Raw genomic sequence first — 72,089 nt, 5'->3', positions numbered from 1 at the left:
GAGGGATATCAGGCTATACAAGGTAGTATCGTCGGCGTACGCCTCCAGGTGGGCTCCGGGTGACAGGGTCTCTGAGGCGTCGTTGACGTAAATCAGGAAGAGTGTAGGGCCGAGTATGCTCCCTTGGGGAACTCCTGCTGATATGGTATACAGCGATGAGGTTTGGCCGCCCACCTGTGTGTGTGAAAAGTACTCAAAAATGTTAGTCACTGTCGCCACCGGAGTTGTCAGACCTACGCAAGCGGCAACATCGGGAAACAACTGAAAGTGACGACATCAAATCACCGTCTCAGCTGTGCGAGTCCCTCCGTCCAGCGCTTTCACATCTGGCTGCGGCCAACTACCCTTCACTTTGTGTGTTGTCGCTATTGCTCTCTATGTCTCTGTGTATGCCAGTATATGTGGAGCGAGAAAGGTCAAAGTCTGATGCGCGTATATATGCATCGATGGATCCTGATTTTTTTATTACGGTTTTGCACGTTTCGGACGGACCACACTTTTCGAAAAGTGGTACGGCCATGGTCGTACCAGTCGTAGCGGGTGCTACGCCCCTGTACTGAAGTATCCTGAGTGGACGACTCTGCTGACTTTCCTTTGTGAAATCTTTCCTTCCCAAATTGGCATTCCAATACGCAGAAACCACAACAGATGAAAGGAACTCCATCGAAGGGTATAGGAGCATTGTTCATGTTGTGCTCTTGGCTCCAGTTAAAAGCTTTCGGGCGAGACACAGCATACTTCAATATATCTTCAACACTGTGTGAAAAAGGGTTTACGGCAGTCCTTACAATAAAGTTGCCTCGAGGTAGGAGGACTTTCAATAACTCTTCCAACGCCTCCTGTCCATCGACTACAGTCGTTTCATTAGCCATCGTGGCAAAACGTGGCAAAACGAGACTCGCAACAACCCAAAGTAACTGGCTTCAGGTACAGGGAGTATAGGGGAAAAACAGAAACTAAATGGAAAGTAGTTGGGTTGACACGCCCATTCCCAAAGCACTGCAAACCCAATCAATTATTTTACGTACAACATTTCGGTAATACTGCCTTACTGCCATCGTCAGGTACGAATAAAACAATACACACACACACACACACTTTGGACCTTGAACGCGCTGCCATATTCTGGCTATGCGGATCCCATGGGGGATTGAGCAGGTTCGGAACAGTAGGGACGCTGAAACGCCGACCGCAATTGCAAACGATGCAGAAGGAGCTACGGCTGCACTTGTGACACTTCATGCCTTGGCGCAATAACACACAGCGGTTGCAGCGGGCGTAATGCCTCTGCTGATGTTGCTGGCCGGCACTTGTGTCGGGCAAATCCCCCCTTGCTCCGGAACCACCTGTCGCATTGGTCGCAGTGACAGCTTCCTGGCTGCTGGCTTACTGGTAGGGCACTCGTAGATGTACACTTGTGTCTCTTGTAAAGAACTCTTCCTCTCCTCTCCTCCATGCGCTCTCTTCCTGTTACTTACACGACTGAAGGAGCAGTGAAGGAGCAGTGACAAGTTTGGCTGGCACGCAACAGGTGATGGTCGAGGTCTGTTCTGCTTGAAGAGTCGCCACTTCATACCGGTCGTCAAGTGGTTTGTCACTCCGAACAGTCTCGCCACTATGGGCAGGTCTTTTGTTTAGAAACGAACTGAACAGTCGAGCCTTCGGGATGCGCTCATCCTCCATCCTCCATCCTCGACACAGGCCACGTCTGCTGAGACGACACTCCATGCCCAAGGTATCACCCTAGTGCTCCAGAAGTAACCTGTCGCATAGTGACGTTGATGCTTACTTGCAGTTGCTGATGTGGCGCTGATGCTGCTGCTGGCCGAGCCGCTACTGCTGCTGGCTGAGCCGCTACTACTGCTGGCTGAGCTGCTACTGCTGCTGGCCGGGCCGCTGCTGCGTACACTGACATGGACGCTGATGTGGCCGAACACACCTGCCAGCAGAAGCACACCCTGCAAGAGTCAGAGATGAATACGGTGTCAAACAAAAAAAGGTGGAGAGGGGCTAGTGCGTGACAGCAGAATAAATTGACCATCGGGTAACAGTAGAGGTGGCAGTATGTCTTCAGAAACAATCACCACTTCAGGTTTCTTACATACCTGCGTTGCTGCTGGCCGAGCCGCTACTGCTGCACACACACACACACACCTACACACACACCTACCCCCCCCCCCCCCCTACACACACACACCTGTTGAATACTGGTAGTTGTGTTCTTCTCCTTTCTGTGCTTTTGAAGGCAATATTTCCTTCCATGAGAAGAGAGGTCAATGCAATCAACAACAGCCAGCTAACAGCAAACAGACAAGAAACGTCTTCAGAGATATGACTACGGATGTGAACAGCAAGTCAGCATGAGGAATTCCCAGGTCCAGAGTATTTTGTGATAATGTGGAGAAAGCCATCCCAAACCCCGACCACCATCCCCTACCAGAATAATTACTAATACAGTAAGTATCGTTTATAAAGTGACCGGATATAATGATATACCGGTTATAGTGATAGAACACGTCAAAATCAAAATCAAATCAGAAAAAATACAGCTAAAATATCACTATATACACTATTATCGGCTATACCGATATATCGCTTATTGTGATGGACTTCAGGAAGCAAACCATATCAAATGTACAGCAAAATATCGCATATAATGATCAAGAGTGATCTTTCTGCATGCTCTTGTCCGTTTCTGGCTGTGTTGCCTCTCACAATGATTGTTGCCAACTCACGTACACAGCCACTCATGTCTATTTCTGGCTCTACGCAACTCGTTGGACACCGAGTAGATCTACGTGAGTACGGATCCAGCTCAGGCTTTTTTTGGAGAACACGCTGAAGAAGCAGCCATGCCACATGATGTATCGAAGTTCTAGTACATGTACAGTCTGTACTCGTACTGCACTGCCGCATGCCATGCACTGCTCTGTGTCATGCACCGGTACACAGTCCGCGGAGCATGCATGCACTTAAACTTTCAGCATGCTTTTTCCAGCGTGTACGCATCATTTCATGTGCAGTCATGTGCCATGTGTCGGTCAAACATGCAAATCGGCTATAGTGATGCACCGGATATAGTGATACATTTTCGAAAATCAAAGGGGCACGTTATATCCGATATTTACTGTATATAGTTTCAGAGTAGCAGCGATGGTGAAAGATGTCGCAAGAAAGGAGGGGAGGGCGAGGTGAGATGTGTGTGAGATGTGTGTGTGTGTGTGTGTGTGTGTGTGTGTGTGTGTGTGTGTGTGTGTGTGTGTGTGTGTGTGTGTGTGTGTGTGTGTGTGTGTGTGTGTGTGTGTGTAGGATTCACTGGCCAGAAAAAGTCACTTCAATCAGCTGTGTGGTGGATACCAGGCTAAAAATAGTGGCGGTCAATTCATCAGCCTTGCAAGCTGTTGAATGGTGTAATCCCAGCACAAGTTGCTATGTCTAACATAGCTGTTCGCTATCATCGCTTCAGCGATGGGCATGTCTGAGGTTTGAGGTGTGTGTTCGCGAGCGTTTGTCCATCCTCCTCCATCGGGGTCTGTAGAGAGCAACCCCGACAAGCCATGTGCTCCGCCGGAATCAGTATTGACTGCAGCATTGGAAGTCAGTAGAGGCATTAACAATCAGGGCAACAACACCACACACTTCACATGCACAACAACTACAACGAATCCACAATTCGGGACGGAAAATGACCACGCAGATCAACAGCAGATTACAACAGGACTCCTGCATTCGCTGTGAACATAAACCCGGACAATGGGAGAGGACGACAGCAGCAGCGGCAAATACATCTTGCGGTGATGGTGGTGATGAGACGCGGGTCGAAGTGAGCGAGGAGGTCGGGGAGGGTCAAACCAGAGCGGACGATGGAGGGAGTGGTGATTCCAATAGTGCAGGAGAACGTGAGGTGAGTGAGTTGTGTGGGAGTCGAGAGCACGTCGTGCACAAGTTTCATGGTAGCAAATCTTCAGTGTACAGTCATTTGGTGTCTAGTCTTGATTGTTGCAGTACATATTCTGACTCATGATTTTCTGTTTAGTGCAATGCTCGTCATGGTTATCTGTTGCAGTTGAATGGGTTAGAAGCTATTTGTCAGTGCATTCATCAGCCCAATTTGTGTGTCCAAAGTTGTGTCCAAACTCTAAAATTGCTTTTAAAGTGATGCTTTTGGTTTAATGTGGCGAGGTTGTTGCCATTTCTGGCTGCCATGTGTTTTTATCACCTTTTTTTCTTTATTCTCACATTGTTGCTCTTACACACATGCAGCGCTTAGTTGTCTGCTTTCGTGAGAAATCACACCTTGAAATTTTAGCGCTGTCTTTGTGCCCTCCTTACCTTGCCTAGCTTGCTATATTTTTCATTTGTCTTGATTGTTTCTTTAGTATAAGGTTGATTCTTGATAAGTTTTGTACGAAACTAGTTCGAATCATCTTTTTTCCATCATTTTTTCTTCTTACACGTCCTTTCCATATTACTTTGTTTTCGCATCGTTTCTATCGCTTGGCATTTTTTGTTAAAGTAATCCTACATATAATTAGGAGTAACACGGTACCACCGAACATGAATGCAACATACAAGAACGTGGTAGGGAAAACAAGTAGTGGCGTATTCTAATGACCCCCAATGATTGGTGATCAGCCAACATCTGTTAGCCAAGTGTCGATATTTGCTACCTCCCAATCTATGGAAGTTCAGAGCGGACCCGCTACCATTCACTCTGCAATAATATCAAAAATGCAATACATTAGTGCCATACAAATGCAATTTGGCTTGTTACAATTGAGTACAATTGAATGGTGTAGTAGTCTGAATTACGGTGGGTCTGTCATCCATGTACTGTCGTGGACATGGAAATCCGGTCGCACGTCTAGCGGCCCCTGGGCGCTGGCCATGCAGCCGTGGGTATACACGCTGGTCGCATGACTAGACTGTGCACTGTTCTGTACACGCTGCGGGCGCCGGCCCCGGTCAATCGACTGGATGTCCATGTCCGCGACTGTACATATGAATGATCTACAACCGAGTTACACGTGTACCTGTATTCTCTCATACACGGAATGAGTGGTCCTATCTTAAATTGCGGGGGGAGGGGAGAGTGAAGTAACTCTTTGGCTCAAGACCAAGCAGGGCACACAACTGTTACCATGCACTGAAGGCAGTATGAGGGGAAATTTACAGTCTATTCCTGATATAACAAACACCATTCTGCAGGAGAATTTGTTTTTTATAGCCAAAGCTCGTTGTAACAGAAATGCCCTCACATCATACAAGCAGCAAGTCATGGCTGGAAAATGGCCCATGACTGTGTGTATGAGTGCATTTGGTTTACATCTGCTGTACAAGATTTCGTTCGTTACAAACGAAAACTGTTCGCCAAAAAGGGTCAATTTTGCATCGATTCAAGCAGGGACATGGACAAGGGTTCGCTATATCACGAAATTGGCTATATGCGAGTTCGTTATAACTGGAGTCGACTGTAGTTAGTTATTCATACTCTTGTTGTAAATTGGAAGACTCAACAGTGCCAGAGACGTGATAATGGGGTTTGATTGTGACAGAAGAGGGAGCAAACGAAAACGGGACAGTTTATAAACACATTGAAAGGTATCAGTAAGAAAATTAGAATTTTTTTAAAACAAATCGAGAATTCATAAGTTTGGGGGAAAGACGCAAACGGGAATACCGTACTGGCAAGATATGTTGCCGCAGTGAGGCCATGAAGCGTTACATTGGCACATGTTTGCCGCACGCAGGGCGTTACATGCAAAGTCGCACAGGAGCCGTTACACAGGTTTCTATATTGCCACAGTCCTTTTTTTGCTATTGCCGCATCACTTTTTTGCTATTGCCGCATCATTTTTTTGCTTTTGCCGCATCATTTTTTCTTTTCATCCACATTGAAGGCACAGAAATTCAGTTGCTATCCAACTGTTACAAACCCGACGGCAAAGGGCGACAACGATATCAATAGAAGACTGTATATTTTAACTATCAGAGTGATCTGTTCACAAAAAGATCATCAAAAGGAAAGTGACATAGGGGAAGAGCGCTTCCTCCAAAAACTACTTTTCACCACGCGGTACACGTGCTTTCACAGTTTTCAGCCTTTTTTTGCAGTGCAAACTGCAATGAAAAGATCGCCGCACCCCGCCGGACGCGCGTTACGACTTCAACGAAAATTTGTCGCACTAGCCTGGTCGCGCGTTACGCCGCACCCCCTGCGTTACGCGTTACGCGGCAACATATATTGCCAGTACGGTAGTCTGAAGAAGAAAAAATTGACTGTCACCACCAGGACTCGAACCAGGCCAGGGGCCCTCGTATCGCTTATGGCCAGCGATGCTCTACCATTAAGCTATGGTGTAGTCGTCATCCCAGCAACGACCGTTCAATATTTTTAATTTTTTATTCAGAGTTCAAAACTCACGCTTCCTGTGAATCCACATAGACTGATGGGACTCAACCCTCAGAGTCACTGTAACCCACACTCTCCATGTACAAACTAGCATGTGGGGAGGCCTGATACCTGAAACATTAATACTTTTGAGGGAAAGTTGCAGACGGGAAAATGAGAGTTTTTTTTACTTGTACACCAGCAGGCAGCTTTTGTTTTCCTTGACAGCCTTTATGATTGTATGAACGTACTCACTCGTACAATCGCACTCTTCCCTTGGGGCATAGACTACCACAGCTACTAGGGAATTTGCCACAGAAGTCTTCTGCAAGCTTACTCTACTAACAAGCCACACACAAAAATTTAATGAAAGTCAGCTGGAGTAGCAATTTTTGCCAGCTAGCTGGCCTCTGCGTACCCCACAGACACCCCCGGCCCCACACACAACAGAAAGATACTGAACACAGTAGTAGTGTGGTCTTGGTTCACTCACGATACACGATACACAAAATGAAAGTCAGCTGGAGTAGCAATTTCCAAAACATTCTCGTCATTTTTTCAATAATGCTTCGACTGTTTCGAGAAGAGGTAACAAGACCTTTCACAGCATTATTCATTCTCGGGAACTATTGAACTATTCCGTATCCCTTAGGCCATGGTGGGATGAAACAGTTGGTTACTTCCAGGTTCATTTCTGAGCGACGCCAAACCCCCATGCTACGCAGGCGGTACACAGCACACCGTCAGTCAAGCGGAACAGTTATACAGTTGCACGCACTCGTACTCACCTTGAAGTCCAGGCCACATCCAGGATACAACTGACAGGTCGCTTCCTCCTGAATACCGTCACGAGTACATCGGGCATGCAGGGCTTAAGACACCAAGAGCTTTGAAGCTGTAACCTGTACTAGTGGAACTCTTCAACCAACCGAGCAACGAAAATGATTCTACTAACAGACAAATGAACCCGCGATATTCATGTTAAAACAAAATGGCGTCACGATTTATTGAAAGTGGTATAGTTGGTGGAACGAGTGTTCAAACCCATTTGAACTTCATACTGTTCGTCTTCTTTTTGACATGCTCCCTTTCCATCGTCCTTAGCTTTTATTTGTTGAGAGCTGTTTTGGCTTTCTCCTATACCTCTGGGGGATGCCAAGTGATGGTTTTGAGAGGCTGGTGATGGCTGTGAGCGAGAGTTTGCCGATCGGCGTCGTCCTCGCTATAGCGATGAAAATACTAGTTACTGCGCACCTGGCAGATATCACAACACGTCGGAGCGTCCAGGAGCAAAGGAATCTTGGGTTTTCACTGGAATCTAGTTCCTCCAGCATCGTGTAGCCCACCGTCGGTGAATGGCGGTCCAGAAAGGTCGAAACTGGTCTTCTGCAGCATCTCGCAGTCCTGCGAGGCACACTGAATACGCCTGTCATGTATTCTACAAATAAAAATCACGAAGTTGTGGACTTTACAGTGATGAGTCTATCCTGTATGCTGCAAAAGACGCAGGAAATGTGACTGGTGTCCGTACACTCAGTGACTGGACGCCAACACCCCAGTCTTCTCCTGCAGGATCTGTTTGACATTGACATTATCGCGGCAGTAGGTCGGCATTGACCTGGTTTGGCAGCTATCGTTATAGTATCTGCCTGGTTGGATGTAGCAGGTTGGTGTTTGCTCGTCGTCCAGTCCGGAATTTTCTTGTAACTCACGGTGGAGTACGCGCAGGGTTTGTGATCATCCCTGTTCACTTCAATATTATCAAACACAACGTTCCCTTTGTCACTCATCTTATCCTGAGTACTGAATTTGCTGACAATATTGCACCATACTTGTCACAACCTACCGCCACTGCTGGCGGTGGCGACTGGTTCGTCAATGGCGGTGACCAGGCTGACTGACTAGCTTCGAGACAGCGGCCTCGTTGTCAATCCCGCGGCAGCCTAAAGGTTAATTTTATTCATCCAGCCTCAGCGCCATGTTGACGATGCCCTAGTGACTGTGTGTCATGGATTGCCGCCTTGCCATCAGCGGTCATTGCCGTCCACCTTGATGCAGCCCTCAACAACTGGCTCAGCCCATGGGAGTCTCAAGTGGACAAAATTGTTGCCAAAGTAGCTCAGAAGATTGGTGCATCGTGGTGTAGGTGAGCACATAACTAGGACTTCCCAGCGCCTATTTGTCCAGGCTGCGATACTATGTGACATGCTGTACTGCACATTCTTTTCAGCACTGCAAGGCCGGCAGCTGGACCGACTGCAGGGGCCGCGCACATGCAGGCCGCCTGTTGCCAGTGCAGCATTCTGGAACGTTCCTTCCTTCTGAGATCCGTGGAATAATAACTTTCTTTGCTTCAAAGCAAGTTGCTTACCTTTCTGTTGTGCTCCCAGTGTCCTTACAACAATAACCTACAGCAATGTTTTATTTTCCTTTCCATTCCCCAACCAATGAATACTACGATGTCGATTCTATTTCTTCATACTTTGGTGTGTGCCCGCGCACGCACGTGTGTGTGTATACCTCACTCGCCACTCGAAGTTCTGTTCCCCATCACTGGAACACTGCCTGTTCTTTCAGGACCTGCCATCATCTGCGGATGGGCATTCAATAATTGTATTGTGTGTGTGTTTCATTCAGAATCAGATCCGCTATCATTGCTATTAGAGAAAATCTGTGGGTTCACATCCAGTGCATTTTTAGATTTGCGTGCTTTTCTCGCCACGGGCGCATACATGGGACATTGTGTGTGTGTGCGTCTGTGTGTATGGGGATATTGTCTGTATCGGCTTTTGGTACTAATGTTCAGGTCTGTGCTTGCATGTGTGAACATGAAATTGTTCGGTTCTGTGCATGCTATTGCTATGTTGTATATTATTGTATGTATGTGTGCATTTCCACGAACAGTGTAGACGAGCGTGGAGAGTGCATTCATCCCTCATCAACCACTTCCCCTTGGGCTTACGAGAGTTTTTTCTGCGTACCTCTCTGATACTGTATTGATGCCGGTACCTGTACCTCGATGTGTTCCTCTATCTGCAGTCACCTTTAACCTTCGGTCAAGTTAACGTTTATTGTGCTCTATTTATCGTGCGAATCAAAATAAACAATAATAACACAAGTCGTGCTAGAGTGACGACATGTGTGTGTAGTAGGGTTGATGCGATGGGACGTTATAATTAGGTGGAACAGAACACACATTGGGCAGATTGATTGGGCATCATTGATTGTGCTCAGTCTAAACAGTGAACATAATAATTATCTCCAGTGACAGACTGTAGCGGCTAGCCTCCAATAGGTAGCTGGCACTAGTCGCTACTGCTTGTTTGACAGGTGCCGCCAGAACCCCTGTTGTGTCATGCTATAGATGCACATGCCCTGTTCTGGGGCATACTGAGGTACTTTGATTTTGTTGACTGCATGTAGACAGCATCCAATAGTAGTACTCGTAGACCTTGGCTCTTTGTAGGTCAACCACCATCGCATGGATCGATCGGTGACTATGCACTTGGAGGTTGGAATAGCCCGCGCTGAACAGATCTTGCCATGGCCCAGGGAGTGAACTCGCTTACTCGACTATCCCGGTTTTAGTTAACCAGCATGAGTGGTGCAATTTGTCCATACCATGTTGCGAGCTCACCGTTGTTTGGGCAGGTTTTGAGCTGCACCACGAAACAAAGCGAAATAACGGCGTGACTGTAGAGCAAGGAAGCGGCGAGACGGCACTTCCAGGACGAGACAGGCAGTAGAGATGTGTTCACAGCACGAGCAACCTCTCAGACCCTGCCGGTACTCCACAGTTACAAGAAAATGTCGGACTGGACGACGCGCCAATGCAAACCTGCTACATCCACCCAGGCAGATAGCTGCCAAACCAGGCCAATGTCGACCCACTGCATACCGGTATGTCAATGTCAAACAGATCCTGCAGGAGAAGACTGGGATGATATTGGCGTCCAGTGTACGGACACCAGTCACATTTCCTGCGTCTTTTGCAGCATACAGGATAGACTCATCACTGTAAAGTCCACAACTTCGTGATTTTTATTTGTAGAATACATGACAGGCGTATTCAGTGTGCCTCGCAGGACTGCGAGATGCTGCAGAAGACCAGTTTCGACCTTTCTGGACCGCCATTCACCGACGGTGGGCTACACGATGCTGGAGGAACTAGATTCCAGTGAAAACCCAAGATTCCTTTGCTCCTGGACGCTCCGACGTGTTGTGATATCTGCCAGGTGCGCAGTAACTAGTATTTTCATCGCTATAGCGAGGACGACGCCGATCGGCAAACTCTCGCTCACAGCCATCACCAGCCTCTCAAAACCATCACTTGGCATCCCCCAGAGGTATAGGAGAAAGCCAAAACAGCTCTCAACAAACAAAAGCTAAGGACGATGGAAAGAGAGCATGTCAAAAAGAAGACGAACAGTATGAAGTTCAAATGGGTTTGAACACTCGTTCCACCAACTATACCACTTTCAATAAATCGTGACGCCATTTTGTTTTAACACGCATACGGCCCACTGAAAGATGTAGAGTTCATGCTAAGAGTAAGAAAGTGCAGTTAGATGAAGAGGGGCACAGTAGAGACTGTCACGTGTTAGAACTGTTACTTCTAACAGCAGTGCGTAGATCTACCACTGGTGTAAAGGTGTTGCCATGGTGTGAGTAGCTGACAACGGGGTATAGTAGTATAGTCCATCGGCCAAATCTCAGAAAGGGCCTCTTTCGGCGAAGGTGATGCACTGAAGCTCCAACTAAACGCCCTTTGGCACACTAGCTCAGGAGACCCCATAGAATACGAATCCGTTTGTTGGACGTTGCCAATCCAGTCCAGGATAGTCGAACTGGGTCGAATACCTTCTTCCGATTTTCGTAATTTCGTCCACCATTACATCTTTCTCATCGACTTTTTTTCGCTTGGCGAATGTTCTTGAGCCGCTGAGCAGAATCTACGCACGCTCGAACACTTGAAATGCATGCATGTTGACGGTTCGCAAGATTCTAGCGAGATTGGTGGAAATCTATTATATATTTTGACATTTTTTGGGGAATCAGTTATCTGAAGTAGAACGGAAGAAGCTCATTCGGAGAAGACGGCGTGTCGCCGCTGTCGGATTGTCGCTGCTGTGTTTCAGACGTATTTGCTTGAACGTGCTATTGAGGATGGACAGAAGATGAAGTGACGGCTTTCTTGAACACGGACGTTTTGTCTACATTGTAGCTGAAACATATCATCTGGCGTCTAGAACGCAATTATTATGAGTTGTGAGTGCCAGCTGAGCTGAACACAAGCTGGACACCATTCGTCAGCTGGGAATTTGCATCGAAGCTCTTGATAGCCACGATAAGCATAATTATACAGAGGTAACCTTGTTTGACTCAATACGCATGCAGGTGATACCACTAGTGGCACTACAATGTAAATGGTGCAAAATTGATGCAACAGCGAATAATAGTACTTCGTACAATCACGAACAATTGTAAGGCAAGTGTTCATGCCTGTCATAGAAGAATTTCAGCCCGGAAGTCTTGTTGTCATGGTCATAAATAAAGTAGGACTTGAGTTGGCTCTGGACATAAACACACTTGTGGTGAATACGGTCATTATTGCGAGAAAAATATTTAGCCATTGTATGTTAACACCTGATGCCGCACTACAAGCAATATTTCATGTACATGTATGTGAGACTCAATTGCATCCACAAGGCCGTAGATGCATGTAAGCACACAATGCTGTACAGTATAAGTAGTAGTCGCAAATGTGGTGCCTTCCTGCTGCACATGCACATGCGGCAAGTTGGCAACGACACATGACCTATCTGCACCGCACAGCGTGAGCTTAGAAAGGAACATTGCACACATAGTGCTATTTGTGTTCCGATATCATTAAGCCGGTATACATGTACTAGTATCCTTATACATGTACCTGGTCACTCGATAGGCGATTCCGACTGTACTAATCTTATCCATATTACCCGATAGGCTATAGCACACTGCGTCAGATCACTATGCAACAAAACAAGAGCTTTGGAGCGAATATACACTGAAGCAAAGTAGGTTTCAACGGTACAGCACTAGTCACGATGAGGGGAGTTACGAGGATGGTCATTGGTTAGGCCGTGACACATAGATGATGATTGTCAATGATTCATGCATGGTGGAAAATTACCACCAATGGCGATGATATTGCTTTCACAACAATGACATCAGTAGGAGCAGTGACACAACCTTACTGCTCCAAGTAGGATTTACAAGCGAGTGAAGGGAGAGCAGACTGGTCTAATAGCAGACCGGGTCTAAGCAAGGAAGTAATCGGCATCAGAGGTGAGCTTGCACATCAGAAAACAGATGATGATCACCAAACACAGAGAAGTTGGCTATGTGTATGTTTGTGTCACTGTGTGTGCATGTGTGTGTGTGTGTGTTGGTGTGTATGCGTGCATATCTGTGTGTGAGAGAGAGGCAGACAGACAGATAGCATATGGTGGGAGGGATCAAGGTCTGACCTCAGAATTAAATGCTGACGGTGTGGAATAGCAACAGTGCGAAATCGGGCAGGGTGGTTAATGGCCCACACTGGAGCCGAGTAGGAGCGCCAGTGGTTGAGGGCGAGCACAGGAGTAGCAGCAGCTCCAGCCTAGGAAGATCAGCTTCTGGATGAAAATCTCCCGGACACAGTAGGTACCAAGCTTCACTAGCAGATTGCCGGCAGGGGTGCACGGCGAGCACCCGTACATCCCTCAAGCCACCAGAGCCGCAGTACTTGGACACGATCCAGGTGCTTACCCGCCAACAATGCTGAGAAGGCACTGGAGCCATACAGGAACTTATGATCGAGCATGACCACAGACTTGAAATACAGGGTCCGGCGTTGAATACCGAGACAGCGACGTCTCCTCCACAGAACACCACTCAGCCCCACCATTGCATTATTTTCGCTTTTTCATGATTTTTACAATTGTGTTAGAGCACACAGCACTCGATGCAACATTTACCAGTGACTAAACAACTCCGCGTCTCCGACCATAACTGCAGCGTTCCCGTGAGCCTGTTGGATTTCCGTCAGCCTGTTGAGATTATCTTCATCTCGTCACATGCGAGCCTGTGTGTTTCATCCGTATCGTGGCACAATTACACAGACACGATTTCCAACTCAGGCCGCTTCCGTTGCTCCAAGGGCTGGCGGTAAGAATTGCTACGCCGTCTGTGGCTGCATGGGAACTTGGCGAGTCGTCGTCTTTCTCCATAAATCCTGATCGTCACGGGAACAACAGCCACTATTGCCTAAAAACTACGACACAACAGTATCAAGCTCGCCCCAGCAGAAGGACACGAATGACGAGCGCTAAGACGGAGAAAGAGAGACAGGGTTAGCGAGAGCTGACTAGTGCAGGTACGCTGTCATCTCCTGAGGTGGTGGGCGAAGCAGCGAAGTGAAACGAAGGAAGATAGAACTTATTAGAAGGCATACGGAGCCACCAAAACCTATTGCCTGTCACATACTAAGTGCCATTTAGGGTTGACAGCTGTCAGCTGACAGCCTCAAAAATTTGAAAATCTGCTCAAAAAACTCTCGATCAGAACTCTGCGCACTCTCAAATGGAGCGCACAGTAAAAAACTCGGCGACGAAGAACGCTTCGTATCGATGCCCTGGACTGAATTCGGCACGTCCAACAAACGGAATAGTGTTCTCTGATATATTCTCTACGTGCTGGGTATGGTCGCGTTTAGTTGGAAGCTCAGTGCATCACCACTTTCGATTTTGAGACTTGGCCGATGGACTAGTACTAGTACTATAGTAGTGTGAGGCCATATAATACGGAGCATCAGCAAATCGAATATTCGAATGAAATTCGAGAATCGTCACGAAAAGCACTCAATCAGTCGAAACTAGGGCTTTGTTCGACTGAAAAATGCCCGCAAACAGAAAATACTTTTCGAATACTTTTCGAATGCTCCGCGCGTGCTCTAGTACACGGCGTACTACGAGTACTCATTCTTGCGCATGTAGCTACTAGTTCTTACTAAAGTACATACTAGTCCGGACTTCTTGTCAATCTTGACGCTTTCCTCTCTCTCGAACTGTGAAAAGTTTTATCAAGTGTGCATTTTGTTTCATTTCAAGTATCCTGGAATCATGGCTTTGTCACCAACTACCAGCCCCGGTATGCCTCCTGCTCCCAGTACTGCAGTAGCCCTGCTGGCGTTGTCTCGGCATCTGCGTCTATGGTGAGTTCCCCGCAGGGAGAGGGCAACTCAAAGTGTGCCAAATATTTGAGGGTCGACCTTACCATGGATCTCATTCTGCTGAGGCAGTGTAGGGCCCACCCTCACCTATTCGTCCGCGGGTCTTCTGATATGCAAGTGATAGCGGAGGAGCTCGGCCGAGATCCGCCTTTTCAAGGGGTCTCCAAGAGAGATCCTATCGCCAATAGCCTGAATCGGATGAAGCATCCGCCGCTTCGCGTCATCCCCAAAGGCAATGAGAAACAACAGCAACTCCGTTCATTGCACATGTCTAAATCCCAGTCCTCAACTGCTCAAGCTAAAAAAAACTCGATTCGAAAATACTGGACTGCGCTACATGCTGAACCTCTTTTTCATTCGAATTTTCTCTCTGATTTTCTTTTTGCCATTCGAATAATCAAATCGAAAATTCGATTTGCTGATGCTCCGTAGTCATGGTAGTAGCACGAAGAATCGCGGCACTTGGCATGGGCTTCCAAGCTTCCTGTCTGCAGTGGAAGGACCCATGGTCTGTATTTCGCACTCGTGGGAGTGCATAGGATGATAGGATGTCATGTATGGGGACTGATATTGAAATGGCCTTGAATGTGTGAAACTCATCTTGAACTTACTTAGAAGCGTAGAGCCAGAGTGAAAGAGTTATTACCAATGCACCTGTAACCACGCACACACCCGCACACTCTCACGACCCTGCATCAACACAATGTGAACATATCTAGGTCCGGGCATTGGGAATGCCAGAGAGTAGCGAAATTCCTATCGGCGAGACCGTAGAATTAGCGCATCGTTCACTGATCATCGTGGAAGGGAGAGCGTAGAAATACTGGAAGGGCCAACACATGCTCGCACCAAATCCCCTTATAGTATACACACACACACACACACCAACATCATAGCCACCATCACCACAACTTCTTCTATACAGTAGCTACGTGTATGGTGGTGAGCCACGAAGCTGCAGTACACATCCTGAGATGATCTCTAGTTCGAGTTATGACTGGTAGTTCACGATCAAACCAACGGCATGTTCCGTAAATTGTAATCGGAAAATCTTATAAGACCGACTCCAAACTACGCACACGCCAACCAGACGAACCAATGATATTATTATCATTGTTCATGTAATGCAGAGTTAACCTTAGATTTCGCATTTAAATTTGCATCCGGGCTAGCCACAAAATTTAAAATAGAGGTAGTAAAAACACGGAATATACGTGTACATGTGGGTTTGTCCAGTTGTGGGCAAAACATATAAGAAAGCGTGTACATTCATTTCTTGTTTGCGCGTTTTATCACTCTAAAGTTACTTCAAAGAAAGGTTAATTAATCACATCGTGGATAGTGCTGAGCTGTTCAAGATGAAAATAATAATAATTATAATTATGCGGATGTGAGTGTAGTGAGTGTAGTGAGTGTGGGGGTGGGGGATGATAGGCAAATCTTGCAGCATGGCTCTATCAAATGATCACACCAGCTAGCATGCATCACAAAATTATTTAGAAATCGATTACTAGAAGAGTTACTGTTCTCCTACCCTGAATTAACTCGGTGGGTTAATGCTGGACCTGCTGATGAAGTGATCCAGAGATGTGAGATGTCTGACGAGGTGTACGGACTGTTTTCGGATGGCATAAGACTCATAGCATGGTGCGCCAATAGTGTTGGTGGTGGTGGTGTGTGCTGCTGCATGCATGTAAACTAGGGAATTTCGAATTTAGAGCAGCCTCAGCCATAGTAACAGTGTACCCACACAATGGCAACACTGCACACAGCCAGGACAAAACAGATTTGAAAATGATGTCATTGATCTGCCCAGGCCATGAGTTTCAGTTAATGGTAGCCTTCGTAGACCATACTGTAAGGGTTTGTCCTGAAAGACCGTGGGACTGCGCAGCACACTAGTATTACATGATCAGCTAATTGTGCGTGTCAGGCCTGGCGGCAGCAGCGGCTGTAGCCAGTGGGCAGAGTCGTAGTGCTAGCTTGACATCCGTCATTGTCCGATTGTTCCACCGCCGGGAGAAATCCTCCGGTCCCAGGACGAACGACGTGGTTCTCAGGTCAGCGTCACCGGCGATTAGATAGCGTTTGTTGTGATGCAAATGCGGACAGGAGCAGTATCTAGTGGCAATGAATACCAGGAGAACACGCACAAAGAAGCAACATACAAAAATCGTCAAGTAGTTCAAAACCTGTACCATGATCACAACTACCTCACAGACAAAGACAAAAACCATCATTCCGTCTTTATAGGCCGGGATAGTACCGGGTGTTTTTTAGGCAGGGGGAGGGGGGGGGGGGGAAAGTTCATCTGAATTTGACACAGCACACAGCTATCACAAGGATTTCAATAAAAAACTATGCAGAGATTAGATTGAAACTAAAGCCAGAGCATGAGGAATTGGAACGATTTAAACGTACATGACGATGCGCAATGTCATTCACTACGACGTGTTTAGTGCCTACACAATGTAGGTCATGTGTCGCTCCAATTTACCTGTGAACGGAGTAGCTTGGTCTGTTGACGGACATGTACAGACTATCATTTCGATGCAAGGCAATGTGGCGCGTTGTCAGCAAGCTACCCACATCGGAATCCTCAGAGGCATCCAGCGCCTCGAGTGGCTTCAAATACAGCGGAAGTTTGCTGACCTTGAACACTCCAAATACTTCCACGATAAATTTGTCGGTCTGCAAATCCACCACTTTGACGCCAAAAGCTGCAGACATAGAGGTTCACAGTACAATCAACGTGGTCGGCAACATGCCACCATTAAATGCACAAGCTATAGAGAATGTTTTTTTGAAAGGCTAACAGGGAGCCCTTCGATGATTTACTCATGTTTCATCCGGCATTCAAACTTGAAGGTACCTACCGGTAAATAAACACCAGGGCCTGCTCTATGTCTGGGTTGTCAGTCGAGTCAAACTGTACCTAGCATCATCTTCTATACAGGAGCATCCATCGTGATTTTGCATGTGTGTATAATATATGGCCTGATTTAAATCTGGCTTTGGAATTTTTTTTCATTGCTATCAGTTTCGGCCTCATATTCTCTGAGCTGCGCTGATGAGTTCACAAAGGACGAAACAGCATGCTGTCCGCAGATTGAGTATACATGTACATGTATATGTAAATAGATTTTGTTTAAAGGCAAAGGTGATAGCTATCTATAAGAATCATAAAAATCTCAATTAACAGCACTCCTTGAATCGACATTGGAACAAAGTCTTCATTTAAAAAATATTACGCAAAGAATGAATGATGCGGAACATAAACACTTCGTTCCAATGTCGATTCATTCCAAACGCTTTTTAAGGTGATTAGATGCTTATCATACTAACCGAAGCAACCCAATCTTGACCAGGTCCACGACTGTGTACCTAGATGAGCAATTTTTCGAACCAGCAGGTGCCGGTACACATACCCTCTCAACCAGGTCCCTGAGCCTCCTCCTCTCACTTCGTAGCATGCACGCACAGCATGTCCACATCCCTCAAACTAATGAAGTGCAACTGTCATACGCTTCCTAGTTGATTAACTCACATACCGAGGCATTGTGTTTGTCTAATCAGGAGGAAAAGCAACGAAACTCGTCAAGTGTGTAGCCCGTGCATGGGTCTAAGAACTCTTTATCATGCAAAACTGGTCCTTGCTGAGCTTTGCAGTGAGTGAAAAAACACATTTTGAGTTCCTTGTCCATTGTGTATGCCCTAACTACATTCACTGCAGGTGGTCACAGAGCTGTATTGCAAGTTGATAATTGAATTTCGGACAGCTCAGCAGGGAGTTGCAAGGAAAGGTTTTATTCAAATTCAATCACTGTTCGTTCCCCAGTAGGCACCACCTGACGGTTTTTCAGTTCACGTCAGTCAAGTGTTTCAATCTGACTTAAATAATTGAGTTGTTTACACAAGTGTGACGTACCACACTGTTCCTGTGTACTTATACCCCGTGGCTATCACCAATTTCAATGAAAATATCAGCATCAGAGAACATCCACCCATACTGCCAGAATATGTATACAGTCGTCCCTCTCTAATCCGGCACTTTATAATCCAGCACCCTCGATAAACCAGCACAATTTTCAGTAGCCAAAATGTCCTCTTCATGCACATTGCAGCAGTAAATCAGATTTGTTAATCCAGCACCCTCCCTAATCCAGCAGATTTTCGTGGCACAAATGGTGCCGGATTATAGAGGGACCACTGTACTTAGTGTCCAGCAGAGGGTGGCCAGATTTCGCCTCACATTTCAGCACACGGTCTGGTAATCGATCCACCTCACCATAACCCCAGTTCACTGAGTGTGCATGCAAAGTGGCTTAACTTCAAACAGTTATGTTTCGCGACATGATCTCAAAGCCCCTGCAGTTGTCGATACCAAATGTGGCATGGTGGCCATGCCTTTGAAAGACCTGGCGCCGGAAATGACATGCTAATAGCGATGACATGGAGTTCCTGGGGTGCCTACAGAAGTATTTAGTAGCTAGCTGGTTAATTAGGTCAAACTTGGCAAATGATGACGAACGGTGTCCATACCAACCATACATATTTGGAATACACGGGAATGTGATCTTTCCAACAATTATCGCCCCCAATGCAATGCAGGACACCGTGCTGGTACAGTACATGGTAGCTCATGCATGCACACAATACAGTCTTAGACCCCCTCATACGGAATGTGCCACACAGTATGCTGATGTCAGGAGCGCCCTGAGACTTCAGCTTCAATAAAGTGCCTTGGATAGCTAATACTCGTACTCATACATGTAACATGCAGTGGGCATTACTTTTTATGAAGGACCCTGAGTCATCCTCCGATAGTCATTTGATCTTAAGCTCAAGCTCCGATACAGAATAATGCCTGATCACCATGGTTACAACTTACAACGTACATTTGCACGGCCCCGTTTCACTGTAGCGTGATTATCAACCGAGGACAGGACAGCCGGCCTGTTGTAATATTCTACGGGCTCACACATTTGGGAGAGATCCACCACTCCATATAATCAACTCACACTGCAACATACACTTACAAGTTACACGCAGTGACGCAAACAGAACACGACAGGCAACCAACCCAGACCATTCACACCTTTTTTTCTGGCAAGCCTGTTTTTGTTGTTATTGGCAACACGAATGCATATGCACGTACATGTACATACGGTTACATACCATAATCTCGCTTGCACACAGCGTCAATGACTTGCAGGAACTTGCTCTTGTTCGCTTTCCTCACGCGATGACACAGTGGACATGGTTCTAAGAGAACAGGGACGTGGAGTACACAATTGAATTACATCACCAAACTACATGAAGTACAATGTACATGTAGCTTTGTGTGTGTGTGTGTGTGTGTGTGTGTGTGTGTGTGTGTGTGTGTGCATTTGTGTGTGTGTGTGTGTGTGTACGTGAGTGTGTTTGTACGTGTATGTGTATGAGTGTGTGTGTGTGTGTGTGTGTGTGTGTGTGTGTGTGTGTGTGTGTGTGTGTGTGTGTGTGTGTGTGCATTTGTGTGTGTGTGCATGTGTGTGTGTGCGTGTGTGTGTGCATGTGTGTGTGTGCGTGTGTGTGTGTGTGTGTGTGTGTGTGTGTGCATTTGTGTGTGTGTGTGTGTGTACGTGAGTGTGTTTGTACGTGTATGTGTATGAGTGTGTGTGTGTGTGTGTGTGTGTATGTGTGTGTGTGTGTGTGTGTGTGTGTATGTGTGTGTGTGTGTGTGTGTATGTGTGTGTGTGTGTGTGTGTGTGTGTGTGTGTGTGTGTGTGTGTGTGTGTGTTTATGTTTGAATGTGTGCGTGTTTTTTAGTATGCGTGTGTCTGTGTGTATTACCTCTGACGTTCAGTACAACGCCTATAATCCAGCGGCATCACTTAAATAAAAACCTAGGGCTCACTAGTATACTGCATCTGCTTGTGACAATACAATACACACTGTAAGAGTGACTCCGAAACATAAACTCTCTTGATGGACCACCTTGGTCCTGGATATTCGCCTTGGGGACATTCGCCTGGAGGTGAATGGAAATCTTGGAGTCGCCCCCGCGGGGACCGGCATGCACGAATTTGTCTCCGAAAAAGTTATCATGGCATCATCTTATTATGTAGTATTTGTATATATTTTACATCAATTTCAAACGGGCACAGTTGCCCGATATCATGACCCAATGGCTGCAGTCTGAATGAATGCAATCGTGAATAACCAGGATTCAAGACATCTAGATGCTAGACGCCTTGCTCTTACCTACTACGCTATTCGGCACGTTCTTGCGAACACCGTGCGAATGCTTGCCTCGCTCCACTGGATGCAGTGAGTGACCATAGCATACTGGTGTAGTCAGCAAGCTAGATGACACTGTAACACAGTGGCACACAGTAGTACAGTGAAACGTTTTAGAGAGCATGTCTGAGAAAACCAGAAAAGTTGGGCTGGGCCATCTCTCCGATTTCGCTCAAATTCTGCAAGTAGGTTGCCCTTGGGGTCTAGAACAACCATGCAAAAAATTCGCTGCACGACTCACGAACCCCTTGGAACTGGGGACCACCTCGAAATGGGCCCAAATTACGACGGAATTGTGGTCCAAAAGCGGGTAATCATGCAGTTTAGGGTCCCAAATTATTTCGCACTTTCCCAGTGTTCAGTGTACTGTCACACGCGTTTTCAGTGTACTTTCACTATGCTTCTTCTTTTCTCGTGTGAAAGTTTTGTTTCCTTTGTCAAAGTTTTGTTTCCTGTGGATTCTGCCTGGCTCACGCATCATCTCTGACGGCTGGGCCGCATACGCGCAGATCAGGAACATCGACGGTGGCGTATGCCAGCACGATGTCGTCGTCCACGACGACAACTTTGTTGATCCGGACGACCGAACGATCCACACCAACAACGTGGAAAACATGTGGATGCGGGCCAAGCGCCAGCTGAAGCGCAACTTCGGCACCTCGCGAGAGTTGTTCCCGACGTACCTCTGCGAGTTCGTGAGGAGACAGAGAGTTCGCGCGGAAGACAACACGTTCGGCTCCCTGCTCCGCAGTGTTCACCAGCAGTACCCAGTCTGATCTGTCCTCGGTTTTCATGAAAATAAAGTTCATGATGTGAAAGTACACTGAAAACGCGTGTGACAGTACACTGAACACTGGGAAAGTGCGAAATAATTTGGGACCCTAAACTGCATGATTACCCAAAAGCGAGCGCTGGTACAGTATTTGTATATATTTTACATTAATTTACCCCAACGAAACTAAGAACAAACCGCTACCATGCCAACATTACCTCACCTCAGTAGTCTTCATATAATCACCACACTGAGCCATGACTACATCCAGGAAAGCGATGGCCATCATATTCAGACTGATAACACTAAATTGCATCGCTAAAATAGCCAAACTTCAAGGGCCGGCCATAACGGGAACCTTTTACAATGTCCATTTTCCTGAACCATGCACTGCAAGACAGTGGACATCGACATCTCCACTGCCGACTGGGACATATCTCGTAAAAGTGCTCCACTTTCAAGTTCTGGGAATACACAAATTTGAATATTTTCGCTTCACCACATTGCAACATGGCCAATTTCCAACCCGACGACGGAAAGCGCCTCCTCAAGCTCCAACACCAGGCACCACTCCAGACGCCAGTACGCCAAACACTGCAGCGTTGTCACCCCAGTCTGACAAGAAATTTTCACTGACAACCCTTGTCACTCCAAACATTACAACAAGCACTTCCTTCCCTGAGCGACTCGAATTATTTCACTAGCAGCTAGCAAAGCTAAAGCTCTGCGTGCATGCAGAAAAATTGAACAAATCTCGATTTGTGTGATCTATAAGCACGGCATGTTTGCGTCCTGAAACTGGCCGTGACCCGACCACCGCGTGACATAGAGGAACGACGGATTTGATCAAGTAACACGTGGTTACCAGGTTAGTTGTTCAACACCCCCCCCCCCCCCCCCCCCCCCCCATGATCAACAAGGTGAGGTAGTGTTGGCATGGTGGTGGTTTGTTCTTAGCTCCGTTGTATCGCCGTCATATTTTGGGCCCATTTCGAGGTAGTCCCCAGTTCCAAGGTGTCCGTAAGTATTAGTTGTGCAACGAATCCTTTTGGAAGGTTGTCCTAGACCCCAAAGGAAACATACCTGCAATATTTGAGCGAAATCGGAGAGATGGCCCAGCCCAGCTTTTCAACCAAACTAGAGAAATGGGAGAGAACGTAACGATTGTTCGGATTAAATCTGGTTGGTAATTGTCGACATCCTCCTAAACATGTTTAACTTCGAAGTGGGACCATCGACTCGGCAAAGGATACGTTTTGGCCGAATAGAGAGACAAGAGAAAATGGGTCTGGTTCCACGATAGACTGCAGAATATCAATGTTCAAGTATCCGTGTATCATTTGAATGGTGTTTGCCAAGACAATGGTCTTGGTTGACATTTTATCCTCACCTAATAAGAGATGCTAAAATCAAACCCAACCATGCCCTAAAAACCTTTTCACGGTTGTTGTTGTTTATTTATTTTACATCGCAAGGCAAACGGGCAGTTCTGCCCAATATTATGGAAGCGATAACAGCCAGTAAGAAGAGTCAGAAATGAAGAGAAAAATAAAGGAAAATAAAAATACGAAAATGGAAGTAGCAATGAGGGGAGGCAGGGTCAAGACGAGCAGAAAAAAATGGATCTCAAATTTACAAGTCGGGTCATCGTAGCATGATTCTATCGAGCCTCATCAGCAGGTTACGAAAGCCGTTACATTTAACCGAAGTAAAATACGCGCAGCATGCGTTTGAATTCACGGACAGATACTATGGACTTCATACAGTCGGGCAGGCCATTCCAGAGTCGGCAGCTGGCTAGAAGCGGTCGGCATGCGCCAGAAGCACTGTGGGCCAGGGGGAGGGGAAGGTTGCGTCCCAATTGACCTCGAGTGGTCATGCCTGTCGGCGGGCCTTGCAATACAATTCGGGACGACAACAGCTCACTGACGATTCCAGAACGGATTCTAAATGTCAGGAGTCGGAGCTTGCATTCTCCTCGTTCCAGCACTGGGCAGACACCCAGCCTGGTGTACAGGAGAAGAGTGTGGGCCTATGGGTGCTCATCGGCCACGCAACGGATGCAACGTTTATCCAGTTTGGCTACTGTGTTCCGCTGCTCAGCAGACAGTCCTGGGAGAAACGCATTCGACGCATATAGAATATCCGCCATAATCCGGTATGACAAGGGCAGAGTAATACAGCATCACCTGCCTCACTGTTAGGCAGTGCCGGATCTGGCGGAGGATCCGCAGCTTCATAGCCGTGCGTCGGACGATAGAGGTGACTTGCGGTGACCAGCGAAGATTTTCGTCCAGAGTGACTCCGAGGTTAACGTAGAGACTCGGTTAGACCGAGTTTTCCGCATCAGTAGTACCGCCACCACCAGCTCTAGTAGCAAAAATGCCCTTCCGAGTTTAAAAAAGTCTTCGTGCGCAACGTCTGGCCTTTTCCAACATGGCTTCTTGTGAGACTGCTCATAACTGCTCATAATACATGTACTGACACAGAGCGTCATACACGTACTTCCATGTAGATCGACTGGGAAGATGTTACCAGAGTAACCAGGCATCTCTGCTTGGTACATAATTTGTCGTAAACACGTGTAGGTTAAATGTATTTTAACTAGAACGTCCATCCACCTGTCAGGCTGAGTACTCGAGCCTGTACTGTGCCAGGACGACATCTAAAGGATCACGGATCATAGACTTACCCAGCACAATTACAAGTTGGCACAGGTAATATCTCTGAGTCATGACTGGAGTTCTTTGTCCACTTGACCCACTGCTTTCAATTAGTATTAATTGCTTTAGGATACATTCCTGGCACTATGGCCACAGTGCTTGATCCGGGGAAGGTGACGTTCGTCATAATTATAGCCCCAGGACTGGACTGGTCAGCGATGTCAGCGATGACTAGCAAGTCACCGTTACAAGGAATGTCATTTACCTATTAAGTATTATTAGTCATTGTCATAATGGCGTGACTAGTACGTCCACGCAGCAGGATGTAGCAGGTCCAACGCTTGGAGCAAATCACCTCTTCATAATCGAATGACCCCGATCATCGGTCGAAGCCGAGTCACATGTGCACGTGCGTGTGTGAACTCGGGAAGGAATCGCCATCTGACAATGACGAGCACACTGGAACATAGAAATGATGATGGGAAACTATGTAATGCCATCATGGCATGGGACAAGTTAGAAAGGAAGAGAAGATTAGAAAACAGGGAGAGCAAGCTTGAAAGAGAAGTTACGGGATAAGAGAGAGGCTGAATGGAAGATTAACACACAAATACAATCACACAGGACGAATAGAGGACGGATAGTAGAGACTGGAAGACTGAAGGAAGAGGGTAGAGATGTGACCATAGAAACACTTGCGATCAAAGAAACATATGAGTCATATTGGGTATTATAGTAAGTTCAATGTGAAGAAGACATCTTGGGAGTTTCCATATTCTCACTCCCCTGATCGTGCTATGAACAAGTAGCCATTAGCAACGAGATGGCCATGAGGCTCAGTTCAACAAAACATGTATTTGGTTGACTCGATTCCAAACGTTTCTACTCGTCTTCGGACACATTCTCGACCCAAGGAGCCATATTTGGTTTTAATCGTGTAGCTAGGTATCCCTCCTCACAGCATGGTGCCAGTGGTGTGTGTGTGTGCGTGTCTAACAAATACACCACCTGTGTCGCTGGGTAAGGTCCGGATCTGGGCACGTGATAACGTGTTGTAATGCAGCGGAAATTGTTGAAACATGCATAGCAGCGAAATGTGCATTCACTGCATCATCGTCTATCTGCATGTCAACACTAACTAAGAACTGTTACTTGAGCTCCTGCATCTTGGAAACTTCATCGGTATACTGCACTGCTGTACACTGGTTCTAACATTCAAATATTGCTACAGATGACTTCAAGGATGACTACTAGTACATGTAGTCGGAGTGGCAGGGTAAATCCCCTCGCACGTCCGGTCCTATTTTGGATGGGTTCCACCATAGACGCAGGTTGTGTTGCAATGGAGTTTATCCTGGTCATTGTAAAAGCAGAGCGCATACATATACTTCAAGACAAGTGTCACCGGGAATTATGTGCTGATGTTTCCAAAGTTTCAACTAACTTTCAACAGTGTTAAACAACAATAGAGAGCTCTTTTAAAGGAACAACCCACATAAGGACACATGCAAACACAACTACAAACTGCTGAACAGAGAACGAGAGATGCACGCGCACGCAAATAAATAAGTGACTCTTTCCGCGGGGCCTAGTCTAGAGTTTGGAATGGTAGAACATGCAAATACCGTTACGGGGGGCATGCACACAAATAGTCATAATATTAATTATACATAATTATCATCATGATCACTTACAGTATAAGAGTGCAGCGACAGCGAACAGGCTCCGTGCAGAGAGTACGGGCGACGATCGCTCCTGCGCGCAGGATGGACTCAATAGTGCTGCTCTACTGAGTTGCGTGCACGTGATAATGGAATCCATGGCTAGGACAATTCTTGCGATGACTGTCAAACTATGAGAGCGACACACGAACAGCAGATACAGTTGCAAATCTGTTACTCGCTGTTACAAAACTAAGCTCAAACTAGGGGTAAAGTTCGACAAGCTTTTCTCAGGAACAGAATCGGTATGACCGAATTGCAGTTCGCTTCTTTGTTTTATCTTGAACACCGTGCTTGCTGCGTCTACAATGTAGGTAGTACGAGGGCTACGGATACTCTATCTGCCATGAACCCGTATCTTGAACGCTGCAAGCACAGCTGGCCTGATCTCATCCTGTACCCAGCTCACAATCGCACAGCAACTGTTCATGTTGTTACAGCCTCGGGGAGACACGCTTTGATGAACCTTTTAACGTATGAAGGGCCCCGGACAGCCTGCAGATCACATCTCCTTTGTAGCTGTCAGAACGGGTGATCTATATTTAGAATTCTTAAGTCACACAAGAAGCATGATTTCATACTCTTGATTCTGAGCTTCATGCGTGAACATCGCACCAAAGTGTCCTGGCACTCATGTTGCATGATTGCACGGTAACCTCCCCCTTGGGATAATCCACTACATGTACATCTCCCTCTCGCAAATCTGCGAAAGTGTTCGCTCTCGCACTCAGAAGTGGTCACAATTTGCCATTACAATCACATAGTATGCATGTACTTCAAAGTAAACGTGCCGCATTCTTCCCCATCATGGACGTGAGGGCGACTAACCTACGACAGCTGAAGCAACAATAGCGCTAATCACTGATCTACTAACTTGTGATCCGCTTGCTTCAATCAGCTGTCAGTACCCTATCGTGATCGCATTGTTTTCATTACAACCGCTACTCACTTCGATATCTCTCAAGGGTATATAACAGATTAAAAACAGCCTTTAAGTTACCGTAAAGGAACTAAATTAGGAAAGGTGAGACAAAACACCAATCAACATTGTTTCAAACCGTCAATAACACCATCAGTTGACAGGATAGTTCGCGGTTAGAACATCGCTGACCTTTTCAAGGGTTCCGGTGGTGACGGACCACTTTTCTTCACAATTTTCAGCCCCCGAACAACATGACTTGTAATGAAATTACAAAGTACTCGTTTGATTAGATGGAACTCTAACCACATTATGCACTTTACGTATTGCGTATGGTGATAATGTCACCCCAGCCCGCACTGAAAACAAGGGACAAGCAATACTCTACTTCTTTTTCTATACTTTCCCACATGGTACTTAGGGAACCACAGTAGACACACGTAACAACCGTAATGTAACCCACCTGACGTTTTCTTCAAGTCGTCGGAGACTCAGGTCCGGTAGTTAGCACGATAACACCTTCAAAGCTTGAGATCACTTCGCTTTCCCCTTTGGGTTTCTAACATGCAGCCGGACCCGCAGGTGAGCAACTGACATGTCTATAGCATCCGTTCCCTAAATAATGACTTTCCCTTGCGGTCTCGCAGTATGTCGGTAGCCTCCATGGAGAACAAACATACAGAGCTCTTGCCTGCTATATTTAACGCGCATTGCGTCCAGAGCCAATATCCCCACGCCGGGGTGCCTAACGAGCAGAATGATGCGCCGCCCAGCCGCAGCAGCTGGTTAATTCGCCTCTCACACGCAATGCAACTGCCCACCATATCCACGCTACACACATATGTACCTGGGCAGCACACGCAATAGCGTTTGGAAATATACAGTGGCATTGTGACCTGTCCGGAATCCGAATAGCGAGCAAGAATGTTTTGCCGGTGTATCGCAGTTGGATGCACAGCATGCGAGCACACAGCTGTGCATTACCAAGGCTAAATGAGAAAGGAGTTTGGCTGCAGGGTTTTGGGCTTGGTGCACACACCATCATGTTGTTCGCGTCTCGTGACGCAAACGATGGCGTTTTAGGGCGAACAACAATGCACTCTAGTTGTTCTCTAGTAGGTACGGACAGGGCGTGAAGGTGTGAACATACCCATTATGGACATGGTCAATGAAAGCCGGAGCTATTAGGTACCAACACCTAGAACACTCGATCTGCACGACACGAATGATTCCCAGCGGGAGAATCTATACTGTAACACATTGGCTCTCCAAGGCCAGGGGCCAGAGTTAGTAAGTGAGTCCACTTGGAACCCCCAACCAAGACGGATGTGCAGAACATATACACAAGTTACATCACAGTGTATAACCGTTCTTACTTCTGTTACCATTCTGCACTGCATTCTCCGATAGGTTCTCAGCGGGACATTGTTTACTGCACCAGATCAATACCGGCGTTTTGATCTGCAGCTATTCTCCTCGCTAACTCCTGAACCTTTCACCTCACCAAATGTCGAGGTACCTTTACTGGGTGGCACACAATCCCCGGTCAGCTAACTTTTTAGAACCTTCTCAGGTCTCATTAATAGGGCTCTGAGTCACTGGCTTAGCCGATCGCAGTCGCCGCAGTCGAACTGGTCACCCCAACGGCCAGACAGAGTCTATGGAGGATGTTTGCACTGTGAAAACTAAATGTTTGTTCGACACCATAATTATAATCATATATGTCAAGAGTGGAGAAGAAATACAGCAAAATTCAAGTGATGTATTTACAAAGTGTTCTTGTAAATCGGTTAAAGGGAACTATCTCCCAGGGAAAAACACAGCGAGCTTTGCTCGATGGCAGACACTGGTTCAAACCAGAGAGTGCGTTCACCATGTGAAATACTTCCTATTGACTGTTTTCTCATTTTCTCAAGTGCAGCTTTATCGAGCCACACTTTTTATTCTATCGCCATCATAATATTGGGCATCAATGCCCGTTTGGTTTGCGATGTAAAATAAAACTTCAAACAAACAAACCATGTAAAGTAACAGTGAAGTTGCACATCCGCGTTACCACCGGCTTACGATTGTGTTGAGAAATACAACCAGCTACCACCATTGAGAATCTTAGATGAGAGGATGTGAGTATTACTACTCGAAGTCACACCCCGATTTAACAGGTACATGACGTAAACGTATTTTTGGTGATTAGAGGTTTGACCGGCAGATATTGAGTTATTCCACATCGTGTGGGATTCCTTCGCGGCCTCAAATACAACAGCTGTTTTCATATCAATCCTCCTTGGTCTATTGGATACAGCTGAGGCTCAGCATATTGAGCAGGGTAAGGTTAGAGCGATATACACATACTCGTGTCTCCTAATGTTTCATCTTGGAGGGGGGCTGCTACCCACAGGGTCCCTCAAGACCAGAATGCCTTCTCACTCTCACTCCCACTCTTTACGCTATGTCCATCCCACAACATGCGACCGGTGTTCAGACTATTCTGTAGCGTTGTAAGTCTCGTGCTCAGAGCAGCACTAGTTTATGACAGTACTGTAGTCTCAAAATGAGCCAGGGTACATCTCAGTTCTCACCGACGCTGCCCCTCTCAGCAGTACTGGGCTGTACTACTATCTTAAAGTTCATGTCACCTCCCCACTGCCGAATCTTGACGCTGAGCTGTATGGAAAACCGCAGTTTCGTGTTTGTCTTAGCGTACTTCACACACTGCAGGCGCGTATAATGTCGTTATTGTAGTCGCAGGCTAAAACTTGTAAAAAGAGACGTTCACGTGTTTCCAGGTTGTGTTGCCATTGCTAGTACAAATGATTATGACTTGCGACGACTAGATAGTCAGAAACAGTTGTGGTCATGCATGTATTACTGCAGGTAACCACTGGACACTAAGCGTATTTGGCAATTACCAAGCAAACCAGCTACAATTTGCTATCCTTGGTTACATGCATGTCTCCCTGAACCCTCTTGGTATTGTTTCTATACACGGGTACACGTAATGGTGTAACTACATGTTGATTGGTTGACAGCAGCATGTTACAAGGCGGAGGGTGCTATTCTATCCAACACGGCTTACCTAGACCATGTAACTACAAGCCATGTACATAGAATATCCCTTGATAAACCTGTTGCAATCAATGCTACTTGTACTACTGATAGATTGGTGATAAAATGGAGTTTAGCCATCATTCATTTGAAAGCAGCAATTTTTGCAGGATTCACAGCTAAGGAATGATCCACACGTGGAGACGCGTGAGCCCATGCCCCCCCCCTCCCTTCCTCACACATAACCCTCTATTCACCACATCCACTTCAGTCAGTTGTCTAAGGTCCGACTGCTCACGCTGCGGATAGTGCTCTATGTCCAGTAGACAGAGCCGGTCATACAATGATCACACAGCAATGTCTCAACCAAGTTCTTTTCCGCCGTTACTCAGAGTAACATCAGATAGCATGACGTCCAATTCAGCCATACATGTACTAGTAGTAGCACAAGTATGCATGACATGTACATGACTGCAGTGCCAGTTCTACTAGACAGCAGTCCTTTCACATGCCTTCACCACTAACCTACATGTATGTTTTCTGGTCTGCGCCATTATGGATGTTATCCGAACAAACTATTACTTTTCGCCAACGTTTCACGTCTCCTGGGCAGCCTCTCGATCACTCACTACCAAGAGGAAATACAGGGGTTGTGGTGTTGGGAAGAGGGGGAGTGGGGGGGGGGGGGGGGAGTTGGTTGATTGAGTGATGTATTTAAAGCGACCAGTTGAGCTCCTCGAGTCAACTGACACAGATACATGTAAGTAACCTGTTTATGGCTAACGGAAGGCGTGCACCAATGATATCAAAGCCATTCATGGTGGTTCAAACACGCAGCACATGGGGTAATACCGTGTGCGGTGTTTCACCGCGAATTGAGCTGTGTCGGTCAGCCCATACCCAACTCACTGAAGACATGAAACTGCAGGACGCGACAAAACTTATCTCGAACACTTACTACAAATGAGAATTGCCTCTGAGCAAGCTTTGCATTATCTACTGTACTAGTATTAGAAGTACAAATTCATTGACCACTAATCACTACCCTATATGTAAGCCAAACTGCACAGATTTTTCCGAGAGTAGGCGAGTGGAGATCTGAAGGGTGTGGCAATAGCACCAAATAATTGCACCGGGCTATTTTGGCACTATCAATCATCATGTCATCTTGAGCACAATCACGTACAGGTACATTGTACCCAATCAGTCTTTCTTTCTTTGGACATGTATATTCTCAATGTAAATCACGATAATACAAGCAGGCACTGGGATTAGTACAGAGTTCAACTTACCTTGTATCAACGTCTTGGATGATTGATGTTGATCAACTTTGAACTAACTGCCAATGTTTCTCTTTTGGCCAACCTTCTTTCTCTTCACGTTCAGCCTCACCTCTATCTGCCTGACTAAAAGTCATTTCGGAACCCTTTATACTCTGCATGCGGTATTACAGTAGTCAGTACAGCATTGGGTGTCGGCGCTCCTATGTAGACAACTGCTACACGAGTACATGTATACAAAGTCACACGGGTAAAGGTAGATGGTTAGCACTCACTTCTTGTAATGGCCAGTTCTCCCGCACTTGTTGCAGGGCATGCTCACCATGGGATTAGCGCACCCAACGCCATGACGACAATCGTGTAGCCAGTGCATGTGACACCGCAGAGCTAGCACACTCGCTACAAGTGACCTGAGTCAAGCAGTTCGGTGAAATCGTGTAGCAGAGGCTAACAAACACAAGCTGCCATCGCTGCTCCAAAGCAAAGCCCAAAAGCCAATTCCAGTCCCTTTTTCGTCCAGGAATCATGTGTCAAGCGCCGGTGGCCATTGCATGCGGATGTGCGGTGAACAAGCAGTAGTACATTGGATGTGTCTACTCCAGTTTTAGTACTCTGGTGTGCGCAGAACGCGCAATGGCTCTCTCCTGTGAACTCCTCTCTGATATCCTGCTCAGCACGCGATTAGTTGCCCCGTGTCAACCCAGGCTCTAGCCTCTTGACCTCCTTCCTTAGTCTCATACTAAAGTCGGCAGCAACACCCACAATCACTCCCTCCTGTAGCATAGGAATGACCACGTGAAAGTGTCTTCATTCCTCTCTATTCGACATGGGTTCGTCGCTAATAAGGAAGAATCATGTAGACTTGAAACGGGTGGGGATAGCTAACTCTGAAGTTGATGAGGTAATGAAGACTAGTGAATACATACTTTTCGTGCACTCCGTACAGGACAAACATGTCGAGCCAGTACCCAATGTGACAAAATCACACAGACTTAACTTAAGGTCTACAGTCACACGCATACACCGGCTGGTAGTGCCTTGCCTAACAAGGTGAGGGGAATTGCACACGCACTGTGATCAGCGCAAAGAATTTTTTGGACTACTTCCTCCGCCTCTTGATTGAAAATGTCGGCACAGAAAACAACCCAGACTCTCGCCATGCCATGCCAGTCTTGGAACGACGTACTAGCACTGGAACCACCGCGACGACGCGGTGTACCACACGCAGACTATCGGCCGACTCAGTTCCCATGTGCGGCACTGACAACTGCCACCTGTCAATGTACATGTACAATGTATGTAGCACAAAGGAGCCGTTGAGCATGAGTGTTACCTACACATCCAACATGATCAATGTCTATTGCTGGGTAGTGGAGAAAGGAGTACATACGTTGAATAAAGGAGGCAGAAATAGGCTAATACTGTCCTTTATGGTCTCAGTTTACCTAACCTGGGCCCCAGTATGTTACACAACAGTCACACACCCCAGCACCTTCACGTCCTTTGATCCTATGCATAACTGCACACACAACTACATGTATCACATATTTGCGTCCAGTGGTGTGTGATACATTGCTCCAGGTGTGGCACGCTCGAATACTGGCTTAGTTTTCTGAGTATTGATTTGCCTGTGGCACATGTGAGGTGAAGGTGACGCACAGCATTGCCTAGCCGTGAGCAAGATGTCTTGCCAGGGTGACGAATATGGGTTCGGTGAGATCTGGCGAATCGTGCCCAGAGGATGCAGAAGGCAAGCGCGTCTGCTTGTTTTCTTGCCAACGTAGCAGCTATGAACCACAGTGTATTGAATATTGAGTATGAATTGTCCTTTGCTCGAGTTCGTCTAGTGAAAATGACCAACTTATCAAGTTACGCTGATCACCAGCAATCGTGTTGTCTGCCAAAAATTGCTGTAATCGCCCGGCACAGGCCCACTGCTCCTGTGCTGTCTTGCGCCGCAGAGCGGAAGACCGACCCATTGTCATGGGTCAGTTTCGGGGTGTGCGCGGATATTGGCCTTCCCCAGTACTGAGCTGCACGGAGAGACAAGACACCAATCACCTCGAACAGAAGTCACAGAGCAGCAAACTAACTTCACGCAGATCTTTCTTGCGGCAATGCGCGAGAGTTCCATCAGTGCAGCATGCGAGTAGTTCTATGCCTCCCTACTGCTTCGCCCCTTTAATGGCCAGTGTGGACAGATAGTAGCAGTAGTACTAGTAGAATCACGAAGTGCCAACGCTGTGAAGCTCGCAGCTGGCGCTTGACAGGCGCAATGCGCGCAGTGCGGTGAACGCAGCTGAAAAAGGGTTAACACCTTCGCACCATCCCTGCCCTCCAGATTGCCTCCAGCCAGCGCTCCCACCACTGACATCAGGAAGCTGACAGTAATTGTGCTACTCTTGATCCCTACCAATACTGTACCACTGTTCCTGTTGAAGGGTTTCAGAAAACGCGTGACGTCCCGTGGCAGATTATCACGTTCCACTATTGTAAGAAAAATTGCCTTCTAAAAACCCTACATTGTACATCGTATTAGGTTCACCACCGAGCCAACATGTACGTCAATAGACCTGGCTCAGAGAGCCATACGCACAACGCAGGTTGAATGGCCCTTATCCTGGATGCTATTCTCAGAAAGGATCAAAACACTCAACCTGTACCTGTACGTGCCATTTCTCGACAGGAACATGTGTTTATAACTGCTCCTGGCCAAATAGCTGCGGCTAAGCATCATGATCTTTCCTAGCCACGAGGGTTACTCCAACACTGTTCATGTAACACTCCACAAGCAACATGCTGTATATGGTAGTACTTGGCGGAGAGGGCATACTGTGGTGTATATATTTGCGCCCTTACTGTTGCCGAGCTGCTCCACCAAAACACACTTACACCAAGGTACGCAGGGCCGGCTTCTTCAGTTTTTTTAACAAAACAAACGATTCCTCCTCGTTACGGTATGCATACACTTTCATTACTAGCCGCAGACAGTTTCTAATGTACTTCTGCAGTCGACCTTCGTATCTTTTGTAGTTTCTAACAAGCCAAAACCTGTTCCTAAGCATCCCACTGGGAAGGCACAGCCTGTAGGTAAGATATTGGCATTGTATCACCTGTATCAAGCTGCCTGCAATCGATGTACATGACTGTACATTGTCTTGCACATCCTATGCCAAGATCACTTCAAGATCACTTAGTAGTAGTAGTAGTAGTAGTATTTATTATTTTACTAGGGCAATCCCCACAGACTGTGAGTCTTTTTACAGGGTACCCGAGGTAAGTGCGTGAAATAGAGCTGAATTAAGAAAGCCGTAAGTGCGTGAAATAGAGTAAAGAAGAAAGAAAACGGTGGCTGCATACTATGCCATTATGTGTTGCAAAAAAAGGCTCCGGCTAAGAGTACTGTTGAACATTGCAAAGGAGGCTGCCTGGCGGCATGCTGCTGGAAGCGAATTCCACTTCAATCGCAATGGCATAGTACTTCCCAGAGCTTTGTCAACTATGTTTACCAAATCTCCTATCTGTTATGCATATCCGTATTGGCTCAAGCTGCCCATGGAAATGAAGACAATATCACCATGGTCAACATAGTGATCAATTTCACCCCGCTGATGCGTTCTTTTCTTCCGATTATTATGTTCAAAAAGAGGACCAAAAGTTTACAAGTTATCCGTTTTGTCCAACACTAACGGTTATAAGCAGAATACTGTTGAGTCAAAAATGTGCAACAATTAGCACAAAACTGACTGATGAGATCACGACATTCAACGACCTGATGCTTAGCTGCATCACGTCTAGAATGCGCAAACCAGCAGCCTTCCAACTTGGAAGGTTCTAAGTTATGAAGTAACGTAAGAAAAGGGAAGGTGAGCGCACTCTAGACGAAAACAAGCTAAACATCACAGCGAACTAAGAATGTTAGCTATGACGAGATGGTGATGAAGGACGAAGGACCACGGCACAGGACAGCCACAGCTCACTTCGGAAACGCGAAACAACGACCACCCAACTTGGGAGGCTCATGTTCTCAGAGATAAGCAAAAGAGGGGGGAAAAAGGGGGGTCATTGTTTCGCGTTTCCGACGTGAGCTGGGGCCGTCCTGTGCCGTGGTCCTTCGTCCTTCATCACCATCTCGTTGTAGCTAACATTCTTAGTTCGCTGTGATGTTTAGCTTGTTTTCGTCTAGAGTGCGCTCACCTTCCCTTTTCTTACGTTACTTCATAACTTAGAACCTTCCAAGTTGGAAGGCTGCTGGTTTGCGCATTCTAGACGTGATGCAGCTAAGCATCAGGTCGTTGAATGTCGTGATCTCATCAGTCAGTTTTGTGCTAATTGTTGCACATTTTTGACTCAACAGTATTCTGCTTATAACCGTTAGTGTTGGACAAAAGGATAACTTGTAAACTTTTGGTCCTCTTTTTGAATTTTAATCCTTGGCTCTCCATCCGAGATTATTATGTTCTTTCCTTTTTCTTTCGTTTTCCTTCTCTTGCCACGGCCGGCTAACGCCTCTTCCTTTGCATTGGCTTCTGCCATTGGACGGTGAAATACAATAAAATACATCACTAGGCCAAGATGTCGATAACAGTTCAGGCACCTTACTACCCGATATTCTGAACAATCACACAGGGTCAAGACAGTGACTACATCCCTGGTCACGTGACTGGTAAAGCATACACAGTTCCTCAAATTGGATATTGGTTTAGAGTATGAAGTGGGTTTTGAACCTCAATTCGGACAAATAAATGCTTTCGGTAGCCAACGGCACCGTTCCACCTGAGGTGACCGGCACTGACTGCATTAAACCAGGATTTAGAAGAAATTATTTTTGAGTACCCAAATGTACATGCATTAGTGGCCTGAAACCTCACCCACCACCCTCTTTGAGGACCTGCAATGTTCCTCCAGTCCCAATGTCGTGGCTTTCGATGAGAGCAAGAGTACATACATGTAACTCTTGATTAGAGGCATCGCAGTAGTGTTTTTGGAGCATTATGAATAGCACTATACGAACATTTTCGGAGCATTATCCACTGGACCCTAAACGCGAACCATATTTAATATTATTAGTAAAAGTTTGTACGAGAAGTGTGTGGGTACAGTGAGGGCTGCGTCCCACCCGCCTGTGTGGATTCACAGGAAGTGTGAGTTACGAAGTCTGAAGAAAATGTTGAACGGTCTCTGCTGGGATGACGACTACACCATAGCTCAGTGGTTAGAGCATCGCTGGCTACAAGCGAGGGTCCCTGGTTCGAGTCCTGGTGGTGACAGTCAATTTTTTCTTCAGACTTTTCCCGTTTGTCTCATTCCCTCAAAACCAGTTAATAGTTCTTATTTAATATGGTTCGTGTTTAGGGTCCAGTGGATAATGCTCCGAAAATGTTCGTATAGTGCTATTCATAATGCTCCAAAATTACCCTGTAATGCTCATTATAATGCTTCAACAAGGGCGATAATGCTCTTGGTTTGGAACAAAAATGGAAGAAAGGCTGCACATTGTCAAACTTCCAGGAAAGGATGCATTTAGCAGATCTGCCTCTGACGCTGCTACAATATCTCTCACGAGCTCCACCACTTCTTAGCACTATTATGACATGATCGTGTCTCCATTGGCTGCTCTCCATTGCAACTTTGATGCAGGGCTGTGCCTGAATAGTGGGTGTATCAAATCTTTCTCCTTGCTTATCCATGTAATGAGAGGTGAAACCATTATTGCTGGTGATCATTTTGATGCTGGAAGCTTATCATGGGAAGTGGTATTCCTGCCTGAAGATAAGCTGTCACTGCTTCCACTCTGTGCAAAATGTCTTCATCTGAAACAGCTCACGTGAGGCCAGTTCCTGAGAGACGATCTCAGATCGAGATCCCTCCCATTTGCGGAATCCTGTAAACACGTGGTCAGAAGTTAATTTGCCGCTCTACATCCTCTGCTTGCGCTGTCTTCTTCTCCTGAGGCTCCGTGGAGACAAATGGTTGGCCACAATACTCTTCTTTTCCGATAGCACTTGACTGTAGGCCTTGCGTTACAATCGTTCACGACGAACTGTATGTGCTTCACCAGGAAAGTAAGACACTGCGCGCTCCTCAGCACTCAAATCGACTTGGTACCGCGTCCATGAGATATTCTAGTTCCTTTCGAGCCTGCTAAGCTGGACTCGGCAAAGGCAGTTATTTGGAACAAGCTCTTTCTGTTTATAGCCGCTCCTTCATCCAGGTCCAAATTTATCAATGGATCAGTGTTTACTTCAGTATCGCTAGAGATGCTTTGGCCAGAGCCTATGGCATAACACTCCTCCTCGTCTGTTTGATATTCACTTCGCGTACGTATAGTCTCCTCCATGGCTCTCCATGATTTCTAAAAAAAAGAACTCCTCGTAACTCATCTTTACGGATTCTGTGTAACAGCCTCAGTTGCAATTTGGGCATGCTACATCGCCTGTACATTTACCTGACCACATACCTACATAAAGACTTCATGTAGCAATGGCATAACATGTATGTAGTCAGGTAAATGTAGCATTAGTCAAACAAGTCTCATTCCGCTGTAACTCCGAGTTTCGTGTCAAAACACTTCATCAGACAGCATATAACCAAGAATAAACAATCACAAAAATATATACGGAGAAGGGGAGAAGGGGGCAAAGGTGATGGAGGTACATTTCAATAGCGCGAGGAAAAGGGATGACAAAATCAGCGTGATTATAAGAGGAAAAGGATGTTGAGAGTATAATAATTATAGAGCATAGCCAGGGTAGAGAAACAGCGCGATTTTCTGGCAACACATCAGTACAGATTTGTGCTGCATTGTTACACATGAAATTGTGACCTAGGGTGGTAAAAAAGGTCATGGGGGTTGTGTTGTGGGAATCACTCACGCCAGGCAAGGGGGTGACTACCACACCCGCCAAGGCATCGGGAAACCGGCGACAGAAGCCAAGACCCGCCAAAGCGCGTGAGCCATGAGCCCTGGGGAGTGCTCACCATTCCCGCGCCCCGCGGAACCCAGCCTCGACCGCCACCTCCCCGGCCCCGACGGGCAAAACAGCCACCCCCAGCCTGGCGTGGCTCATGTATTTGTCGGTCATCACGTTACCCTGCTGAGTTGGAACTTGTTGGCATGACGGCATTTGGAGATTAACTCGCTCCTCACAAAGTCATGTGCCGGTACAATACAATGGCGTTGCACCTCATGACTTTAGCCGATTGTTGCCAAAAACCTGATATTTTCCGACATTATCCACTATGAAACTCGTTATGCCACTCAAATCTCACACAATGCTCGTCTTGTTCCTTTCTAATTCTCCGTAATGCTCTGATGCTCGGATTGTCTCGAATTGCCGAATACAATGCCGGCATTATCTGCTGGACCCTATTCGTCTTGTAGTGCCCTAGGTTTTATACGAATGCATGTGCATGTCCAACAGGGCCACACGATACATTTACTGTGCTTCCGAATGAGGGTGACTTTCTGTCAACATAGATAAACTTAAAATTGATCATAAACTGAATAAGTCACGTGATAATGCACGTGTTTGTGCAATACTTAGGCGCGTGGCAATAATATTTGCAGCAAAAGATTTTCAATAATCGCTGACTGCTTTCATTCAGTCAATGAACGAACGTACGGTAAGTCGCAGGGAAGGAGGAGATGGAGGGGACAGTGGGAAGGGAGAGAGATGGGGTTGTGGAGGGGTAAGGGGGAATGTTTTGTACACTCAACAAAGCAAAGTAAATCAGTCGCGTGACAGAAAATCATAAAGGAACATCTCAAGCCTGGCCTGGAAAGGGGAGATAGGGCCATTAGGGGACATCTGTTCCCTCGGTCTTGGTAATATTAATGTGAATAATTCAAATCTCAACAACGGCAGATGCACGGCGACCAAGCGACTAACGCTTTTCCCAGGAATCATCGGCCAGCAATGAGGAGGTCTCAGCCAGCGCCGATTGTGCAGTCCGGCCACCAAACAGGTTCTGTGCCAAGGGACTGCCAGAGCAGCGCACCAGGTTAGACTCTATGGTCCGCTGCCATCTGGCTTTCCACCTCATCACAACGTCCATGGGGCCCAGCATTAGCGTGTGGCCGCTCAGGTACTCGCGCCCAGACAACAGATATCTCTTGCCCTGGATCAGTGACGGACATGCACACCTGTAGAAGGCAACACAAGAAAGTATCGAACATCAGAATGCAGTGTTTACGACAAAACAGCACAGAATCAATCACTCACAGGCACACAACACTCGATATGACTACTTTTTTTAAAAGTAGATTCTTTTAGTAGTAACAAGACCCTCAGCTACATTACTGTATTGTCATTGTAAACGAACCTAACAGAACTTTGGGCTGGATGGCATCAAGTCCAATGCTACAAGCGAAGTTCCATATTTGCCATGGGCTATCGTGGAAATTGAGAATACTCGGATGGTGAGCCAATTAAATTATGGTGAAAAAAAGGAGAAGGACAAAATGTTACGAGTTATGACTAACTGTCCACCAACGTAACCAGATCTTATACAGTCAGCGAGTGTATAAGATCTGGTTACGTTGGTGGACAGTTAGTCATAACTCGTAACATTTTGTCCTTCTCCTTTTTTTCTCCATAAATAAAGAATAATAAAGCAATATTCATTGTACTGGCTGACCAGACCATTCTGTGACTCAAACCCGTCATCAACAAACTTTGGCTACCTTGAGCTGGGCCTAGTGGCCCCACATGACAACGCCTATGCCTTCCAGGAACGCACTAGACGCTCAGCTGTGGCATGGACTTCTATTATTTTCGTGACTCCAGTGATCGCGTCTAGGAACGTGAAATACGTGAAACTCACACAATTGGCCTCTCGCTTACAAGTGTTGCCTTCGTTCTATGGAGCGTAAAAGGCCTTGGCTTGGTACTGAATGCAAACAATGATTCATAACAATTATGATGATGTAATGCGCCTAACAACCCCTATGCTGATTGCTGAGTCCAGGTGTTGACGTCATGGTCTTACCTAGGCTCCAGGGGTGCAGTATCTACGTTCAGTCTGTCCGTTCGCAGAATCTTCAGACCCTTCGTTTTGATGGAGATCAGTCCAATCTTGAACACTGCTTGAACGTCCACTTTGTAATACCGGTCAGAGATGTTTGTCACGACGCCGACCAATACTAGATACGCAAAGAGGTATGCACACACACGATAGAAAGACACAAAACACATAAATGTACATGTACTTCAAAACATTGATAAGACTTCATTAAATACTGCAGGTTATGGCTGAGGTAGTTCTCTGCTTCTAGTCCTGGTAATGACAGTCAGTATTTGTCTTCAAATTTCTTTGAACAAGCGACGAGGGGAGAACAGTTTAAAATCGTGATGAGCAGACCAAGCTGAATCGATATTAGCGGCTTATTGTATATGTATTTGGACGAACGAACGAATCATGCAAGAGTGAACAGCTGGGGTGGACAAAGGAAAAGAAAAATGAGATTACAATCTGGCACATTGTAATCACATTTTTCTTTTTCTTTGCCCATCACAGCCACAGCTCAATCTTGCACAGTTCGTTCTTCCAAATACAATAATGCCGTTTTTAAATGTCGATTCACCACTCGACAGTGCTCGGAAACTAAACTGTTTTTTTCTGCATATATGTAGTACACTGCAACATTCAAACAAGAATTCGCAATATTCCAATCTTGTGTATGCTGTCTCGCATCAACTGTGATAGTGGAGATTTGCATCCCTTCTGTGTATGGTAATCACCATTAGAGAGTGAACTGCCAAAGCCGTAATCACTGTGTCTTGAACACAAAGGGACCTCTTGAATGCTTGGCTAATTCACATGTCGCCACGACTGTCCAACATTACACAGAATTCCCATCAGGATTCATTTCATCACACTTGAGAAAGAAGAAAGGCTGACAAGGTGGCAAGAGCGAAACATCTGTGAGAAAGTAGAGTGGCATTTTTGGTAGGAGCACAAGGGAGTGAAGGCCAACGTCTCAAAGAGCATGGTTGTTTTATTGGTCGCAATACGACATATGGCAAGGAGAGGCCGAGGTTTGAGTGTCCCCCCTTATTCGGGACTGATAACAGACCAATGCGATGATACAGCTTCCGGTGGCGATGGCATGATTTGCACATTTTCCACAAAATACGTGCGGGCACTGATGGTTCATGGTTCATGGCATATGAAATACATGTGATGTGTGATGATTGGAATGCTAGTAAGTTGCCATGCTATCATCGATGAACCTAGGAATCTACTTGATCATTCCCATGCACGATTCTGGCCTGTTATCGCAGAATACGAAACATGAATGTATGATTGACAAACAGGACTAGAAAGGGCAAACTATTATTGTTGTTTTTGGAGTTGGATTTTGCCACGTGAAGTTGTACAAGTGGTACTTTTTGGATTGAAAAACCTCTATACATATGTACACTTGAACCTGAACTGTGAAGTTTGAAACAGAGGGTTTCCAGCTGGGCATTATCTACACATGTGCCAGCGTTCCCACACGGCCCACGCTCGTCTCGGATCACCCCCTTGGGTCATATGCCTTCTGCTACTGTCACAGGCTCGCCATGAAGCCACAGCGTTGGACTGCTTGCTGTGTTCACATGAAGAAACATGGTGGGCCGCTTGCATGGTGGGAGGTCGTCATGATAAGCCTAGCTTGTCGTGCCCTAGTCAATACACAGTATCGCACAGCAAGAGCTGAGATTCCCCACATTATCAACAGTTCTCGCAGCATGTATAGTATACACTGTACTTCAGAAAGAGTACTGAACCTGCACTGGCCACTGGCACACTCTGAGAGGTGTATGTTACGTCATAACGATAGTACTGTACATGACACAGCGGTTCAAACTGTCAAAGTCATCTGGAAGATAAGCATGAGCAGCACACTAGTATATTGCCCATGACCTTTATGTAACCCAATTGTATAACCTCCATCCACCCTCGCACCAGTACCCAATGCTCAGTGTTTTCTGCCAGCAGCAGCACCGAGGCCGCTGTATGGTCACAGGTGCATGCTCGACCATACATGGGTGTGTGTGGTGATGGAGATCAACCCGTACACATGTAACCGTCTACGGCTTTCAGCTGATGCAATCATGTACTGTGCTGGCTTTATCACCACAACCGCCTTGCTCTCCACATGCCACACTGCATCCGTGCCTTGCTCTCCACATGCCACACTGCATCCGTGCCTGTAGCATAACCTGCCTAAATACTGATCGTAAGGATGACAAGACCACACCTGATGTTGGACTGGCGTCCATTCTCACTGGCTGGCAGCAAACCTCGAAAGAAGAGGAGCCAAAACAGATTGCTGATTGCTCCAGTGTAAATATTATTGAATTCCATACCGAGATGTGGAGACCTCTAACATAGAATATTATTGAATTCCATACCGGGATGTGGAGACCTCTAACATGGAGTGATGAAGACACTATCCACTAATAATAGCTCATTCTATCATCGATTCATAGAGCGTACTCCGACTGTATTGTTGGCTCGTGATAACGAAATCATTGCTCGTCCCAGTTGTGCTTGTGCCCTGTGGTCCACCATGAGGGTGCCTGATGTGAACTGAGTTAGCTGCAGCTTCTCACTCAAGCCAAGAGCAGAGCCATAAGTGGATCGACATAATGCTTCACTGCCTTCAGTGGTGATTTCAGTACACACACATAACACACACACACACACACATACACACAAACACACACACACACACACACACACACACACACACTCACACTCACACACAATACCAACACTGTGATCTCTGCTTCACCCCGGAATCCCCGCTGATAATAGCGTGGCTTGAAACTTCGAGGAGGTATGCTAGCGGCGAGCCTCTAGTCAATGTCAATCATACACAGTGACATATCTCTCTCATCTTGGGAGGCAGCTATTTCCCCTGCCTTGGCATGTACACGCAACATGCCCTGGAACGGTCGTATACCAAGTGTCAAGTGCCACAACTCACCAGCTTAGCTTTTGTCTTTTGTTTGAGTCCTTGATTGAATTTAACGGTCGCCAGCATTGTGTTGTAGCACGTACGTCCTTTCTACGTCTGCTTGTAGTTATCTCGAGTCATGTAGGAACTTTTTGCACAGGTGGAAAGTGATGCTGAAGCATAGCCATGCAGTGCTGTTCTGATATACAGTACAAGTACATGGTAGTTAGTGGGGTGTTAATCGCTGCATCATGTATGCCAGGAATTTTGATGAATGGCATTGCAATATTCGTGGATATGGCCCGTCGAAGTACGCGTACACAGACAGAAAGTGATGCTGAAGCCGTGTGAAGGGTGTACTGTGATACAAAGTCGCCCTACTTTGCTTGTGGCTTTGTGTGCGTCCTGCTGAATACTGCATCCTGGTACGTGTACACTATCTGTGCTAACGGCTTTCCTTGTACCAGGATAACGCAGTGCAAACACATGGTCATACTATGTAGGTATGTCAAGTGTCTATCTTTAATAATCTGAAGAATCGGAAAGACGAACCGGTAGAGTTGTGGGATTCAGATTTCGTGCTTGTCCTCTTCGCCTCTTTCTGTCTCTGTATTGCGTCCCCTCCTTCTCTGTGGGTATGTCCGAGTCTCTTCTCTCTCTCTTTCTCTCTCTCTCTCTCTCTCTCTCTCTCTCTCTCTCTCTCTCTCTCTTTCTTTCTCTCTCTCTATCCGTCTACTTCGATCTATCCTTCTCCCTTTCTGCGCACACACGAGCAGTAGCAATCATTGTCGTCGCGACATGTCCACCTAAACGTGACGTATCTGCACGGGTAACAGCACAGACATCCGTACCTGTACCCCTTGGTGGACAGCAGAGATACCCGCACATGTGCATGTACCCCTTACGTTGTAGGAGGAGAGTACATCCTCAGCACCACCACTGGCCAGGTAACATTGGCTTAACGTTCCATACTCGTATTGAAATGTACCACAACTTGAGGCCATGGTGCCTTCGGGTTACAAACAACGCGGCTTTCTCCCCACGACGGAGCATCGTCTGACTTTTGACGGCTTCCAGACCATCTTGGGAACTAATACATCTGGACACTGATTACATCAGGGCCCCAGGCAAGCATCGCATCAACAATGGCACTGTGGAGACTGAACTGCGCTATATTACATACATGACTTGCTGTGCTCAGTTAGTTGCTCCAACGACTGATGACAGTGAGGGTGACAGTTGGACAATACTAGTGCCACGCAGAGTACTGAGGCAGGTGGAGCAAGCTGCATGCCCCTGGGGCGTGATATCTGTGAGAACCAACTCTCGCCGAGTCCACACTGCACCCAAGGTCATGATGGCATTGCCTCTGTCAGCTAGGGCATAACATGTCCGTGTGAAAACAAACACACTGGCACTAGATTGAATACACACCGGGGCTAGATTGAATCAGACTGATTAGCACAGCTATTGCTGGAGGGCAACAGGTGCTGCGGGTCACAGACCCCCTAACTCGGTCAGGGCAGTATGCCTTTTCCGGATGAGCTTGGCACCGATCATCATTACGAGCGTTATTGAGTTCATGATGCGATTACTCCGAGGTAACCTTACTAATTGGCTACCTTTATGCGCAATAACGTCAATTATGCTCCTGCTGTATTTCCGCATTCCCTAGACCTGACCGGACGCGAATCAGTAACGGTGTCCACAGCCCAAACAAGGAAGATATCAACAATCTTCTAATCACATTCACATTGCAGAGTGATGTTCAGTTCCTCTCGTGATGTCGTTACAGGTGAAGCTTTGCAGCAACAACAGTTCAGGACTTTGAGTACTTTCAACTGCACTACTATCAAGCTAATTACGTCATGATTACGTCATGATTAAGACATGAGTTCGTCCTCATTACTCACCGTAGTGGAGATTTCCGTTACATGCTCTCTGCCTGAGCAGCTCGATCAGGTCCCGTCGTCGCCTTCTAGCTAGTTGGCATTGGTGCGGACATCGATCTGCAATGGTAACAGGAGAGATCATAGCAGGAAATCAGATATAGATTGGTAGGCTAATACCATAATTGTACATAGAGGAGAAGGACAAAATGTTACGAGTTATGACACACTGTCCACCAACGTAGCCAGATCTTATACAGTCGTACAGTCTTGCACAGTCTTATACAGCCTCCTCCTTTTTTATCATAATTGAATTGGGTCACCATCCGAGTTCAACTATACAGAGAGGGTACAACATATCGCCTGGATCTGTACAATGAGGGATTTCCACAGCGTTGCAATTAACGTGCTCGGAGGATGGGGGAGAATCCTATTTACTTGCCTTCTTATGTCTTATCAAGCAATCAAGAATTCCTCAACAGCCGTTTCGATTTTCATTGGTTCCTACGCACGACTATTGCAAACGAGATAAAAGGTATTTGTCCTATACAATGTAACTACAACTTGTTTAGCTAGTTTGCAACATTCAACGCTGATCCATGTCCATCAATGAGGTATCACAGCATCAAGCAACAGTTCGTGATAGAGATGGTGTGTGTATGCATGCCTACCTTGAACGGTGTCGATATCGGATGGTGGGCTCTCCTCACCCTGTCTGTTGTTACTGACATGCACATTCGAGCTGGAATGGTATGGAGTGCTGTCGAGCGTGTTGATGACCTGGTCAATGAGCTGATTAATATTCCGACCTTCGCTGCCACCATCACCTCCACTCAACGTGCGGTCGCTTACTGAGCTGCAGTCTAGCAGAATTAGCGGACACAAGACGCGAAAGAACATTATGTTGCATACTAGTACACACACACACACATACACACACACACACGCACACACACACACACACACATGCACACACACATACACACACACACGCACACACACATACACACACACATACACACACATAGCGACATGTACACTGACACGATGCACAATAGACGTCCGTGTGCACTCCCCACATTAACCCATCTCCCCTAAGGGGCAGGTCACACTGAGGGAGCGCTGCAGCGCTGGTCAGACATACATGTTTCATTACACTCCCCTCCCCCCCCCCCCCATACATTCATTACACAATAAAATCTCCCTGAGTGAATCATGTTCTTGCCAGCGATAACCCTGTAATACTGCAACAATAGACCAGCAATTTATCCTGCCGTCATTGAAAGTTCTATTTCAAGCACAGCACAATTTGGTGCATGTTAACAGGTAGCAGTATTTCAACAATTCCCGTACATGTACATGTGCACTGCCACAGGTACTTACTAGTACACGCAAGCAAGGAAATAAACGAACAAACGAAACACTACAATGAAGATGTGCTAAGACCATACCGAAATATGGGTGCAGAGGTTCCCACGATTAGCGTGTTTTGTGTTCTAGACTTACTTATCCCTTGGCTTGAGCAATCTCCGGACAGTGAGCTGCACTACCATGTACCATGTATACCATGTATATTATAATCCCACCCTCCACTTCCCATTGCACTTGATCATTCATTCAGCCGGAATCACGCACGTAAAAGTACTTGCATTCCGCGCGAAAGGGAAATATCCGTTTTCAAGTGGTCACCATGTAGCACCAATTCACACATGTACATCATCGGGCACAACACTGGATATTTCCTCCAACAGGAAACCCTGCCAGTTTCGGCGTGACAGTCAAGACCAGCACTCTCCTATTCGAAACTACATTTCTTGAATGTCTACGTCCAAACTCACACACGTTTCATGTTTGTGGTAGCTTGTTGGTGAGCGAAACAGCCCCAGGGCTATACTAGTGATCGGCGCACATACGAACTCGACGTTTAGATGTCCAGCGGCTCGGAGTATGCTTAGGGGTATGTTGAAGTACACGAAGATGGCAATTGCCCTGAGCAAATGCCATCATAGGCAGCCCTATCCATATTATGGTCACGGAGAATGAACTTTCAGAGCTTGGGGCTACGCTATGCACGAACATCTACACCATCGTTTACGTCATAGCTTTTTGGATGGTCATATTGGTCCCTCTTAGGATCTACATTAATTAACTAGTCCTCACCAGCTAGAATGTATACAATACAGTACACTACCACTAGTACTAGGATGATGTACCGGGGTGTGCCTTTGCGCACTTGGGCCTAGATTATCTCTGTCTTGCCATTGCCCTGTAGATTGTTTAACTAATTACTTAGTTATGGACGAGATCAGACCAGAGCACTTGCGTATTTGAAGTAATCCTTTGCCATGTTGATCCCTAAGAGCCAACGGTACAAGTTCTCGGTATAGAAAGGGCGTGAAGGCGGCATTCTGCCAGGCATAGTCTGCACTTCCACATGAACTAAGGAATCGCCTAAGGAAATACTCGCCGCATGGTATTATGTTCGCAGACAACTGTTACTTGTGGAAGATATTGTGCTACGCGGCACGTCCGTAATTCGTTACCCAGCCGAAGCCCTGCCCAAGAATGATATGTCCACCCCGACTCCCACGATGGTGAACATTAGACTGTACCGTAAACATGCAAAGGTACCCAAGTCATATTTCCGGCTGAAGACGAGCTGCAATGTAATTGTCTGAGCAATCGCGAGCTGTGCATGCGTTCGAGAGGATATCCGTCTTTAGTAGTCTGCACAGCTGTCCGGAATGTCTGCATCCAGACCAGCTCGGGTTGGCTGCTGGGCGATTTCTCTATAGCAAAATTGTTTTGATTAGATCATTCCTCGTGATTGACATTATTGATACATGGATCAACAAACAAAGAAGGTCTGCGTTGTGTACTTACTACAATGTACTTGAACTACTCGTGTACAATGTAGATGGGGTGGTGATTGTATGTGTGTGCGTGTTCAGATGAACAGTGTGAATGGCGTACTGCCTACTGATGTGTTTTTAACGTGACAAGTGGCAGACCAACTCTCAACCGTTCTGGAATCAGCTGGACTTTCAGTCCACATATCGGGGATGAATCATGCCCTCATAGATATTATATAGATGTCTATTATTGTCCTTGACCTGGAGATAGAACTAATCCCATGTTCCAAGCAAAGCAACGTAACACCAATTTGCATTATTTGTCTCCAGTTACCATGCAGCCTTGCGACTGCTCGCACACACCCATTACGTCATTACGTGTTGACATTCACTGACGTCTAGTACCAGTGCAATGTCATGTAGTACTAGTAGTCGCCTCTCCAAACACACATGGCGACATGCCTTTGTTGGGAGACGGAGCAGCTCTGGCACAACACACTAGTTTACTTGATTGTAGTATGCAAGACACAACTGTGAACTGCGACCGTAATACGCATGCACTGCAGGGGCTGATTATCCGGACTTGCGATGACCTGTTCGGAGTGTTCCGATTGTGTTCGAGTTTCGTCACTGCTATTGTGGCGCATGTCTGGGACAAATCAATCCGTGGGTGTCGAGTTTCCATGCACACCCGACACCCATCAAACTACACGATCACTTGATGAGTCCTGAACCAGTGTCTGCCGCCTCATCTCCCTTTGCTTCCAGTAGCTGCCAGTAGCAACGAACACACCTCTAGCATAACATGCCAGTTGCAAAAAGTACAACTACATCTACGTACAGACTACATATCATGCACGTACAGACTACATATCATGCACGTACACACTGGTAGCTTGAGCTCTTCATTCAGGTTAATTAACCATTCTTTCCTTGGATAGCTGTGGTCGTAATATTGGACGACATGTGGCCTGTATTTCACCGGCAGTAGCATATCGGAATCCTATACAGCGAGGCCTCACCCAAACCGCTCGCCCACCAATCGGAATCCTGCATGTCACAGAGCTACATGAACCATTAGAATCCACCGTGCATTCGACAGTCCTGCCTGTAATATCTCTCCACAATATTGTGTACTAATTTAGTTACTTATTCACGGGTATGGAGTACCTGACCGTTGCATATACTGCTGGGGTGTTACTTTGGTAGAGGCCACCGCGTTCTACGGCCCTCATTCCCTAGATCTACAGGTGAAGTACATGATTGCACATTATGCGCAGTCATGCTGTGTTCGGAAATAGAGCCTTGTGTCGCAGGGTCATGGACCAGTGTAGTGGCCACTGCACCAGTGTCGGATGTGTGGCATTTTGGGGGTCAGCAGTCTGCGACGCAGTAGTGATGCCGGTGCATAATATTTTAATTGCCACGCGTTGCATTTTGTACGTTTGCAGCATACTCATTTCGAACTGTAGTGTTCCTTGATGCCCCTAAGTGTGTCGTCAGCTAGAATTTAAAACACAGCAGACGCTGGTGCTTGCTGCCAACATTTCACCAAAACTGCTTCAAGCACTGAATACCTCGCTGACAAGTTGCTCCGCGAGCACTTGGATATGTAACAGAACGCTCTCTAGATGCAAATCGCAACTAGAAACTGTGACAGCGAAGCAGGCATTCAGCCGTCACACCGATAAATGTCTCCTGTCAGTTCACCAGATTATTGTTATCCGTGGTAAGGCAAGGCTCCAGGAACGTCTTGCTCCCATTATACCAGCACCATCATAACAGTATACACCAGCAGACTAGCCTCATTATCAGCGTCACGTGATATAAGGCATAGTATGTGTATTCTGAATGTCAGATCACCTCACCACAGACTTTCTACTTGAAGTACTGTTCATCTTCAGTCTCACTCTGCCATGCCTTTTGTAATGCAGACATGCTAGTGAGCACTTTTTTAAAGAAGGTAACCTCTGCTATTGCATGTGCCCAATGACTGTCAGTGTCACTAAACGTGTGCGTGCTTACTCTACCTATCACCATTACCGTGGGGCCATTGTTTTAGGCATATGCCTGTTTTGATTTCCACTATACATAAAGTATACAACAACAACCATGATCACTGCCCCTCCCTCCCCCCCCCCCCCCCCCCATACCCCTAATTCCCGGACACAGGGTTACGAGCTCTATCAGGGCCGACATGGGCATTGAGCCCAGCCTCAATCAGATCCTAGTTTGACCGAGGTTGGTGCTGGATACCTCCTGCCCCGTTCAGCTCGACAAAGTGAGGATGGAACTCACTCTTTTTCGTCGACCAGTCACCTTGCCTTAAAATGTAAACCATAATCTCAGTCTGACCCTATGCTTGTACGCTGGAATGTGTAGGCGAGTGATCCAAGACAGTAAAGCATTACATCTGCTCACCTGTTTGTTTGAATAGCATCATTGCAAGAAGCACCGCCACACAATACTCCATCATAGGTACACGCGTCATCGTCCTCCGCCGCACCAGTATTTCTGTTGTCTTGGAAGATTTGCAACGCGACGCCTGACCACGAACAGGAAATGTCAACAGGCCAGCCGACGACGGTACACTAGCAAAATGAGTTTGTCCAGTTCTCGGTCACACTGTATGTAGACGAATCGGCAGCAAATGCAGCTTGGAGCAGCGCTAGAAGAGACGCTTGTGCTGTGGTAATGTTGTCAGAAGCTCGCTGCTCGCACTGGTCTCTCACTCTCACGTGGTATGGTCTGCAAAAAATGAAGCAACAACGTAAACACTCGACTCACTCTCAAGCTTAGAAACACTGATTGAATTTCTACTGGCCCAGGAGGCTTTATTTATCTGTTTGGCGAACCGTTATCCCTGGCCCCCGGTATGCCCAGGATCGGGCGATGCTAATGGGCAACGTAGCAAAATTAGGCAGGGAGGAATAGTGAAATCATGGCTGCTTGGCAGAAGTGACATGGCGAGAACGTCTGGGCTCGTGTGTACATGTACCTGGCACGGAGTACTTTAGCCGGAGCACGATAGAGGCACTAAGGGCCAGGCATAGGCGATCACTGCTGGGATCTATGGCAGCTTGCTCCGGCCTGGAAACATGCCGGCTGCAGCACGAGGACTTTATCATGTTAGGCCGCCGCAAAAACACGATCCGATCGGTCGCACCTCGCACGCCCTACGCCATCATTATGTAGACACATGTGGGTGCGTGCTACAACACGCCAAGTGCCAACATGTACACGCGGAATTTCATCTTGAAATCTTCAAGCACTACATTATTAGTCGGGGGCATGTTCTCAATATCCTTGTCTTATGCTACGCACTGTTGCTGTGGACGGTGGGTCTGTTTCTCTGCAGCATCTCCATTCCTGGCGTCTTTGTTCGACATCCTGCTCATGTGCTGGCAGGTTGAGCAATGCCTAGGCATTGAAGATTGAATGGAGCGCTTTATCAGTGCTGGTAATCAGGGATTCAACTTGAAGAGGACAAGAAAGCCACTCAAGGCTCCTTTATCATGTCACCTTAATCCTTTAGCTCAGCGCCTTCACAGCGCTGTCACCTAACACTAGTAGTAGCAGCCATAGCTTCAAGGCCTCATCGCAGTCCCCGGGTCGAAGCAGTATGATTTTGGAAGCCTTCTGGAAATGGTCATTTACATCTGTACAGCGGCTATGTCGTCTTCACCGGTGTAGTGTTGAGCCGTTACTTACCATATTGAGTCAACTCTGAACTTGTACAATCAAGCCGTTAAACCACAACGCCGCTTTTCATTTTTGGTATTATTTTACTTAGGCATTCCCAACACACCGTAAGGTCTTCTTGCAGGATGCCCAAGATGTATGAGTTACATGTAAGTTCCTGGCGCTTCTTGTCCGGCAAAGTAATACTGAACGCAATGACGTCATTAGCATTGTCCCGGGCCGGGTCCCAGGAGACGAATTCCAGGAGCAATTAATCTGTACCGGTCGAGATCACAAGAGACTCTTTAGGTAAGTAAGTTCATATTTCCACATGAAGATCTACGACACGGTGACACTACAGTCGGTTGGGCGGGGTGGAAAGTTTCTAACTCTAACTCTAACCCTACGTCTGCAGATACACTGTGACTGAAGATGAAATAACCCTTTCCTAGTTGGAACAATCAACTTCCTTTCATTAGAGTTAATGCAAATAGTGATATTAATGGGACGGTGCATGTGTTTAACTTTAAGGACCTGTTAGAGCAGCTCAGTTTCCCAGCAGCACTGCCACTGCATGTTCAATGCTATCTTTCAACTGCCAGTACATAACACATGGACAATAAACAATAGTACATGTGCAATTGTACATGCACGTACATACATGCATTACAGTAGCCACGTGAAAATCACTGGCGTATGTTGTGCTGAACAACACAGAATGATCTCAATACTTGATCTCAAAGGTGACGTAGATTATGGGGATATCAGTTACAGGCCAACGTTGAATTACAGTATGTAAATGACGCAGTCACGCCTTGTAAATGTACTCAAGTAGCATCTGCGAGGTGGAATTTTATTCAGCGTGAACTATTGCTACGACTACGAGTGGGTCGTTGCCGAGATACTGCAGTACTGGTATACAATGCTCTATAGTCCGTGCTGACCTGTCCTAAAGTCCTGTCGCCATACTTGATTTCCACCTTTTGTGTTGACAGAACAATGAAGACTTTCAACGGGCTGGTAAATATTCATTAAAATGAGGGTGCTGAGAACGGGGCAGTCTGGTGAAGAGCACAAAAGGCACAACTGTGTTATCCAGCCTGGCGAAGAATAGCCATCCATTGATGAGCAACGAGCCATTTTTGCTACTAATAGAGTCCAATCAAGCTCAGTGTGTTTATTAGACGAGATCCAGGCCACACAACAGGTGCGAGGTGTCATGAGGAACATTGGTATCGCCTGTGTCTTCACTGAACCAACTGTCATCACTGAGAGAAGAGAGTTCTGTTTCACGCGAGACCTATTCGGAGCCTGAAATGACGGAAGTGTCGCTTGTGAGCGGAGGCATTGTCGATTCACTACATTGTCCCGCGAGGCACTTTCATACTTGCTTTTATTCCGTTTCCTATTGCCCTAACTCCTCATCTGGATTCCTACTGTCCAAAGTGTCCGTGCATTGACCCTGCTGGCATGGGTACACTGTATTCATGCCATAACATTGTTCTTGTATCTATCATTTTTACTAGAACAATCCCCACAGACTACCACAAAGTATCAGGCTGTTTACAGGCCAGGGTGCCCTACGTACATGTATATAATTATACGTCCGTGAAAACGTTGATTGAAGAAACCAGAGGCTACATACTATGCCATTACTCAACCTGCGGACAGAACTGTTTCGGCCTTTGTGGACTTGTCAGCGCAGCACGGCCATAATGCATTGCAGAGAAGGCTGCGAAGTCACATCAATGACTATTGTACCGTGAGCGGGCTATGACAAGTCGAAGGCAGGACGACCGTCAGCACGATGTTAAATGCCCAAAGCGATGTACATGTAGCAACGTGCAGCATTTGCTTTGCGGAAACAAACACACTAGCTCACTTGACCCAGTGAAATTGTTATGGCAACACTTCCCTTGGTGATGGAACAATCTACAATGACGTTCTGGAATCCTTGTTGTTGGGTGTATCCATTGCTTCACCGTGCCAGGTCAAGGTGTTTTAGTCCAACATTCCAACGCAGCCTTTACCCTGCCAGAGTCTTGCAGTATAGTGCTTGACCTTCACCTGGGTACCCATGACCATGTGCACTGTCACATGCATTGTGTTGAGCTCCACTGCGGTCTAATATTACATGGCAAACCATTACCCGTCTTTCTCTCTTTCTCTCTGTCTTGATCCCTGTTATACCCTGATTGGCACGGGGTTCAATCAGGAAGCTGGCCGTCTAACTTAATCACCACTTGATGCAGCCTTTGGTTGGCTGAAACACGAGCACGTACCGCGAATTCACCGAGCCACCGTATGCAAAGCTGTTGATCTAATGCCATGTGTCTACATAATGAACACACTCATTATGCACTTCACCATGTGTGTGTACGTGTACATGTAATCAACGCACAAAGTAGTGCTTGTACACGCAGAGAACGTATCCAATGTGGCAAATAATTAATTCAAGGTGTTAGTGTTACGAATTCTATATTTAGTGATTCGGACTTTCACCTTTCAATAGGTTTTGATAACACACGTGTACACTGTGCGTGTGAAGGAAACAACGAACATTGCGAAGAATTCTGTCGCTGTATTGTGCCCCATCATTGACCTTACACCTAGTCGCTCTGGACGCAGGATCCAGAGTACACGGTATTAGTACTTAGACTCATTTGAGAGAACTGATTAGACCTGAGCAGGTCTTACACGTACATGGAGGTGGAAATAGCGGTCTGCAGATAGACAACAAAGCCTCGCTGGTAGACAGGCCAGTGTGTCCATTGTGTGACATCCTGTCAATGGGGAGGTTTTTCCCTTAACCAGTACCACTGCTAGCAGTTTCAATCGAGGTGCTGGCTCGTTTTCGCAACTCGAGCTAGGCCTGAACAAATGGGTATTCGCGAAGTGTTTGACGAGTTCATCGCAAGGGTTAAGTCGTCATGCACACATTTTACGCGTTGCCTCCAATGTTTGTCCACTACTTCGTTCATGCCCGGTGCAAAGTAGTTGCCATGCTGCTCACAACATCAATTCACAGTGCAGGAATACGTATGCTGTGTGTTTGCGTATGCTCTTCATGAGAGTACAATATTGACAGTATTATCTGGAGAGTCTGTACAAACTGTAAGGTATGTACATCATAGCAGCAGATACGAACGAGCGTGTACACGTACATGTACGTGCGATCTACACTGTACATGATGATACATACACGTAGATTAATACTTGCACGCGCCTAATTCCTGCGAGATACACCACAGATCAGTATGGTCGGTGACTGCAGTGTGTCGCATGCCGCAGTCGCTACTAGGGGACACCATTGTACGTTGTGTTCCTCAGGACACTCTCGACCTCCGGGAGAACGCGCAACACAACCGGTGTCGAATTTCCTTCTATTCTTCTGCGCGGAATGCGTGCCACTCGACAATGAACAATTGGCACTGGGAGATCTTGTTGTCAAGTTAGCGGGCAATGCTTATGAAAACCGCACTTAGCAGTTCAAAAACTGCGATACAGAGCCAGTTTGTGAGCGCGTGCTAGTTGAGCGGGCCCAATATGGGGACGTATCACGTTACACTGAACCTTGCAATTCACACAATTTAGAGCATTTGGTCCAATGCTTCACCTTCGGCTCCCGCACTCAAAGGAACCGTGTGGACAATGACGGCTCACACAATGGCTTTCAGTATCAAAAGACAAAGAGTGTGATCACAACTTTCAATACTTTGTCTGACACTTAATGAACAACCTTGCGGAGGGGATGTAATTGTAATGTGATAGTTACCCCGTTCTTTCTGTTCCACACCAGAACGTCACAACAAACATCAATCAATTGCAAACGTTATTAATTTGTAGTTGCTCTTGATCAGCAATGCAAATACTGCTTGGTATACAACACGACAGCGCATACTTCAGAAGTACATCCACACACACGCGCGCACATACACAATATGCCTCGATATAATTATTATCTCTGTGGGTGGTCACCCCACCCACCCTCTGTTATGATCAGCCCAGATCAGGGGATGCGATAGGGCGTAATATGGCATCACAGGGTGTGATTTCCACGCATTTCTTTCTCTAGATTGACACAATAGTTATGCCTTTGTCGTCTAGGACTGTAAAAAATAATACATATAGGGGAAGACCAGCTAGAAAATGCATCTACAGGGATTTCTCACCTACAAATTGCTACAATATACGTGATTGTACATGTAGGGTGGTGACGATATGGTGAGCGAAAGCGATATGAAAGGAAAGAATGCTGGTGAGTGCGAGCTAGCTAGCCTACACCTTTTTACACATTTGCTGATATAATTGTGTATTCGGTGTCATACAGAGGACATTCGCATAGCTTCGTACTGCTTCCTATTTGTTTTCTTCCTATACAGTCATAATGCTCTGTACGTTGGCAGTCACACTATCCACGACTTCACTGTACTACGAAATATACAGTTGAATATTCCTACCTGCGTGGTACTCCCGTTTCAGTTGCAAACAGCCGATATTATCGCTCCTTTCACGCACATGCACATACTATATCCTCGTCTCTACTGGCTCCGGTTGTGTAGTCTTGCACGCTGCTTTTAACTCTCCCTCAGTCTTCGAAGAGCGTCAGTGGTGGGATGACCAGCCTTGGCCAAACTCAGGAGCAAGATGAGTTCTGAACACTCATGCGTCTGTAGCTGAACAGCTAATGGCATAGGGAAGACTACACAAGCTACGGTATGCGATGGAAGGCCCCCGCCTAAACCACTAAGGCAGTAGGTATGTCAGCAAAGACAGATGAAGCGTACCTAAGAATCTCTGAATTTCAGTGCAGGATGAATGCTGGTCTGCTCGCCTACACTCCTTGCTTTTATGCCTATCTTCATCTGCTCCCATCCGTTCTCGGTGTGACTAGGCAAAGATATGTATACTCTCCCAAGTGCCTGCATGGATTATGCCTATTCGCGGTTACGAGGAGAAATGGCACTAGGTGAAAAGAGACATCAGATCACAGTCAGCTAACGATCAACGCGAAAACTACGTTTGCTGGAAGCAGGCAATCGATTGGGGGGAAATGCTTGTACCAGCACGTAGAGATGCAGACGGGCGGATAGGATATTTTAAATCAGGTATAGGTGACATCTTTGCTCGCTCGCTCCCCCTCTCCCTGGATTCTAGCTTGATTGGAAACGAGAAGATGTGTATGAAACCATCATGGTCCCAGTGGCGGAGATGGTGGAGATGCTTCCAACTAACCAATATCCGCTGAAGAAACGCTGGCACCACGCGCACGATTTGAATTGCTCTTGGCGCCAGGCAGTGTCAACACTCGCGTCCCGTCACCGTCAGCTCAGCGCCGTTCTTCTTCCTGCACGGAACTGCGCGAACGTTCCGCGCAGGCTGAACGCATGGCGGTGCGCCATAATGCCCCTTACACGAGTACTGTGTACCACTTCTTGCTCTCATGCGGTTGCATATTCTGCTACACACTAGCACTAGCACTATGGTCTGTGTCTTTGAGATTCAGTACACAGAGTGAGCGGATCGATCATGCAATGTGCGCAGGAAAAATGAATTCCGTTGTGCACGTGTACGGGTACACCCATGTACAAAGGCAAACTAACTTCCTCTAGATTGCGAGGTGTTCTTACAAATACTGAAGTACTGATCCCCGTTTGCATCTTTCCCTCAAACCAATAAAATATGAAGTACTGAAACACTGAAATTATTTGAAGTGATAATAATATATTATGCCACCACCAAGTATTGACTATGAAGTACCACGGGGGAATAAAGTCACAGCATTTCTATCCCTTGACCGCACTGCTGGAAGCCACCAGTCAGATATACGTGCACATGCATGATTGTACTCGTACATAATCACGCTGATGGAGAATGTGTAACCGAAATCGGGTGTAAAAATACATGTAGGTTTGTAGAGTACGCCACATCTGCGGCATGAACATCTGCGGCATTGTGGGAAGCTTGAGAGAGCTCGTTGATAATGCGACTGTGACCTCTATCGCTGGAGGGCGAGCAAGAGCATGGTACAACCATCTAGCGACCGTCGGACGTTGTTTTGTAGATATTGCCAACGGCTATATCGCTACCTTGTGTATCTATAGAAACTCTACTGAGTATACTGTTCTGTTTCTGTACAGACATTCAGCTGGTATGGCTATAGTAGGGTATGGGTGAGGTGCGGCATTTCCCAGCACCACGTACTAGTGCTTAGATAGGACACCATGACATACAGGTGAACACACACACATACACACACACACACACACCAGTAATGATCGAAAACCGGTCATGCAGTAAACTCGAAAGTTTCCTGCATAAACGATCAACAGGTTGCAGAGAGAACATGGAGACCGCAGACCCGGGAGTCGGCCTCACACCACTCCCTGCTGTGTACCCGGGAGTCGGGTTCACACCACCACTCCCTACTGGGGCCCACTCAGCGTCACGAGGTACTATTGCCGCGGCTGAATATTACTGTTAGTGATCTAACAGGGCAGCGATCCCATTTTGTCTCCAAGCTAATTGAAACCAAGGCCACGTATTCTCCATTTTTGGGTTGCACTGGACTTACGGCAGGAGCAATTGTCTCGATATTTAGCAGAAGTAGTATTGACTAGCTATAAAATTGATGATTAGGTACGAGAACTTACAATAGGCCGAGGGTGTGGTATACGACAATTATCATAAACATGTACATGGAGTAATACCGAGGGAGCAACACCCTGGACAAGACGGTTTGTTTGGCCAAATCGGCCACTTCTTACCCGGCGTTTTAAAAATACGTTAACCGCTGTAGCTGCTGCTCACCAATGAAAATGTGCTCAACGCCACACAGCACCGTTCCACTGTGGCTAGGCACTACCGTTCGGCAATACAGTAAAACCTGTCAAGGCGACCACTCGGATAAGGCTAAACCAGGACCAAGGGATGCTATTTCCAGTCAAATGACCCTGGATAGGGAGACTACCTGGTAACAGAGACCACCTTGTGAAAGGCGTCCCTCATAATTATTTTGATAATTTGTGTTCATTCTAATAGTCGTAAGTTGAGGGAATGGAAAAGGAATGGAAAATTCTAATCTCTAAGGCGTTTCCAAGGTCTACTACTTACATTGTACAACTGAAGTAGAGTCTGTTCTACCTGGCCCGGGAGGATCTCCTCTGTAGGGATGAAGCCATAAAGAAGAGAAGAGAAGTGATTGTGTGAACAAAAACTGCAAAGAGTGAATGTAACGCTGCCTTGCCTTTGATGTGCATGTGCCGGTGTGCTAGGTGAATAGGGAATGCTCACAATAAGTGTAGTGGTGATGTGGATGGTGGTCTGGGTAAAATGTGAAAAATGGAAATGTGACTCCCATGGAATACTCGCCGTAGAAACCGCGCTGACAATGACACCACAGTAGTCCTACATGATTGCACAAGTAGTTTCTCCAGCAGTACAACATCGCTTGTACCGTGTACCACGTCTACGGGTACCTTGTAGGTTTGGCTCGTAGGGGTCCTTTGCATTCGCCTTTGTACGTCACAACGCTCAAACACTGAGCGGCTACACAACATCTGCAACAGGGGTGCGTCCTAATCAAGCTGAAAACGTGAACCTGACAGTGCTAGTGAGAATTTGTATATTCTTCTGGTCGTTAGATTGCCAAATAGAGCAAAAGAGCGATCCCATGATGCATGGAGATTCATCGACGACTAGACAATCCCTCCGGGTATTGGGTACTACACGTGCTCGTGGTATTATAAGATGAGGAACATGATTCTAAGAAGAAATTCCCACCAACAACTGGACTTGTGTGAGTTGTTATCTAGGTTGATTGGAGAGGTCAAAATCGTAGCCTGGAATCCGTCTGGAAAGATCATGAAGTCCATCTGTTCATCCGCTCCCATTAGATCGATCGTTGCTTCTCTAGTCGTATGATTTCTATCACCTGTAAAGACTGTTATAGCACGTTCACGCACTCTGAACCCTGGCCTCGTGCGATTGTTAGGAGGCACACGTACACACACACACACACACACACACACACACACACACACACGCGCACACACACACACACACACACACACACACAATCACGAAATGTAAACACTGGCTTGGTACGTTCATTCGAAGATATTGTCGGTGTTTCCCATCGTAAAACTCACCACCACCTCTTCCATTGACGTTGTTAACTCTCAAGTTGTGTGTGGTCAGGTAAATAGAGGAGAGAGAGAGAGGGGATAGTGAAGACTGAGACGTGCAATTGCCTTTTGTCGTGCTCGTCAAGAGTCACATAGAAATGACGTGCTAAACCGAATATTGCGACATACCCTATCAACGTTTGCTTATCTTCGCTACACGCTAAGATACAGGTGGCGTGAATTGATGCTTTGAAAGGTACCTTGTTGAGCGGCTCTGTGGCACGATTTCAGGAAGCGATCCATCATCTCCGCTCCTGCGGAAATCCTCTGATATGAACCTCCTATCTCTTGCTACACGATCTCCTATGTACATCAGGTGGAAGTACAAGTATCGTAGTACTAGTGTCACGTGGTAGCAATACGTGTGACGTAATAGTATGCCCGGGTGGGCTTTAGGAATTCTACATGATCGTATAACAATACGGATAGAGTGATGCCGCTAATGCGCGTTGTCCAAGGACAGTGCTTTTGTGCTATTCCTTCGTGTGTACTGTTTGGTCGTTGCGGTTCACAAGGTCACCTATTCTCTTACTGCATACAGCAGAAGTAGTGGAAATACACCTTACATGTATATCTGTCCAGATACAGTCGCGTAGATCAAGTAGCAAGCACATAACTATGAAGGAAACATTAAGCCAGTGTATTGGAAGTATACCATGGGGCCTGGGCAGAGCTCAGAGCAGAGCCGAGTGTTAACTCCACAATAGCCCATCAACTGTGTCCACTGTTCTCTTGTCCACTGTTCTCTTGAGGCAGAATGCATGCATGAAACTGATTGCCAAACTTTTCTCTGCATTTCCTAAGATAGGCACAAAAAAATCCAACGGGTTCGCGTACCGGGCAGGTCAAGAACAAGGAGTCGTACAACTCCCCATAGGATAGGCACAGCTCAGATACAGGTTAAATAAAGGGTATTTTAAAAGCAGCAGCATTCGGCGCCCGGTCCAGATTTTTCATCAACCACCACACGATAACTGCGCTCTCCAGCTGACTTCGACACGACGTTGCCACGGCATACCATCAACAAAGCAACAGCCATACATCCGCTGGCACTGAGTTCTTTCAAACAGCTGTTTCGAGTATAAAACAGGTTGTCCAAAAAATGACAAGAAGAGTGACGACGAAGGCTGTGTGCTCCATCTGCACGTCCACTTCCAGTGTCGACCACACTACTACGCAGGGTACACCCGAGGCTCGCATCATACGTAGATCTACTCATGAAGGTGGTGAACAAAAGAGCCGCCGCCTCCAGCTAGGCTTTACCTGAACAAGGGTGATCCTAAAAACGCAATTCGCTGCGTGACAGAGTCTCGTTTCTCACCTTTCTCACACTTCATCTACCAGTATGCGGCGCATGCAGTACCTGGCAGATTGTTGTGTAATCGATGCGTGCCGGTCGACATGTTTAACACCTTTGTTTGTGTCGACCTGTATCTGGCATTGGAGGTCAGTGTTGAGGTGAGGATTTGTCATCAGTAACACGTTCGACGCTACGCGCCTTGCTGGAAAGATGATCTTGGCCTTAAATAGTGCCGCCATTTCCTTCCAGACCGTGGTACGAAGGTGTCTTCGACACAATGAGATAACGATAATAATTTCAACGACGCTAGTCCCCGATTCTAGAAACAGAAGTGACCACTGTTCTATATGTACCGGTATGTGTGTCGCCCCTGAACTCTGTACGTGTAGATGTAGATATCTATACAGTGAAGAAGTGCCTGGGACTAGCGGCAGTCTGGTGGTGTACATCGCAGTCGACGAAATAGGTCTGGCCTGGCCTTTTCAAAATAATACCTTGCGGCTAGGGTTAGGTTACAAACGTGTGCTGTATAACCTCAAAATCAGCCACGTACTTTCCCCGAGGACGAACCTGGGGTCGCTATTAGCCCTTTCCCAAAGGTGCTCTTTTAATTCGCACTTAGTGCTTTTCGCGTCCCTCAAAATATGCTGAAAAGTGCTCTTTTTTCAGTGAAAACAGGCAAAAAGTGCTCTTTTTCAGTGAAGCATAGCCATGATACATGTTCAGATATGAACCCAAGCTGAGAAATGAATATGCACTCTTCCATTTATGGGTCCACGAAAGGCAAAACAGGAAGTAAAGTTCAAAAAACCCACTTTTTACAGCATTGTGTACACCGGGTACAAGCTTCACCACTTTGTTACTTGTTGCCCCCCCCCCCCAAAAAAGCGGCGTGCCAAGGCCCATGGAGCACTCGGAAACTGTGATCGCGCATGCATGAGCAAACAGATTTTAGCACTTTTTCAGCTGAAAAAGCTCAAAAAGGGCGATATTCACCAAAAAACGCAATAAAGGGCGAAAGAAACGGGCTTTTCCAAAAAGGGCCAAAAAGGGCGAAAAAAAGTGCGAGCACCTTTGGGAAAGGGCAAGTCGCTATGGCGATGAGGCCACTGTAGTTCAGCTCACCAAAATGAGTTGGGCTTGTTTGCACGCTGCGCCCGAACAAAGACGTTTTAAAAGACGTATTAAAAGTCGAGTTGTTGACACGTCGGTAAGCAAACAGGTGAAACAAAAATGGGACTGTTTTTGTGTTTTAGCATACCGGTACTAGTACGGCCGTGGCGTGGGAAACCTAATCGTGCAGGGCTTGAAGGCCCCGCATCCATTTGTGTTGGAAGCACTGGACCGACTGCTCCATTTCACGCCTTGAAGGCCTTACCATGTCCAATGTTTGTGGTATTCGTCGATCAGTGCGATCACACGGTATACGAGCAATCGCATAATTTGGCATGAGTACATGAAGCACTTGGATGGCGTTTAGCCTCGGAACTTCCTCAGAAGCACACCATCCCCACGGCACGATTCACACGCACTCACAGAACACAGTACGTGTGCAGTCAGTGTAACACTGAGACAGAGACATAACTAATTCACAATAATCATCGTCCATCACACATGATATGCAGTTTTAACGTTACCCACCTGAACAATTTGTGTTGATGGCTCTTGGTAGCACCGTGTCACCTGTCACAGACAATCGGATCTCCTTGTACACAAAACGGGCGCGCAGTTACCGTATCGGGGCTAAGCGTTGCCAACAGCTAATAACGTCTCCAAGTTCAGAGCACCAATGCCCATATAAATTGTCTTGGTTGTCGCTGGTAAGTAACAAGTGTTCCAAAACCAGCACAGGTCGCGAGAGAAAGTTGATAAAGGGTCACCTAGGTACCTGCCTGGTCGCCTGGTCGCTTTCGTCAGACTAGCTCCTGCAGCAAAGTTTGGTGACAATATATTGGGTAACGCTGCGCTCTGGGAACGCAGCTTACAGGCGTGTCCTTACCCGGACTATACCTACACGCATGTGAACAAACGATGCGCCAATAGCATAGCATAGCATAAGGACTAACACAATGTCATGCACTCGCTATTATTAGTAAGCCATGCTGGGGTCACGGCTTGCATGTAAGACCTGCAGCTGGTTCGGCATGAATCCGCTGTCATTGTGTCCGTCTGATCTGAGGCATGCTTTGCCTTTCTCTACTTCACCCTGGTCACGTTCATCTCTGCAGCACAGGCTGTCGGCACTGAGGACTAGTGAGGGTTCGCCATCGTGACTGTCTATACATGACATTTTTGTCATGTAGAATGCACCTCGTGGACATCGGCACCCTTTCCAGCGCGTCGGCAAAGGGCAAGCTGGACGGGTTCATCGTGATAGCAACAGGGACGCGCTGGAGACGAGGACCTGGATGCACGATGACCGAGATCGAATGTACCAGGTATGATGTACCAGAGGGTACAGCAATGGTGAGGCTCTTTTACGCGAATCTCTCTGACTCCTTGTATTGCACCACGAATGACATCTACATGATCACCGTACCACGTACATAATTGCTTTGCATGACGTTCTGCAGGGCGCGGGAACCACGCCGGGTCGCTCCTACTCCTAGTGAGAAACCAAGACATAGTTCCCTCTGCGTACGTGCGCGCACGAAACCGCAGAGAGTGAGAGTGTTTCAGCTTCCATTGCAGTACATAACACAGATCTATCTATGGGCGCATGTGCTGCTATGCTGTACGATAAGCAGCCTGTTTTGCTGCGCCCGTCGTGAGCTGATAAGAGTACAGAGTCGAGTGCTCGGGCTGTACCGGCGTAGTGACAATACACAACGGTCACGTGACGTTGAACAATGGCCGGCTCGGCTACAAGTTTCGCTTTCAACAAGATGAGATTGGTCACGTGGACGAATTAACCAGGCTGTGGAGATCATGTCGATGTCCCCGGCTGCCGGTCGACCTATTGTGGTGCGCACAGAGCTCAGCGGTAGGCTGTACAACTGCAGGGCACAGTGACACACATCATGTAGCAGTGGAAGGGGATCAGGTTTAGTGACTTTACACACCGTGAAAATGACGTTGTGTGTGTGCGCGTGCGTGTGTGTGTGTGTGTATGTGTGTGTGTATGTGTCTGTGTGTGCATTGCCATTGGGGGGGGGGTCGATTCACATGGCTTCGCCAGTTGTGTGGATTAGACAGTTATCTGGCGCTTGTCTTGATCTGTTTCAATCAGAATCAGATCCGCTATCGTTGCTACAAAGAGAAAATCTGTGGGTGCACATCCAGTGCATTTGCAGATTTGCGTCCTTCTCTTGCGACGGGCGTATACATGGTACATGGTACATGGTGTGTATGTGTGTGTGTATGTGTATGTGTGCGTGTGTGCGTGTGTGTGCCCGTGTGTATGTGTACGCGTGTGAGTGTGTGCGCGCGTCTGTGTGGTGTATTACGTGATATTCAGTTCCTCCGCTAAGACCAAACACAACTCTAAGATCTTTCAGCACTCCCTGCGTCGCTGACTGGATAATGCCCGACCACATGCAATATCCACCTTTGTGCAAGTTTAAAAGCTTGATACGAATGTCTTGGTGCATAACAGAAGTGTCCTGCAGATAGCCATTGGCGGACTATGCTCGGCCAATCGTCAAATTATGCCTTTGATTATGCCACAATTATGCTAACAAATATGCTGAATTATGCTGAATTATGCTCGGTTCCACTATGTATTCACGCTGTACATAGAGGATTGAGAAACCACGCATACACACACGGCCATGCCCTAAGCATAATTAATTTTTTGTCTAAACCGAAAGATTATGCCGACCTTACACACGTTGGAATCCGTATATTATGCCGGAGCATAATTTTTTGACGAAATCCCAAGATTATGCCAAATATTATGCGGGCATAATCCGCCAAGGGCTATGACAAGGAGTCGTAACTGGGGTATTTAAAAAAATACATCTGCAGGCTTTCTGACAAAGCTGTTTTATGCCCCTAAGCATAATTTTTGTCTAAACCGAAAGATTATGCCGACCTTACACGTTGGAATCCGTATATTATGCCGGAGCATAATTTTTTCACGAAATCCCAAGATTATGCCAAATATTATGCCGGCATAATCCGCCAAGGGCTACCTGCAGAGGGCGAAACAGTTAAACAACCTGAGAACAGCATGCAGCGCACAGTCACTAGCGACTGGCCAAACTATTACTTGTACGTATAGAATTTTCAACATGGAGGGGTTTCACATCACATGTATTGGTTGTATATCGCATGCTCATGATCCAGAGCAGCCATGTTGGTTACCACTCCACTCACCCCCTGCATTTATTGGTCACATGATGTCGGCCATGTTGGTCCCATTGTCCACATACCATGATCACTTCCTTGTCCTGCAAAATTGTAATCACGTGACAAACGATTCGAAACCTCTCTACTCCTGCTTTTGAAGTACATGTATTTTATTATTAATTTGAAAGTGTCACGTGTGTGGTGTCCACCAAGACCTGTTAGGTGTACATGTATACCGTTAAACACTTGCCCCAAAGATCACCATAATAACGGTATTACACTAGCGAGAGCTCCCAGATTACCTAGAGTGCTCAACACCACAAGGATGGAGCAATACCACAACTAGGCAGAAGAGAACAGAGACAATCAGCTAAGTCGCTGCGTTTCATGCACATAGCAAAGCTAAGGCAATCCTCAGACAACTGAATATTATGTAAGCGTATCGTACCGGAATCTATCGTGCGGAGTGGTGGAGTAGCCGAGCCTTCTAGACTCCACCACCCATTGGCACAGTAATCACCCCGACACGGGGTAAACCCCAAGGGCAATCACAGGTCTCACGTTCCATCCAATGAGACCAAATTGGCATTAATGAATACATGTACTAGGGGTATAGAGTGCGGTTAATTTAGTAGGTGTGGGTGAGAATCATGGACATGTTGATGAAGTGCTCAGAAGTGATAACTAACGTTGCGTACTCGATCCCAGTTCAGGTACTAGAAACGCGTGAGGGTGTCGTCTCAGACTCGTCAGTCTGTCTTCCCAACTCGTGAGACCTGAGTACTGGTAACGAAAATGCCCCGTTCTTTAGATAGTTTTGACACATTCGACAAACACATAGTGACATACGCACCCACAAACATAACACACTGTCACGCAGGCATGTATACACACAGAACACAAACAAACACACATACACACATGCCTCCCCTCCCCCCCCCCCCCCACACACACAAAGGTATGCTAAGCAAATCAAAGGCGTACATGCATCAGACACAGACGAGCCTTGCTCTACAATAAGGTCGCCGGAGCCTCCCAAACTTTAACTACTTCAAAATACATGTACAAACCTCTCTGTATGTGCGGACAGCGCGCAGCTTCCTTCATGATCAACTAAACGTCTCTAAAGCTGTTGAACAATGCCGGTTGGTCATCAAAACCTCCCATTGTTCTGTCACGTGCCCGAATTTAAAGGTGCATGCGCTCCTGAGCCCTAACAAGAAGGGCATTTTCTCCGTTTCCTTTTCACACAGCTTTCATTCTGACTCTCCCCCTCGCCCTAAACATCTTTGTGCCCAAACAGGCTCGGTCGAAGCAGCTCGAATTGAGTGCTCGATATACTACTTGTAATCTCCATAGCAATGTACACCAACACCGGATGTGAACGGCTGTGGAGCTGTAACTTCTTTTACCTTACAGCTCCAAAGTGTGAAACTTAAACTTTTCACACATTGGACCAATCATCAGACTATGGCATTTACAACTGAAGTGTTCGTGAGCGGGCCAAGACATTTTCTGCTGGTGCATGGTGTGGGAGTCTGGGGGGGGGGGGGGGGCGTGTGTGGAGTATAGTGGTGGAAATGGAACTGTGCTTGCGCTAGTATTACCTTCGCTGACCCAATATCACACAGCCACATCAACGTGCCTAGAACGTCACTGTAACAGGTTCGCCCTTTTCCTGTCAGTCGCATTGCAGTGTATCACTCATATTCTACAGCTTACACTTCCAACTCTATACTCACACCACCTATGCTGCACTACCAGCACCAATCCGACCTGTGAACACAGTCATTCCATCTAACCGATCACCCCTAGTCTCGGAGAGATTGCTCATGGATATTATCATTTGCTTGAATAACACACATCTGCTACATCCAGGCTCTACACGTCTGCGATCACACCAGCCGCTGGCATCATCCAGTAGCAAGAAACAGATCTGTTACGCTCCATACCTACCCACTAATTATTCAAAAAACAGAGAGGTTCCAGGCTGTCCAAGAGAGTGCTCAATACCGAGAGGCAGAGCTAGTTCAAACAATAAGAGGACTTTTCCGTCCTCTTATTGTTTGCACTAACTATTCACGTTCAACACGATAAGAACATGAATGTGGTCCGTATGAGTGCGGGGCAGGACTCTTAGAAGATGTATCTAAGACCTTTTGATTGGGGGAGCATGCCATATTGATTACGATGCTCATCTCCTCTCTATTGGCGCCGCTGCCTCCCCAACCGAAGGCACGTACTACAGTAGTAGTGGATGCTACTCGATGGCACATGGGTCTCTTGGGGGTGGAATTTGCTTTCTTCGAAGTGGTATTCATAGGTAAGATTGATAACAAAAGATCTCATGTCTCGAATGACCATGCATGTAGTGTACGACCGACATCATCCCATGGACAAGGCGCTCGAAGCGAACAGAGATTACAAAACCACTGTTTCCTATCGACAGAGCCAATGAGGCCGTGTCGGAGCGGAGTACAATAGCGCGATGCTTGTAATTGTATGTCACCAGGACACCAGGGACGGGTAGGAAATGTGTGATAGGAACAAGGAAAGCAATTAGAACTATTTCCAAGGGAGCGGAGGCACTCCCAGGATGAGGATTGCAAGCCGTTTACTCTCCAAAGTAACGGCTACTTCATATCGGATAGGTTGTGATGGCTGTTTTGTGTTCGATTGTTCTAGCTGCCCTCAGGGCGTTCACATGGCGTCTTCTTCGATTCAACATTCGGTGTATTCACTGCACGCGCGCGCGCGCGTGTGTGTGTGTGTGTGTGTATGTGTATGTGTGTGTATGTGTGCACGCGCACGCACTTTTGTGCGCTAGTAATTGTATGTCTCCTTCCATGGCGCATCGAGGCATGCGTTCAAACGTTCTCCTGAACATAGGTGGTCTCCACGTGTCCCTTATGTCTGGGTCACAGTTCCGTAGTATTCCATCTTGCAATGGAAAGTTCTAAAGATATGTACAGTCTGTGACCCTGTGGACCACATTCTTATACTCCATGGGATGACTGCTGGTTTTGCTGGGGCACACTGTGGAGTAATGAGATGCTGCGTGTGTGTGTCGTGTAGACTCCTCGAAGAGTGTATTTCGCTCAGCTGATTGATGGACAGCGGTCGGTGGCGGTTTGCCCCAGGAAGTTATCTATGAATTACATCTACATTGCATCCGTTGCGCAGCCTGCCGTCGGGGATTGTATCGATACTCACAAACCGTAGCATGGACGAGCATTGGACCAGTTTGCAGTATGTGCCACATATTTCGTTGACGTTAACGTCTAAGCCTTCTCACAAAGGTTGTCTTCCACAATAACAATAGAGATGCCTAGACGTGAGAGTAGCATTACATTTACAAGGCAAGTGTGCTGAGCGTAAAGCAAGCTTGAGAAACTAAGATGACCAGGGTTTGTTACAAGTATGACTTTGCTAGAGGTTTTCCAGTTTCCAATGATGTTTAGACTCGTACTACAGTGTACCCGGCAGTAGTACCTTCATTCCAAGAATCATGTTCATACTTCAGTACTCGGTGAAGCCAATGAGCGAGGCAAACACCACAGCCACTAGTCGTGCAAAGAACGCACACAAACACACACACACACCACACACACACACACACACACACACACACACACACACACCTTGACCTTTGACCTTTGACGCACATCGCCAGAGGCGATGATAGCAATGCTACGGCAGAACTTCAAAGGATTCCCGGAAGGCATGCAAGGCGCCTATTGAGATATCTCTAACATCAAATACAGTGAATGCATGCAGCAAACCACGAGAAAAACACGAACACCACGAAGTTAGCCAAAAATAGGACAACACTCCAGGGCTGTAGTACACACTGCAAAGCGAGCACTGCGCAGTGTCTCGCAGGAGATTCACAAACACGCGCCTATGCACCAGTAATGCAACAAAAATAATGCCTAATTCAAATAGCTCAGTAATGTTACCTCTACAGACATCTAAGAACGCGTTGACGTCTAAGCAAGCAGTACGCACAGATGACGTTCTTTGCACAGGCCAATGCCACGAAAATCTTGATTACACCGCACTCATACCCGCACCCATTCCCACTCTAAAAGCATACACTGGACAATGTCATGCAACTTGATTCGTATCTAGCACAGAGCAATGGCAACCATACTATCACTGTGCTGAGCCAGGAGTAAATTGTGCAGGCATGCTCACACTCCACTTACTCTTCGCTCCTACTCTGCTCATACTCCGCTCATACTCTGTTCATTCTCTGCTCATATCAGCGCACGTATCAATGTTATGACACAAACTGGCGCTGTAACCTTCAAGATTACTTTATCCAGTCAAGTACAGGTTACAGTATACGCACAGCATCATTACCTTGCTCAAGCAATGCTGGTGTACCAGGCCGAGTGCCCGCACTGTACACACTCGCCATGTACAATGTACACAGCACATTTCCCTGGACAAACAATATCTAGGGTTCCCTGCGAGAAAGCAACAGCCTGTCGGGACCCCTCTATTAAAGGGGAAGTTAAGGCAAAAATTAAAATTTCACCATTTGTAGTCTTCGGGGTGCTGAGTCGAATGGTCTTGGTCCGAGAAAGCTGAGACGCTCCCTTCCTACTTGAATCCCAATCGAACTCGCGCACTTCCACCGAAACTGGGTGACTGCGCCCTACTAGATGGGGATTTGTATGCAAAATGTCACTAAAAGCGCCATTTCGTTCTTATAAAAGCACGGATGACCGCGATTGGCCCATATGTTGTAGTCTTTTGGACGCTGAGTCGACTGGTTTTGGTCCGAAAAGGCTGCGATGCAGCGTTCCTCCTTTATTCCCAATCGAACATGGTTGAACAAGCGGTCACGTGCTCCTGCGTACACCAGTCACCTGGTCACCGTGCCTGCAGGGTACAACTTACTAGCCTGTTTGACCTTTTTTGGGTGCAGTCCTGTCACTCGAGTTGACCTCGAGTTGAACCTTGGTGTGAAAGTTGTCGCCTGCTGGCGTGGTGACCAGGTGATTTGGGCATCCAGGAGCACGTGACCGCTTGTTCAACCATGTTCGATTGGGAATAAAGGAGGAACGCTGCATCGCAGCCTTTTCGGACCAAAACCAGTCGACTCAGCGTCCAAAAGACTACAACATATGGGCCAATCGCGGTCATCCGTGCTTTTATAAGAACGAAATGGCGCTTTTAGTGACATTTTGCATACAAATCCCCATCTGGTAGGGCGCAGTCACCCAGTTTCGGTGGAAGTGCGCGAGTTCGATTGGGATTCAAGTAGGAAGGGAGCGTCTCAGCTTTCTCGGACCAAGACCATTCGACTCAGCACCCCAAAGACTACAAATGGTGAAATTTTAATTTTTGCCTTAACTTCCCCTTTAATGATACTAAAATCTGCTATACTACCACGTTTACATGTTCACAATAGGACTACTAAGACTTGAAAATAAGAATATCATACATGTACAGAATATCAGAAGGATGCATCCGGTGTGTTGAGAGTGTTCACATCATGCTGTGAAGGCAGCATGATGTGAAGGCAGCATGTTGTACCCAGTACAACAGTGCAGCAGCAAGGCTAGTTGTATTGCAACTCTGGGTTTCATACTCATTGCCGCGATGGTCACATAGCATGACAGCATGTTGACAGTATCATTATGAAGACACGGGATCACTGTTGGAGCTGCTCAGTATCAACTCTCCACGACAATCCAGCAACATGACCATTGTGTGCGTTGTAGTGTGCACTGCGTGGTACAGAACTTCACGTCAGTCAAGCATTTGCTCGAATAGCATCAAGACCGCCTAGACCGCTTGCTGTTGCTGCTGTTCGGCAAGCGGCAGCAGGGCATAGCAAGCGGCAGCATTGCATTGCTGTTCGGCAAGCGGCAGCAGGGCACTGCTGTTCGGCAAGCGGCAGCAGGGCATGGCAAGCGGCAGCAGGGCATTGCTGTTCGGCAAACGGCAGCAGGGCATTGCTGTGCGGCAAGCGGCAGCATGGCATTGCTGTGCGGCAAGCGGCAGCAGGGCATTGCTGTTCGGCAAGCGGCAGCAGGGCATTGCTGTGCGGCAAGCGGCAGCAGGGCATTGCTGTTCGGCAAGCGGCAGCAGGGCATTGCTGTTCGGCAAGCGGCAGCAGGGCATTGCTGTTCGGCAAGCGGCAGCATGGCGTTGCTGTGCGGCAAGCGGCAGCATGGCGTTGCTGTTCGGCATGATCTACTGTACTAGTACACCAGACGCATCATGTACTCCACCAAGCATATAGTGGTTACGCTGCGGATCACATACGCTTTGTGGGCAGTGCCATGCCCTTGCTTTTGACGCCACCCCACACAACATATCCCAAATGATGAATTAATGTGTAGGGATATCACAGCTGTGACTTCGGCATCAAGTACACATGCTTCACTCATGCTGCTTACTTACAAATCATCAAGATCAGAGAATCATCTCTGGGAGCCAGGAACGCAAAACTAAACTTAACTGTTTGCGCTGCTGTCTTTTTGGCTGCGTTCGGATTCCGCTTTCGCAGACTCAGCGGACACATCTGTCTCACTGCTCTCACTGCTCTCACTGCTGCTTCCATCACCGTGTTCAGGTATAGCCCTTTGTATGACATTGGT

At 46.8% G+C, this 72,089-nt stretch overlaps 3 protein-coding genes across 7 annotated transcripts in view; all 3 read right to left on the bottom strand.

The window, feature by feature from the left end:
- Nucleotides 1-15,622: 15,622 nt before the first annotated feature.
- On the bottom strand, nucleotides 15,623-32,211 carry LOC135828305 (uncharacterized). Its single transcript, XM_065340753.1, has 6 exons — nucleotides 31,337-32,211; nucleotides 26,054-26,211; nucleotides 20,889-20,999; nucleotides 19,821-19,907; nucleotides 17,140-17,362; nucleotides 15,623-16,763 (listed from the first exon to the last, which is right to left on the bottom strand). Exons 2-6 carry the CDS (start codon nucleotides 26,178-26,180, stop codon nucleotides 16,559-16,561), a joined length of 753 nt encoding a protein of 250 aa, XP_065196825.1. The 5' UTR covers nucleotides 26,181-26,211; nucleotides 31,337-32,211; the 3' UTR covers nucleotides 15,623-16,558.
- A 6,529-nt stretch (nucleotides 32,212-38,740) lies between these two features.
- On the bottom strand, nucleotides 38,741-63,327 carry LOC135827803 (uncharacterized). 5 transcript variants are annotated; one of them, XM_065340226.1, is made up of 7 exons: nucleotides 62,824-63,327; nucleotides 58,810-58,859; nucleotides 50,437-50,763; nucleotides 45,835-46,026; nucleotides 45,188-45,283; nucleotides 40,316-40,469; nucleotides 38,741-39,470 (listed from the first exon to the last, which is right to left on the bottom strand). In XM_065340226.1, the coding sequence occupies exons 3-7, from the start codon at nucleotides 50,504-50,506 to the stop codon at nucleotides 39,212-39,214; spliced, it is 771 nt and encodes a 256-aa protein (XP_065196298.1). In that variant the 5' UTR covers nucleotides 50,507-50,763; nucleotides 58,810-58,859; nucleotides 62,824-63,327; the 3' UTR covers nucleotides 38,741-39,211. The 5 variants fall into 5 exon arrangements, with proteins under 5 accessions (XP_065196298.1, XP_065196300.1, XP_065196299.1 ...); XM_065340228.1 differs by lacking the exon at nucleotides 58,810-58,859; XM_065340227.1 differs by lacking the exon at nucleotides 62,824-63,327 and having other exon boundaries at nucleotides 58,810-59,668.
- Nucleotides 63,328-70,813: 7,486 nt separating this feature from the next.
- Nucleotides 70,814-72,089, bottom strand: part of LOC135827804 (J domain-containing protein DDB_G0295729-like) — a 13,550-nt gene continuing 12,274 nt past the window's right edge. Inside the window, exon 10 of the mRNA XM_065340230.1 lies at nucleotides 70,814-72,089. This exon is cut by the window's right edge and continues 1,129 nt beyond it. Within this exon, the coding sequence (XP_065196302.1) occupies nucleotides 71,946-72,089 (144 nt within the window). The 3' untranslated portion in view covers nucleotides 70,814-71,945.

Source organism: Sycon ciliatum, chromosome 12 (genome assembly GCF_964019385.1).
Source record: "Sycon ciliatum chromosome 12, ocSycCili1.1, whole genome shotgun sequence".
NCBI classification, from domain to species: Eukaryota; Metazoa; Porifera; class Calcarea; order Leucosolenida; family Sycettidae; genus Sycon; species Sycon ciliatum.
The sequence above is the reverse complement of the archived record's forward strand: the minus strand, read 5'-3'. Positions and strand labels throughout refer to the sequence as shown.

Coding starts and splice junctions, on each gene's coding strand:
- LOC135827803 (XM_065340226.1), bottom strand. CDS start 50,506: ATGACGCGTGTACCTATGATGGAGTATTGTGTGGCGGTGCTTCTTGCA. Junction 46,027..50,436: donor GATGCTATTCAAACAAACAG/GTGAGCAGATGT, acceptor TAATTCTGCTAG/ACTGCAGCTCAGTAAGCGAC. Junction 45,284..45,834: donor CGATATCGACACCGTTCAAG/GTAGGCATGCAT, acceptor TTACCATTGCAG/ATCGATGTCCGCACCAATGC.
- LOC135828305 (XM_065340753.1), bottom strand. CDS start 26,180: ATGGATTCCATTATCACGTGCACGCAACTCAGTAGAGCAGCACTATTG. Junction 19,908..20,888: donor CGTGCCGAATAGCGTAGTAG/GTAAGAGCAAGG, acceptor CTGTTCTCTTAG/AACCATGTCCACTGTGTCAT. Junction 17,363..19,820: donor TGTGTGCAAGCGAGATTATG/GTATGTAACCGT, acceptor CTATGTCTGCAG/CTTTTGGCGTCAAAGTGGTG.